The 72,089-nt window shown below is 42.6% G+C and overlaps 1 protein-coding gene across 1 annotated transcript; it reads left to right on the forward strand.

Annotated features, from left to right (window-relative positions):
- The first annotated feature begins 1,834 nt into the window (after positions 1-1,834).
- On the forward strand, positions 1,835-53,170 carry LOC138249393 (olfactory receptor 52K2-like). The gene is made up of 4 exons (XM_069203352.1): positions 1,835-2,761; positions 15,500-15,694; positions 15,776-15,781; positions 52,985-53,170. The coding sequence occupies exons 1-4, from the start codon at positions 1,835-1,837 to the stop codon at positions 53,168-53,170; spliced, it is 1,314 nt and encodes a 437-aa protein (XP_069059453.1).
- Positions 53,171-72,089: the final 18,919 nt, after the last annotated feature.

Consider the following 72,089-nt stretch of genomic DNA (forward strand, 5'->3'; position numbering starts at 1 on the left):
TGACCCTGTCCACTATTCTGCGCCATTGCTCCATCTTCCTAGCTATGGAGGTGTGCTGCACCTGTGATCTGAATAGCTGTGGCTCTACCCGGATGATTTCCTCCACCATGACCCTGAGCTCCTCCTCCGAGAACCTGGGGTGTCTTTGCCGTGCCATGGGGTGGTGTGGGTGATGTGTGGGGTGGTGTGTGTAGTGATAAGTGGGGTGATATTTAGTGGTGTGTTGTGTGAGGTGTGTGGACATTATGTGGGTGATGGTATTGTGTGCCTGTGGATGCTTGGTAGTTTGTAGTGTCTCTCTCTGGCCTTCTCTCAGTAATTTTGTCATAGGGGTTTGTGGGTGATGTGGGTGTGTGTTTTATATTGTAATGGGTGTGTGGGAGTGGTGTGTGTATGTGTATCAGGTGTGTGTATTTGGAATTGTCCAATATGGTAGTGTTTTGTAAATGTGTGTGTATTTTGAGGGTGGCGGTGTGTACCGCCAACGGAATACCGCGGTTGAAAGACCGCTGCATGGATTCGTGTGTCGTGATAGTGTGGGCGTATTTCTGTTGGCATGACGGTGGAGGTTTTGTTTTCACCAGTTTATCACTGACCTTTGGTGTGGCGGACTTGTGTGGGTGTCTGAATTTTGGCGGATTCTGAGCAGTGGGTCATAATGACCGTGGCAGAATTCCGCTGCCGCAGCCGTGTGTTGGCGGTCTTCTGCACAGCAGTAAACAGCTTTTGCCGCCAATGTTGTAATGAGGGCCAATGTGCTTTAAGAGACTTTTTACTGCAAATGCCTAGCTCACCAGTTTCCACTGAACTTGCCCTTGACCCTGCTGCTGGCCTCTGATAGAGTGGTTTTTAACCTCCCAAGTACAGCCCTCAAGGTCCTGCAAGCTTGAGTGATCTCAAAGTGTACTCCTCCTATCACCTGTGAAAACCTGGGAGTTAGAAACTTTTTGGCTCCAAAGACCTCCAGAGGACCAATACAAAAACTACTATGCTAATCCGACAAAGGTGCGTTGCTGCTTGGCTAATAATACAGGTTTCCCTGCTCTGAGCAGCGTCAGGATTGGCCACAGGACAGGTTGGGAGCCTGTGCCTGCAGCCTGCAGGAGTGGAGCGACGTAGTGGTGGTGGTGACAGCGAGTGAAGGTAAGTATATTTTTTTTAATTGAATTCATCCCCCCCTCGGACTCCCTGCACCATCCCGCCCCTTCAAAGCCCTGCAAGCCGCTCCTTGTATTTGGTAAAGACTTCATTTGTTTTTTGTTTTTTGGGTTATTTTTTGCAAGGACGAAACATAGCCTATTTTTGGAAATCAGGAAATATTTCTTGTCATAAACAGAAGTTGATGATGTTGAGCCAGTGCCGTAGTAGTACACTTTGCATCTCTTTTGCCAGGGTAGCTGGCTGTACGTTCAAAAGGAGACTTGGCTACTGGGTTTTGAGCTAATGATACCTAGTTCTAACTTGTAAAACAATTGCCTGATGAGGAATTGGCATTGATATAAAAATTGTGTAGAAAACATAAAGGTTGGAAAATGGAGTCCACTTGAAAAATAAAATTCTGATATTGAGATGGGAAGCACAATTGCAAGCAGCATGTAAAATACAATAAATTTATATAAAAAAAAAGAAATCCAGTTGAGGAGGAAGGATAACAGGTAAAGTCAAGTGCTTAAGAAAATTATTTTTGTGGCTTGACATATACATGGAGTTTATTTTATTTCCTGGATTATTAATTTTGTTGTAAAAGTGCAATAATATAATATCACATCTCATGCTTTCTTTTCTCACAACCAGATATTTCCAGCTTTTTCATGACAACTAATAATTACCTATCATGTCACCTGCCAATAACACCAGATTAACATCTTCATCCTTCATCCTCATTGGCATCCCTGGGTTGGAAGCTTTCCACATCTGGTTTGCTATCCCACTGTTGGCCATGTATATTGTCACTCTTCTGGGAAACTGCATTGTGCTGTTAGCTGTAAAGACAGGACAGAGCCTTCAGAAGCCCATGTTCTTATTCATTTCCTTGCTGTCTTGTTGTGACCTGGTTCTATCCTCTTCTATTCTTCCTAAAACACTAAACCATTTCTTCTTCCGCTCTGGAGAAATCAGTTTCAGTGCCTGCTTCCTCCAGATGTTTCTCATACATGCCTTCACCGGGGTGGAGTCTGGCATCCTCACAGCGATGGCGTTCGACCGATATGTTGCCATTTGCAAACCACTGAGGTACCCCTCTGTGCTAACAAATTCACTGATTGCAAAAATAGCTACAGCTTCACTGGCCAGAGGAGTTTTTACAGTCCTTCCACAGACACTGCTTGCAATGAGAGTACCATTCTGTGGCAGATACATTCCACATACCTTTTGTGAGCACATTGCTGTGGTAAAGCTTTCCTGTGCTGACATCACTCTCAACAGCTTGTACGGTTTGGCTACCACCATCACCTTTGGGACAATGGACCTAGCTTCTATTCTGGTGTCTTACATCCTCATTCTGCAGGCTGTTCTGCATCTTCCCCGCAAAGACCAGTTCAAAGCCTTCAGCACCTGCGCTGCTCATGTCTTGGTGATGTCCCTTTTTTACATTCCCATCCTGTTCTCCCTTGCCATCCACAGATTTCACACCAACATCCCACCTTATGTGCACATCCTTGTGGTGAATGCCTACCTGCTCTTCCCACCTGTGGCAAACCCCATCATTTATGCACTGAAGATGGCAGAAATCCGACGAGCTGTGGGGCAAGTGTGCCAAAAGGTAAAGACCAGCCTTCTTGAAAGGGTGGTCAGTTGTTCTGGGTGACACACCGCTCATTCAATTTTAGATGCAAAATTAGTTTGCAGAGCTTTAAATTAATTGATTTCTCACTGTGCTCATCATGTGCTATTCCTATGCATCTTGATAATGAGCAATGCAGGAATACCCACCTGCTAATTGTTTTTCATAATCTGTGGACGTGAGTCAGCAGTACATATGCATCCTATACATAAATGGAAATCATTATAATATTTAGGCGACTGTACTTTCTAAAATATACCTTTTTTGAATTAAGTACAGTGCAGAAGGAAGTCAAAGTCAAGTACCACATTCTATTTTAGTATTTTGTAATGCATTGTTTACTGATAATGCAGTGCAGAAAATGTAAAATGCTTAACACATACTTCCTGCTATGAAGGCTATGAAGCAAATTGCACAAGCTGAAATATCTACATGTGAGAGTCCTCAGAGTGGGGTAAATTAATCTTGCTTGAGACTGTCTACACCTGTTTTGGTAAATGGGTTATTGGTAAGGGCAGGTAAGCACCTACACTTAGCAACAGGACACCAACCTCCACTTAGGTCCAATTAGGTCTTAGTAAATTAAACCTAGCTCAACCCTTGGTAGCTGTGCAGCGAGCAACAGGGCTTAACTTAAGGAGACATATGCGTAAAGCATTTAAAAATTACAAAACAGTTAATAAGTGAAACACAGAACATAATAAGAATCCAACACCAATTTCTAAAAATAGATTATATTTTGATCTTTGAAATGACACAAAAACTATTAAAATCGGATAAGGGGAACCGGAAATGACACAAAAACTATTAAAATCGGATAAGGGGAGCCGGAGATATGAATTTTTGAAGAATTGTTGCTTTTTAGAACTTAGAAAAGAATAGCGTCAATCAGGTCATCTGGTCGCACCTCGACCAGGGCAAAGTAAAAGTTTGAGGCTGACTGCGATGGAGCCCTGCTCGGCTACAGCTCGAGGATGCCTCAGTCAAAAGTTTACCTTCAGACTTAGTTGTTTTCTTGAACATTTTTTTCAGCGGGACCAAGTCACCAGTCCAATCCGACGTCCTGGAACTCTTTCTCATTTACGTGTTGTGGTAGCCCTCTGGTGTGGCTAAAAATCTTAAACACACCCTTCCCCTGCCCTCTCCTAATCTAATCAAGCGGGCACCTAATTGTCTGGGTTTGCAGCATGTCAGGGAGGTCCTGGCTTGCTCCAAATGTCCTTCTCTGCCTTTGAAGACCTATTTGACAGCCCTCCCCCTTCCTGCCTCTCCATTTGCTGAGGGGAGATCTCCTCCACCAGGCACATCTCTTTGTGTTGAGCCAGTCCATTTCACACCTCATCAAAGCAGCCTGGCCAGGCTGCCAGAGGCTGGCCAATCAGAGCAAAGCAGCAAAAATACTGCAGGGCTGAAGTTGGAAACTTTTCAGGTAAGGTTTAAAACTCTTTACCTGAACAAGGTATATTAAGTCCAACAACTGGAAGTTGTTGGGTTTCTTATAAAAATTATTTTGATCTCAAACTTGAGTTATCTTTTACTTAAGGGGACTTTTAAAATTAAAATAAAGTCTCCCATTCTAGCCTTTGGAGGCCATTCACGACAATGAGGGAAAAACAAATGTAGCTGTTTTACCTCACCAGGGCTTATAAAACTATTTTTATAAGGACCCCGCTTATAGTTGCATAACACCCAGCCCTAGGGGCACACAGGGCACACCTTAGGGGTGACTTATATGTAAAAATAAGGTAGTTTAAGACTGTGGAACTACTTTTAATTCCAAAGTTGAATTTGCATGTAACTTTAATTTAAAAGCAACCAGCAACTATGTTTATTATCCTTTTCTTTGAAAGGGGCGGGCCACAGGGGTGACGTGCACTGAGGGGGAGTGCTGTGCACACAGGGCTCTCTCCAGCACAGCAACTCTGTTGCCAGGCTGGAGAGAGCCTACCCAGTCTGCCTGGGAGTGCCCAGCCAGGGCACTCCCAGCCAATCCTGACAATGCTCTGAGCAGGGTCAGTATTGGCGCAGGGCAGGCTGGGAGCCTGTGCCTGCCTGGAGTGACGAGGGAGAGTGGAGCGGCATGGAGCGAGGTAAGTGTTTTTTTATTTTTTATTTTCACCCGAGCCCCCTTCCCCCAACCCTCTCTCCACCGTACCCCCCACCCGTTCCATGCAGCACGAGCTATGACTCGTTGCATTACTCCAGATTTTTGATTTATTCAAAGCCATGCAAAGTGGCTTTGCGTGGCTTCCAGTATCTGACTTTGCGTCACTTATGTGCCACATTGCATGGTGTAAGCATGACACAAACCTCTCATAAATATGCCCCAAGGTCAGGGAGATTCCTTTTGAGCCTTCAGTAATTCAGAACATGGTGATTTTGTCCCATATTTACGGGGAATTGACATAGGGCAGTGCAACAAGGCTTCCTTCTGCGCTGCCCAACACCAATGTGAATGGGCAGGAATGCACCTTATTTATGAAATGTGTGTCTGCTCCTGTCCTTTCCCCTTGCGCTAGTGCACAGTTTGCTGCCTTGTCCCAAAGCAGGTGCCCTTGCAACATGGTATAAGTGTGTCTGTGTTGCATGCAGGGCTGTTTTTGTGGAGGAAGGGGCACCTTCTTCCACAAACACAATCCCTACAGGTACATTCCTCTTTCTATGTGTGCTACAGAATACCAGTTGTAGGGGCTATCAGTCAATTGGCTGTCTTGATTCTAGTATGCATAAACATATGTACATGCTTACAGAGTGCTGGTTCCTACTATGTAGTCATTGTTAAGTAAGACATTCCATAGAAAGACATTTTTTTTTGTTTTACTAATTCCTTTGCAGATGTTTGACAAAGATTTCCATTAAAAATTAATCTACCTTGGCTACTTCATGGAAGGTTTTGTGCCAATCTTTCAAGTTGGGGCCAAAAAAAGGGCAATTTCCAAAATATAATTTCCCATGTCAATTCCCATAGGACACTTTGCTCTTTGATACAGAAAAAAGACGGAATGGAATTACACCAAATCAGGCTAGACCTTTACTCAGAAAGAGTGCTTTGTGTTATATGATTTGATTCCGTTCAACCATTTTTAAGAAATTCACGTTTAAAAAATGTTTTCAGGCATGACAAGGTTAAAAGGTAAGTACACCTGGATGATTGGTGCTGGTTCTAAAGGCTGTGTGAAGTGCAGAGTTGAGTGCCCCTGGGATGTTGGGGACAGATCCTGGCCAGAGTACAAACCTCCGATGTGCATGACTGAACAGGATACAAAAAATACAGAAATGCACTGAGAAAATATAGGTTCAAATGATGTAGTTAAGTATGTTTATACAATCTTTGCTTACTTTAAACTTTAAACACAATTCAGAAGCAATACAGAAGCAAAAAAACAAAGGCTAAAGTAATGTTACAGATAGCTGCTTAAATAAGAATAGCAACTAAAATTTTAAAACAAAAACACAGAAATTCAACAGTTAAACTTTACTGAGCTAACTATAACTTGTGCTCTGGCCATGCAAGACAGATAATCACATATATTACACCACACAGGATGTTAACTGGCATGATTGAAGACATCTCAACTTTAATTAATCACATTTTTGTGAACTATAAGCATTACACATGGTCTCTTGATTGTTACCAAATACAGGGTTTCTATAGACAGAAACTATGTGACAACATATGTGGATTGTGGATTGTGTCAAAGGCAAGTGAAATGATTTGGGAGGGCTTTTTAATAATCTCAGGGATGCTTCGGTGGAAATGATATGTCTGGTGTTGGAAATGATCCTCTCTACAGGGTCACCCCCAAACATTTTGCCTTCCTCCTCCTCACTTTTGCTGGATGTTTGTTTGTTGGCCATAGGACTCTGTTCACTTTACCGCTGCTAACCAATGCTAAAGTGCTTGTGCTCACTCCCCTAAACATGGTTTGAATGGCATATACCTGATTAGCATATTTAATTTACATGTATGTCCTTTGGAGAGTGGTGTACCACGTACCCAGGGCCTGTAAATTAAATGCTGCTGAACTTATTGTACCATCACTTAGGTAGCATTTAAAACATGTCCCAGGCCTGCCACTGAATGTACTGTCACACTGCCATGTCAATTTGGCATTTAAAACTCTTTGCCAAGACTTACACTCTGCTTTTTAGGACATATGTTACCCCTAAGGAAGGTCCTAGTTAGTCCATAGGGCAGGGTACTGTGTAGGTAAAAGGTAGGGCATGTACTTTAATGTTTTACATATCCTAGAAGTGAAAAACTCCCAAATTTGCTTTTCACTACTGTGAGGTCTACCCCTCCCATAGGATAACTTTATGGCTTCCCTATTACATTTTATATGCTGAAATTCCTAAACCAGAGGTGGTAGATATCATATATTTCCTATCTATGAATTTGTAATGATAAACCCTCTTTAATAGTAAAGTCAGATTTATCATTACAGGTTTAAAAATGCAACTTTTAGAAAATTCGCATTTTCCTGCCCTTAGCTCTCTGTGCCTGCAATCTGCCTTAAGTCACATGATAGAGTGTAACTGAAATTTAGCAATTCATGAATTCCTCCCAGACAGTCACCCATAAGTGGGATTAGCAGGGCCTGAAAGGGCTATTAACTGACTTAATAGGGGGGGAGCTAAGCACGGTCCCAGTTGCACCTGAATAGGCTGTGCTCTGCCACCACAAAATAGGCATAACAACTCTGTGTTGTTACCACAGCCAGCTAGGAGCCAGTGCAGGAGAGGCAGGAAACTCCTGAAACTTCACAGAACCTTTCTGGAAACTTCTCCCACCATCTAGGAGCAGAGAACCAGAGTATAAAAATAGGGCTCCCAGACCTGCTGTTCATTTTACCACTGGACCTGCTGAAGGACTCCCAGAGAACTGCCTCCTCTGTGGCCTGTTGTCCATTCTGCCAGACTGCTGATGTACCTGGAAGGACTGATTTGCTGCCAAGGCAGCACGTGAACTTTCAGAGGCCAGCTTTGCTGTGGAGCACTGCATCTTCAGCTGCACCCAGGACTTCTAGAAGTGATTCCAAGGGCTAGTTTTGTGAGCCTCCTGTTCAGAGATAAAGGGACATAACAGGCTCCTATGATCTTGAACCCACAACTGTGCACAGCCTGAATGAGTCCTGAACACACAAGAGGTCTCCATACACTCCTTGACACTTGTTTGTGTTGCTACAGGTTACTCAATATCTGTGGTTGGGGCTTTAATCTTTCAGGATCTATTTTAAACCTTAAATTTAAATAAAATGTAACTCTGGTACTATTAATTGGATGTTGATGGGTTTGGTGTCAAATAATTTATTAAAATGCTCTCTATTTTTCTAAATTGGTTTGTGATTTGTATTGTGTTGTGTTTTCACGGTATTGCTGTTTATGCACTGCATAAATACTTAACACATTGCCTCTAAGTTAAGCCTGACTGCTTTTTTTTTGGTTCAACCTGCAAGAGATTGTGACTGTATTGTGACCAGGGCTCACACCCCAGTCAACTACCAATCAATTTCTGACATCTGGTAATTGGATTATCAACAATTTGTCATAACAGAACCTTAACAATCAATAACATTTCTTGGAAGTGTGTTAATAATATCTCATGACTCACATCTCACATTTCCAGAAATGTCTCCAGTGACTTTATGCTTTCACACAGAATTCATAATAATAACTCATCATTATGAACGCAGGAGCCTCTTACACAGTTTTGTAGATGAGAAACTCTATCACAACTTGGCGGCTATTTCCGCCCTCCCTATGAATTGTACTGCAGGTCACAGTGCATGTGTAATAAGGCAGGCAGTTTTACAACAAAAGTTGAGGTTAAGCCAGAAGAAGGTTTGAAAGCAGCCTTTATTGCAAAAGATATGTTCCACTGTCTAAAAGGAGCAAAAAAAAAAGTAAAGTGCCTCACCCAGAACACAGTGCTGTTCCAGCCCAGTCCTGCCATAATTGCACATATCCATCTCATATTCTCATTCCATCCATCCGTCAACTTGCTGCAAATACACCCATCCTATACCCTTGAGGCATCACACTTTCTAACACAGAAGCCATTATGAACTGCGGAATATCTGCCACACATGAGATGAAGTACTGACTCTGATGAACTCTCAATAAGAAACTAGTGTTTCCTAAAATGTGTAAAATATTGTGAAAATTATTCGCTGTAATATTATTACACTGATGCATTTGTATGGCTGTTCCAAACTGTACTGTAACTTCTCTTCTTGGCCACATAGCTGAATCTCTACTGGACATAAAACAATTGCGAACCCATCCCTTCAATGAAGGTTTTCAAATGAATGTTTTGGCTATATGGACAATATCAATAGTTCTTGAACAGGCCAGTGAAACATACTCTTTTTTGTGAGCTATTTGTAAAATGCGTATTAATATATATTTTACTCCTCGTAATAAACGTTTATTATTTTGTTACTTCATGAAGAAATTGTTACAACTCAATGTAAAGGGTCATTAGCTAACCTTCTGCTATAAAGGCCTCCATTCAATTATTTCTAAGTATCACCATACTGCCATATTGTGAAGGATGGCTACACCCTTCGTAAAAATGTCAATGCATCAATTGCATACATTTACACAGTAGATTACACTATATTCTAGAGACAATGGAAACTTGTCTCCATTCTAGTAATTGCAGAGGAGTTTACTTTATTGATATGTGTGCTGCCATCGTATCCAGCCAAGGTAGACAAGAGATCTACTAGCCATGTTCATCATTTTGGACCTATCAGCCACCTTCCATAGAGTGTGACAAAATTCGAGTTTTAAAAATCGATTACATTCGTTAAGAGCATTGATTAATTCTGTTGATAAAACTGGACTTTAAATAATGAGATGTTTTACTTCTGATCAATAGAAATGCTCTGAGAATCCATTAATTGCAGTACTTGACTCTGGGAAAATGTATTTCAGTAGATTGACTAAGATTCTCCTTTAAAATATACCCCAATCCCGTTTACCCCATTTTGCTTTCCTATGATAAACAAACAGTGAGACATACAATGTCCTTTTATCCAAAGCTGTGTAAATTTAATTTCAATGTTCAAACAAACAGGTTCAATGTAATTAAAGAGACATACAGTACAATTTAATGTACAATACAAGCTCAATGTTAATCCTCTTTAAATGTTGCTGTTCACATAGACCTCAAAGTCTGCGTCACAAATCAAGGAAGTGGATGGAGAGTTGTTAGAAATTGGGTCTTTTGTTGGCAGTCAGGTTACCTCCAGCAAGGACCCTCACTCTAGTCAGGGTAAGTCACACATAATCCAAATTATCCTGTGCCCACCCTCTGGTAGCTTGGCACTGAGCAGTCAGGCTTAACCTTAGAAGGCAATGCGTAAAGTATTTGTGCTATGAATCATGTATAGCACAACCAAAATACACCACACAGTGTTAAGAAAAATATATAATATTTATATGATACGAAGCAGGTCAAAACGATTAAAATGCAATAAGTATATGTTGAGATATCACTGTAAAAGTGATATAATGTGTCTTTAGTCTTTTAGAAGCAATAAATGTCTATTTCAAGCACAAAGTACCTGGTTTGCTTTTAAAATCTCCGCAAAGAACTAAAGAGGAGGAGATGCATGGAAAACAAGGGGGTGTGCATCGATTTCTTGGGCCGCACACTGTGATGCGTCATTTAGTTTTCATGCAGGGACGGCTGTGCATCGATTTCCAGGCTCGGTTGTGGATCCTCTTCAGGTTGCAGGGCATTTGGACGCCTCAGGGATGATGCGTGGATTTCCGACACTGACAGGACGAAGTCACAGGGGCTGCGTTGATCCGGCGTGCGTTGCGTGGACATTTCTAACGCATGGCAGGTGCTGCGTCTATTCCTCTTTGGAAGTCGGGCTGCGTCGTTACAGCTTGGCTGTGCGTCAATCCAGTGGGCCGTGCGTCAAATTTCCGGTTGCTACACTGGCGCTGCATCGATCTTCTCGATGCAAAGTTACGCTGCGTCGTTCCGGTTTGGCGTGTGGTGAATTTTTCACCACGGTGCAGGCTGTGCGTCGTTTCTGGCAGGCTGTGCGTCAGTTTTTGCCACACAAGGAGTCCTTCTTCTAGAGATGAAGTCTTTTTGGTCCTAAGACTTCAGGGAACAGGAGGCAAGCTCTATCCAAGCCCTTGGAGAGCACTTCTCAACACAGCCAGAGAGTACAAGGCACCAGGGCAACAGCAAGGCAGCAGTCCTTCACAGAAATCAGACAGGTGAGTCCTTTGGGCAGCCAGGCAGTTCTTCTTGGCAGGATGCAAGTTCTGGTTCAGGTTCTCTTCTCCAGGAAGTGTCTTGTCAGGTAGAGTGTCTACCTCAGAAATGTCTGAGTTGGTAGGGGCTAATTCCCAAATGTGCCTTTGAAGTGGGGGAGACTTCAAAGAGTGGATTAGAAGTTCACAAGGTCCCCTTTCAGTTCAGTGCTGTCTGCCAGGGTCCCAGTAGGGGGTGTGGCAGTCCTTTGTGTGAGGGGAGGCTACAGTCCTTTGACATGTAAGTGTCAGGCCCTCCACCCTCCCAGCTCAGGAAGACCCATTGAAAATGCAGATGTATGCAAGTGAGGCTGAGTATTCTGTGTTTGGGGTATGTCTGAATAAATGCACAAGGGAGCTGTCAACTAAACCCAGCCAGACATGGATTGTAAGGCACAGACGGATTTAAGTGCATAGAAATGATCACTTTTTAAAAGTGTAATTTCTAAAATAGTAATATTAAATCCAAATTCACCAGTCAGCAGGATTTTTTACCAGCATTCTGGCCATACTAAATTTGGCCTTCCAACTCCTTTCAGATCAGCAGCTACCACCCAAACAGTATATGAGTGCAGCCCCAAAGTTAGCCCACGAAGAGAGCAGGCCTCACAGCAGTGTAAAAATGAATTTAGGAGTGTTACACTACCAGGACATGTAAACTACATAGGTACATGTCCTGCCTTTTGCCTACACAGCACCCTGTCCTAGGGTGTTCCTAGGGTACACCTCAGGGGTGACTTATATGTAGAAAAAGGGGAGCTTTAGGCTTGGCAAGTACTTTTAAATGTCGAATTGGCAGTGGAACTGTACACACAGGCCTTGCATTGGCAGGCCTGAGACAAGGTTAATGGGCTATTGAGGTGGGTGGCACAATTACTGCTGCAGGCCCACTAGTAGCATGTAATCTACAGGCCCTGAGCACACATAGCACACTCTACTAGGGACTTCTAAGTAAATTAAACAGTCCAATTGGGTATGCTCTAATGTTACCATGTTTAAAAGGGAGAGAGCATATTTACTTTAGCACTGGTTAGCAGTGGTAAAGTGTGCAGAGTCCTACAACCAGCAAAAACAGTGTCTAAAAAGAGGAGGGAGGCAGGCAAAAAGTTAGGGGTGACCACCCTAAGACTGTCAGGTCTAACAAGAGTTTTCACATGAACTGCCAGAAGAGGGTTCTCCTTTAAGGAATTGTTGTAGGTCTCTCGCCATGGGGGCGAGACTGCTAGTTTTGGGTGGCAGCACCACCAAGTGTGGGGACTGTATCTATCCCACACCATCAGGTAGCTTATCAGCCTAACCATTTCAGCTAGCTAGCACAACCTAACCCAAGCCCAGAAGGTACGCATGACACTTGGGCTCCTCAGGGAAGTGGTGCTAGAACAGATTGTACCCCTTTCTCTCGGTTGCATCAGTCTCACACATGCAAATTTAAGCAGACGCAGAACTTAGTTCAATATGTTTTATTGAAGCAACTGAGTTCCATGTACAAAGGCATGAATTGTGACTTTTAGGAAGATGAAACACAACACAATTATCATTGTGACTATGAACATGAAAGAAATAAAAAGTCTCAACATCCTGTCACACTAATACATTTTAAATCCCTGCCTGCCCTACTACTATCTACATGAGTGCTTTAGCAGTGAGAGTCCTTGACTGCCCATACTAGTCTCTGCAAGGAAAGCACAGACCCATACCTGAATAATAAGCAGGAGTTTTCTGCCTGTGATTTGTTGGCAGCCTTCCCAAGTACCTGGAGTAACAAGGCAAGATTCAGCAGAACTGCGACGACATGGTTCAGCGTAAGATGGATAGCTGGAATGTCCCTTCTAGCCTTGTTTGTGCCTGCGTGATGTTTTTATAATAAAACATGTGGTTCTGTGAACTGGCCTGATGTGATAATGCATCTTTTTTGTGGAAGGTGAACATCATTCTCTTAAACAGGCAATATGAAGTAAGGAAAAGAGGTTATTGACTTCGATATTTTTATTAATATTGTAAGTTATCACAGTAATCCTCCGAGTGCTCCGACACAGTCAGAAAAACCGCCTGGCACCCAAAGCGTCCGTTTCACCCTTGCGCTCCCGTTCCAAACCCGATGCTTAGCAACCCCCCTAGATCAACCATTCCTCCCACTCCCACCCAACGTAGTGTAAGTATAACATTGAGTTTTTTTTTTTTGTTTTTTTTTACAAAACCACAATAAACCTCTACCCCAACATATTCAAAATACCATTACATAAACACCTGGGATATACAAACCCACAATAACATTTTTCGTCATTGACACAGTTTCCAAGGGAGTTTTCGTACTCTATTACTCCTACTATGGTAATTCATGACCACCTCTACGACCCGGGTCTGATTGCTCCACCAATGACCACTCATACATGAGCTGATGATCAAACTCCGCATCAGTTTCACCACTTTAGACTTGGTCCACCACTTGTTGCCCTCAACCCTGACTGCATTGCCAGAAACCAATTCCACCCTAACCGGTTCTGATAATTTGGAGCTTCCTTTCTTGACAAAAGTTGGCAGTTTTATAACCACCCAATCACCTTATGATATGAAGGACTCTTTAGCTCCTTTCTTGTTGTCAAAATATCTCTTTTGTGTTTTTTGTTTACTTTTAACATGAGCTTTGATAAGGTCGGAACACTCCCTCACATGCATTTGTTTGAAAAATGTAGACATCCACCCAGGTTTAACTTGAGTATTTGGTTTTCTCCCTTTCAAAGCTTCAAAAGGAGATACCCCTGTAGTGGAATGCGGAGTTGTTCTGTAAAACCACAACATTGCCTGAACTGACGCCTGAACCTCACACCCACTCTTCAATGCCCACCTAATACAGTCTCCCAACACGCAATTAAATCTCTCCACTAAACCATTCGTTTGGGGTTGATAAAGTGAGCACTTCAAATGTTTAACAGAACCTTCCTTCAGAAATGCTTTGAACTCCTCAGACACACACTGTACACCATTATCAGAAATGACTTCTTCTGGGAACCCCTCATTCATAAATAATTCTCTTAAAAATGTTACCAGTGATTGAGCATTGGGTTCCTGTATAAATTTGACATATGGCCACTTCGAAAAGCAATCAACAACTACATATGCATACCGTAAACTGTAATTCAGAGAGTGAAATGGTCCCACCAAATCGACACCAAGTTTTATCCACGGACCAACAGGACATTCATTAGGCATGAGAGGTGGTGTCACAGTTTTCGGAATTTTGTCAGAATTTGAACAAATGATACAATTTCTTACTAATTGCTCAATTTCACTGTCCATATGTGGCCACCAAAAGCTGTCACATACTCTTCTTTTGGTTAAAGTGGCACCCAAATGGCCCTCATGAGCCTTCTCCATAATGGAACACCTCAAGACCTTTGGTGGAATAAGTTTATCATTCCTGATGAATATGTAATCTTCAATCGTCAACTCATCTGATATTTTCCAGAAAGGTTGAACACTTACAGTTATGTCTTTCTCATAAGGCCACCCATCTTTGACAAACTTCATCACTTCACACAAATCCTTGTCACACACCAATTTCTCCTTCCACTCTTTCTCCGAGCAAACAGAGACATGTTCGACCTCAACGGCTGCAATCAAGCAACTTTCATCATCCACAATTTTGTCACTAGAAGGACTTATCTGACTAGGAAATCTTGACAAATAGTCTGCTCTGATATTCCTCCCACCAGGAATATGCATGACTTCAAAATTATATTGCATCAATTTTGCCACCAATCTAGGGATCCTAGGTGTACCTGTTTTGTTGTTGGTTCCCCTTAGAATTGAAACCAAAGGTTTATGATCTGTTTTTAGTACAAAATACCTGCCCCACACATAGCTTCTGAACTTTTCAATAGCCCAAACACAAGCCAGCAACTCTTTTTCCATCACAGAGTAATACATTTCCGGTTCTCTTAACACTCTGGATGCAAAACCAATTGTGTTTTCTGCGCCATCTATTGTTTGAGTCAGCACAGCACCCAGACCTACATTGCTAGCATCCACTGTGAGACAGCACTGAAAATGCTGATCGTAAGGTTTGAATACTTTTGCTTGAGTTAACTGGATTTTGATATCTTCAACCGCTTTTGCACACTCAGGGCCCCATTCAAAACTTGTCTTATCCTTCAACAAATTAGATATGGCTCTGACACGACTTGCATATTCGGGTATAAATCGAGAATAAAACTCACACATGCCTAAAACGTTTTCACTCCATTGTGATTGGGTGGAGGTGCTGCCTTAATGGCATTGATCAAACCAGGTTTTGGGCAGACACCCTCAGCAGAAATCACGTGACCCAAATACTAAACAGACGACCTCATAAACTGGCTCTTTTCTCTTCTAAGAACAATGCCATGAACCATGAACTTCTGTAACACTTGTCTTAGAATTTTGTTTGTGGACCTGCAGATTAGGCGCATGAATAAGTACATCATCCTGAAAGACCACTACATTGGAAATATCCTTAAGAAGAGCATTCATAATCCTTTGAAAAACCGAAGCTGCAGATGCCAACCCAAACGGCATGCGTCAAAATTGGAAAACTCCAAAAGGCTAAACAAAGGCTGTCAAGAACCTAGACTCCTGATCCAATTCCACCTGATGGTAAGCACTGGCCAAGTCTAACTTAGTAAACATCCTTGCATCTTTTTTTTTCTCTTATATTTTTTTTCCTTTTTTTTCTAGATATTAGTATGTTCAAAAATGTAGACCAGACATTACTTGCATTAGCACGTTCAATGGAGTACCTTGTGATTGTGTCTTTTCGTGGGAATTGAAGAGCTTGAACCGTTAGGGTCTTTTTGACAGTCGATGGATGTAACCACTTGTGAAGCAAACCACTCCTACAAAATGGTTCCAGTTTGTATGTTGTTTTTAGGGTGAGTAGGGCACGTAGCGTAGAGCGTCTTGCTTTTCCTTGCAAAGCCTGCCCTCGACACTGCAGTTCGTAGAAATCAACCTTGAGCACAGCTTTGGGCGTGTCGGAGCAAAGCTCGTCTGATAATAGCACAGACTGCCGCAAATCACGACGAAGATGTGAAGAAACTGCCAACCTGGACAATCTGGACTCAGCATACACGCAGGCTCTCACCGCTCGGAGGAACAGCTCGTCACCAAGATTAAGTAAGGAGAAGAGTGTTCTTGACTTCGATATTTTTATTAATATTGTAAGTTATCATAGTAATCCTCCAAGCGCTCCGACACAGTCAGGAAAATTGTACGGCACCCAAAGCGTCCGTTTCACCCTCGCGCTCCCGTTCCAAACCCAATGCATAGCAAACCCCCAAGATCGAACATTCCTCCCGCTCCCACCCAAGGTAGTGTAAGTATAACACAATACTTGGTAGAATATCATCTACAGCCTTGAGCAGACCACAAGATGAAAATGTTGTGCAAAGATCTAGTAAAAATTCCTCTGTCGAAAAGCAGCTGATAAAAAATAATGCAACATCCCCACTAAAATGAATCTATGCTTAAATAATAAAAAGGAATACGTGAAATAAACTAGGTAAGGGGGCACAGGCCACAGGCCCGAGGATAAATAAGTGTGTCCAAACAAAGCGTTAAAATAACCCCACAACAGGATGACCTATACAAAAAAGTTTCCCAATAGAGATTGTTAAATCAATTTAAGTTCCCCTAAGATATAATTAGGCTGCACTATTGAGCTTACTATTAGATTGATCCTAAGGACGTAAACCTTCTTTACTGTTCAACAGTGTAAACGTTTTTTTTCAGGAATAACAAGCCAAAGGACCATTTAACTTATTTTTCTTTGATTTTGCCATTGACATTTGTTGTGTTGACTATAACTATAACCTGCTTCCTCATCTTCCCTTTAAACAATGATAACAAGTGGCCAAGGTGACACAATCTCTAGTTCAAGCATGGGAAATGGGTCAGAAATCCAGTGTTAGATACCAAAACAGATACCAAATAGAGCATAACTGGTTGGTGTGAGCGTCTAACACTTCCAGGCTCCGCTGTCACTGCGCATGCTGCACCATAGCTATACCTGCATGTGAAAACTTTTTAAAACAACAGAGACAATGTTTTGCACACTTAGGGCCAGATGTAGGAAGCAGTTTACATGTCGCAAACAGCGAATTTCGCTGTTTGCGATGTGCAAACTGCACTTTGCAATGCACAAAACCCGTTTTGCGATTTGGTAACCTAGTTACCGAATCGCAAAGCAGGTTTGCAAGTCGCAATTAGGAAGGGGTGTCCCCTTCCTAATTGCGAGTCGCAGTGCAATGCAGGATTGCTTTGTGACGGCGAACGGGGTAGCAAATAAATTGTAGTCAGCACCCATTTCAAATGGGTGCTAACCCATTCGCAAAAGGGAAGGGGTCCCCATGGGACCCCTTTCCCTTTGTGAATGGCATTAAAAACATTTTTCCAGAGCGGGCAGTGGTCCTATGGACCACTGCCTGCTCTGAAAAATTGAAACGAAAACGTTTAATTTTTTAGTTTTGTAATGCATCTGGTTTTCCTTTAACGAAAACGGGCTGCAATACAAAAAAAAAAAACTGCTTTATTTAAAAGCAGTCACAGACATGGTGGTCTGCTGTCTCCAGCAGGCCACCATCCCTGTGAGTGCTGCGAGTCCCAAGGGGGTGAATATTAATGAGGTGGGCATTTGTTACCCCTTTGCGAGTCGCAAACAGTGTCAGGGACAATGTTGTGCATAAGGTTTTGCGACTCGCAAATTGTGAGTCGCTCTGACTCGCAATTGGCGAGTCACAAATGCCAACTTACCTACTTCTGTTCTAGTTTCCAAATTAAATTATTTTCAAAATGGTATGAAATATAAATATTGATTGAACTTGTCTAACTAGTTGTTAGCGGTTTAGAATTGAATGGATTAAACCATTGAGGAGTCAGAGTGGATCCCCAGGTTGTAGCAGCAGAATGCGTTAGCATTATGTGTGACAGACATGTCCAGCTTGCTATTGCTGATGATTCTAGGATTTCTTGCTTGTGGACTGGGGGTGGGAGTTAGTCCGGGGTCTGCAGGCCACTAATCAAAGTCCAAAAGTGAGGCATCCTGTTTTAAGATCACTACTTCTGTCTGTCTTTGTTCAGCTTGAGGCAGTTGGACTTCATCCTGTCAGCTACCTCAGTCATGAGGTAATTGGAATTTTGCCTTGTGCTTTGTGTTTTGTTGGAGACTTAGAGTAACAGATGTCATTGGTGCTGAAGGAAAGTGGAGTATTATGCAGTGAGGCTGTTTAGGATTCACTATGTAATACTCTCACAATATCCCAGAGATGGTTCCTTGGATTCGCAATAATACATACTTAGCTCAGTCCTGGTAATGTGATAAATGCAGTCAACCTTTACTAACAGAGCATGTGTTAAGGATGTCAGAGAGCCAACATGGACGATAAGTAACTGACACGACTCGAAAGAAATCCAACACCAATTTATAAAAATAGAACAGATTTTTATATAACTTCATACTCCAAAACAACGCAAATCAGTTACATATTACCAGAGTTATGGATTTTGAAGCAGGAATAAAATCAGTTCTTTAACAAGCTATTAAATCTCACTGTTGCGGTCACTGGGAAAAGTCACTAAGGACACATGATCACTTACGGGATGAATTCAGAAAGGCAAACTGGTAGTTAAGGTTGTGGTGATCCTAAGACCAGGCTGTGACACTTGGATCAATTCTATCTGGCTCATGGGGCTCTGGTACAGTAGTGTCTAGCTTGCATTTGATGATGACTCCACGGTTTCTTGCGTGTGGGCTAGGGCTTGGTATTGAATGCAGGAGATATGGGCGCTGAAAAATGGTACTTGTGACATTCAGGCCCTCGTTCAAACAGAAGACCACCACTCCAGCTTTCCGCCCGCTGGCCCTATTATGAGTTTGCCATTGGGCCAGTGGGTGGAAACCACGTTTCTGCCTGCCAGCCAAGCGGGAAAGAGGGCCTTAACATTGACGCCAGATCATAATGGAGCCAGCAGCAAGGTGGCAGCGCATCAGGTGCAACAGCACCCGTTGAGCTTTTCAATGCCTGTAATTTGGGCAGTAAAATGCGTGATGGGGCTGTCAATGGGGGTCCCTGCACTGCCCATTCCAAGAACATGGGCAGGGCAGGGGGCCGCCAACATCCCTCTCAGCCAGCCTTTGCATGGTGGTCGGACCCCCACGTAAAGGCTGGTGGAAACCTGACTCGTAATCCAGAGAGCAGCGCTGCCCTGGCGGCTTAGGACTACCGGCACCGCCAGGCTGTTGGCCACTTGTAATGTTGCGGTGCTGGCGGTCGGACCGTGGAGGCTCCGCCACAGTCATAATCAGGGCCTTAGTCACTTGCAGGTCATGGTAGTGGGAGCCAACAGGGGGTTAAGCTTGTGTGGGCATCTGGACCAAGATTCACCAGGCAGAACAACTCCACCTAGTCTCGGTATCTAAGATGCTGAGGTGTGCTTAGCTAGCCTTGTTGCTAAACAGGAATTGCTGTTGCTGGTTTTACCACTGAGGCAGTGCAGAAACTGATGCAAACACTTGATGACTGAGCCACAGGTGATGTAAAAAAAAAATGAGTTGCAGTATCGAGTAAAGGTGGTGATGACCGGACTCACCACTAACAAGCCTTGGCAGTGATAAGGTGGAGGCGAAGTCCCCTTCCGGACGTCCAGTGGAAATGTGTAACCAGCTATAACGTGGCTGAAAGCTGGACTACATTTCCCACAATGCACTAGACTACCTATCTTTGAGCAATCCCTCAGCAGGCCCTTTGGCCAGTGCTTCTTCAGATCAAATGAGTACTTTTTACCTGCGGTGAGGAGGGGAAAAGTGCCACTAGTCCAAGGGAGTCTGGTCTTGTCATTGGATCACAAAAGGATCCCTCTTGCTGGGGGGAACAGACTTTGGTCCAGGATGCGCTGCATTTGAGCAGTTCCAGGAAGTTGCCACAGGTTCAAGGTATCACGCCTTTTGGTTCCTGTTGATGATCGGATTTCTGGTACCAGGGAAGCCTCTTAAATTCTGGATTTAGGGGCGGTAATGGTGTGAGTGCAAGTAGCCAATAGACTACTGGCCCCACTGGCTTATCCACCCCTGAGGTGACCACATCTGGTAGTTTACAGTACCTTTTCTACCCAAAACCCTGCATACTTCCTCTTTCCAAGCTGGAAGAAGTTTTCCTCAGCTGTGCAGACCAGGCTGCCCACCCTAGACTAACCTTCTGGGGGTGTACGCCTCCTGAATAACCAATTTTCCCGCCTACCTGGGGTCAGGTTGTGGGCTTTGTCTTCCACTGGTAGACAGCCTGCTTGCATATCAAAGGTAGTGTGCCCTTTGAAGCTCACTGACTTGACATGTCACTTTACTAGCCTTCCTGGGTGGAAAGGAGGTGTGATCTCCTTCACATCTAGGCCATTTTTCTGACCCCTGTGAGTGTCTGGATCCTGCCTTGATAGCAGCAGATGCATGCTGGAATCTGGAGGACAGGAAAATGTTGGTAACTTGGTGGACAACCTCTAATGCTGCTTCCAGGGTTCATACCACATCACCCTTAACAGGAGATACATGCTGGGGTGAAAAAGCCTGCTGTTTGATACCATACATGACCTACTTTTGTGGTACCATAGTGGAGCTAGCAGCTCCAGGTTTGCCCAAATGCCAGCTCATGTTATCCTATCGACTGTTGTTCACTTATAATAGCCTTTAATGGAAAAGGCCACTATTGGGCCATACAAACTTACTCCTATATGTTCACACCTTTAATATGATGCACCCTGCCTTCTGGGCTTAGGAGGCCTATCTTAGGGGTGACTGATTTAAATTAGGCATAAAAACAACAGATGATGGAAGGAAAGCAGAACCAATCAAACATTCACCCCCGGTCAATGAGCAAAGAAATTGATGGATTAATCCCAACTCTGTGACGAGGGTGAATGGTTGATTGGTTCCTCATTCCATCCATCATTTGTGTTTGTTTACTTTTGATTTATGTTAAGGACATTGCTGAGGCTGTGCCACACATGGTGTGGGCCCTGTTGAGTTTGATCAGTATGCACTGCGTCTGCAATGGCAGGCCTCCTGCCAGTGGTTTTCTTGGGTCACTCAGGGTGGCACAATTAATGCCTCAGGCATTTGTGACCCCCTTTAACACCCATGCCTTGGGTACCACTGGTACCACATACTAGGGACTTATAAGGGGGTTAAAGTGCTGGCCAACTGGGGACACCAGTTCACAGTAACCAATTAAGGGAGAGAGTAGTAGCATGGGGCCTGGTTAGTAGGCTCCAGAGCACTTTTAGAGCCATCATCATCAAACACAAGCTTTATTCGGTCACATAAAACCATCAAAGCATAGCAAAAAAAAAAAGAATCACAGCAATCTAAAAGTTGATATGCACAATAAATAAATGAATACAAATTTAAGAACAACAGTCACTAAAAGATAACATTTAAAAAAAACAAGTACGTATATACCATGTGGCCGCAAGGACCTTGCAAGTGTCTCTCATCAGCATCCTAAGTGCAACTTTACAGTGTCTTAAGCCCAGGTTCCTGCAAACTGGACGAATCCATTTCCGCCGAGCCAAACCAGAGGCTGGGCAGATAAACATAAAATGTACTACAGATTCGGGTGCACAATTGTAACTAGGGCATAAGTCAAGTGTAGGTGATGGTCGCCAGTTACCAGTAAAAGACTTTAACGGTAAGCACCCATTTCTAAAACGGGCATACAAACTTTTACATAATAGAGCAGGGATTAAATCCAGATAAGGTTCGAACTGAGGATACCATTTAAAATCAATAAATTCTGTTGTCAATCGACCATGTGAAGTACATAAAAGGTAGTTATTCCTAACATGAGACCAGTAAACTGTTTTCAAGTGTTGCTTCTGAGCCCTCCCCAATTTGTGGGCATACTTCCAAAAGTCCCCAAGTTCCAAAGTATAAAACCACTTTGAAACATACGTGAGCCAAGGAATAGAAACTGCATTGGGTCTGCCTAAGATGTCCAGCAGTGAATCCTTGTAAACAGCAAGCTCAGGAGTAGTCCAAATGAGTATCCAAAAAAGTAAAGGTCTTAAAGCTGTCACATCAGAGATACGGGAAAACCCAAAGTCCAGGAAAACCGGTATCAATGGTGTACTGCGAGGGCATGCAAGAAGAGTTCTTACAAAATTATTTTCACCCACAGAAAATTTGCTAACATTAGAAGGTCCCCAGACCTCAGCGCCATAAGTCGCTGCACCCTGGGCCTTTGCTAAATAAGTCTTAATAGCCTGAGAAACAGCTTTCACAGTGGTGGTATTGTAAAAACGCAGGATGGCACCTGACCTATGCTGAAGGAGTGCGACGCTCTTACCAATCTGGTCCTCTCACTTCATATTATTTGTAACTCTCACTCCCAAATAGTCTATTGAACATACCTTACTTAAGGGAGCCCCATCTATTGTAATAGTGCATCTCCTATCAGGGCCCATGCTTAGTATCATTCATTTAGTTTTACTGGTTTTAAGTTCCAATCCATGGTCCACACGAAAAGCACTAAACCTGTCCACCAGAATCTGAAGACCTATAGGGGTTTTAGAAATCAAAAGAGAGTCATCAGCAAATAATAAAATAGGAATTTTTTGGTCATTCAAGGAGGGGGCATCATTTTGACAGGCAGACACAACATGCACCACCTCGTTGATGAACAAGGTAAAAAGGGTAGGTGCAAGGACACAGCCCTGACGTAACCCCCACCGGATATCTATGCGATCAGTTATCTCTCCCTAGCTGCCCCATCTCACCTGGGTGTAAGTATTCTCATGCAACCGTTGTATTAGGTGAACTATATTCTCTGGGATGCCAATTTTATACAAAACAGCCCATAACTTTCTTCTAGGGACCAGGTCAAAAGCAGATCTTAGGTCCACAAAGGCAACATATACATTTTATTTTGCCAAGACAACATATTTCACAAATAGGAGGGTCAACCTAAAAACCTGATCCATCGAACTAGTTTATGGACGAAAACCAGCCTGGAGTGGAGTTAGTACCTGATTATCATGGACCCAATCCAAAAGCCTATCCAGTAACTGCTTTGCAAACATATTTTAGAGGTTATCAATAAGGCTGGACCAGGACCAAATAGCAGGTTCAGATTTGAACAGATCCCTAGGTATCTTGTCAGGGCCTGGTGCCTTAGCCGATTTTAAAGAATTAATGGCAGCTGTAGTTTCCGCCATTGAAAAAACAATAAAATCTACAGAGCTGTCATTAGATGTTCTGCAATCGACAGTCCCATGACACAATTCATCCAGAGACAGTGGTGTTGAATCCTGTAATAAAGGTAAAGCATAAAGCTAAGAGAAGTGATCCACCTATCTTTCGGGCTGAATATGCGTATGGATAATGCCATTGCCCCCTCTGTATCTATTGGGCAGCAGCTTCCAGAAGGTCCCATTATCTTGAGGTTTGATTGCATCCAACAGATTTTGCCAAATAGTATCTTCCCAACCTCTCTTTGCCAATTGCAGGGTTTTATTGTACCTAAATCTAGCAGTTTTAATTACCCCCTGTGAGTGAGTGTGGATGGCTGATTTTAGGGTTAGCTTGGCATTTGAGAAATCCTTATTAAACCATTCCCTAGCTTTAGTAATATCAGAGGGGTGCCTAATGGTGATTTCCCTATAAAACAAACCTGCTAAATCCTTACCATTTCTTCATGGTTACCCAAAATTGGAATGTCACTAGCCTCATGCTCCTCATAGCCAGACAAAATTTTCAGGAAAGATGAATACATTTTCTTAACCAAATAAGGATTTGACATTATTTTGGCCAGCTAACACGAGTTTGCCTATGATTCAAAAGGGGTCCCGGAACCTCAGAAATCCAAGTATTCCGAACTCTCCTAAACACATTACTAAGTAATGTAAGGAGTAGAGGGTTGTGGTCACTGTCATGGTGAGGTTCTACCTTCATATCTATAGAGAGAGACCAAAGCCTAATGTCCACCAAAAAATAATCAATAACACTGAAGGAAAACCCTTGCTTGAAAGTGGGTGCAGTATTTAAATCAGATCTGGTACGACCATTACATGCTCTTAGTCCAAATCTAAAACAAAGGGAAGTCAACTGTGAACCAGTACAAGAGCCAATACATCGAATATTCTCCTTCAATTGAGGGATGCCCCAAAGTTCATCCTCCGCAGTCGTCAAATTACTGTTAAGATTATTGGGTTCAAAAGTACAGTTCATATCCCCTGCAACTACTAATTCCGTTAGCGGGTGCAGGGTCTCCACATATTCAGCTAACTGAGCAAGTGTTTGAGACTCTGTGGCTTGGGAAACAGACCTTGCATACACATTGATTATAATCATTTTGAAATCAGGTTGAAATGCAAGTTGAACACCTAATAGGTCGTGGGAGTTAATGCGTAGTGCTGGATGGTGCACTTTAAATTCTTATTCAACAGAATCATGAGACCCCCTTAGGACAACCAAAACCCCCAGATGCAGGTTGGGCCGCAGAAAAATGTGTCACAAACCCATCTAGAGATATCGGATCTTCAGCCCAAGTTTCCTGAAATAAACATATGTCCTGCTTATTGAAGAAACTAACCCACTCAGGGTATCCCAACTTTTTACCCATCCCTGCCAAATTCCAGAACATAATGGAAAATTCTAAGCAAGGGGTCTGGAGCCTAGGTCTAAGATTCAGAACATTCTCAGAATTACCAATCCACTCTTCACGACTAGCCTCAAGAACTGAAATAGGGGTCCTTGAGGGAGAAACATTAGATAGTCATTCTATTTCAGATAGTGAATGGAGAGGATTCACTGTTGTGGTTGGGGCACAGCTTCTGCCAGAATCTTGGGCCTCTCCCGAGGTGCCATCACATAGGGTGGGAAAGCTTCTTACACTACCCTGGGTGGATGGGATTGGACTCTGATACCAGATCCTCTAGAAGCCCTCAAATAGCGAGTGCGTGAATCAAAATTAATAAGGTTATCCACCAAAAAGTTATCAACAAAAAAAATAGAAACAAAATCAAACTCTGATCCTGGTTGACTGTGTCTACCCACCTCAAGAATATCAGCCCGAATGACAGAAAGGCAGTTCCTCCTCATTCATAACCAATAAATCACCTTATTTATAAGGGAATCCTGTATTTCTCTGAGACCAATGGGTAACCTAGGCACCCCCACCATATAAATAAATCCGCCTTTTCCCCTCCAGCCTCGGACCCCATTCTTATTGACGGGGCGATGCGCCCCGATTCGATATGAGCCCTCTTGAAATGACCTTAAAGAGCCAAAGGGGAATTTAGATGATCCAGCATGCACCTGAGCTCCAATATCTCCCCGTGAACCCATGGAAGAAGCTATGTGTTGGGTTATAAACCGTTTCCCTGGTCTACAAGTAGTCCCATTTTTGGAGTCTGAATTGTGTGTCCGGCCAGTTAATACTGGCACAGTAGGGCTATTCTCTATACTATTTACCACCATACTACCAGGACTAGCATTTGAAACCATACATGTGGGAGGCTTGGCCACTTGGGCACGGATTTTTATTGCAGATGAAGCAGCGGGTGCCCCATCTGGAGCAGGGATAAATTCACCCCGCTGAACCGCTGACAATTACACACTACCCTCTGTGCATGTTTTCCCACATCTTTGTTCAGGACTAACAGTACCAAGTTCTTTAAATCATCCAACTTCTGAGAAATGGAGGCCAGGTCAAGTACTCCATTTGATTGTGCTTGTCTGTCCTGAGACAAGGGTAAATGAGGTATAGGATTTCCTCCTTTATGTTCTACATGAGATAAGTACAGATCGCGTTCAGAGGATTCTCTAAGTTCTCTCAGGGCAGCATAGCAATTAGAGCATAAGATGTCAGGAGAAACTAAAACCTTTGCACTTAAAGAAGGCGAAGATGCTTTATCCCCAATTAGAGGGCACTCGACGGGCTCAGCAAACAAGAGGATACTAATCATAGAGGGAGGTGTAGGTATCTGAGCTGATGGAGCAGTATGAAGTTTGGCCTCTATGGTCAGATTGGACATCTGTGGCCTTTTCCTGAAAATATCGGGAATCTTCTTGTATGAGATGGTATCATGGCATGTAGGAGGTGGGAAAAAGGTGCTTCTCAACATGGCTTCCACCTCTTTAAATAAGGTGTCAATTGCCTCAAGAGGATTGCTACTATTGTTAGGATGGCCACTCGTTTTACTAATTGACAGTTTTTTTGGTTTCTTAATGCCAGAAGAAGGCACAGGAATATCTGCTGCCTTCCGTTTATCCATAACTAATCAGTCCAATATTAAGATAAGGAGAAAAAATAAGGAACCATCAGCTACTTTACCGGAGGCGCTAACTTCCCAGGGCTTAAACAATCGGCCCAGCCAAGGCTCAAACAGACGATGACGGGCAAAGACGGGCCCGTCTTGGCCCGGTCTTGGCCCGGGCGTCCAAAGCCCCTTGATGTAGGCCCAGGGGTGCAGGGAATGCTGGGGGATGTTGTTCCCTCCCAGCAACACAGTCTCTCCACAAAGCTAGCGCGTCCCGCGCTTTGTACTTCCAAAGCCCCTTGATGTAGGCCCAGGGTTGCAGGGAATGTGCTGGGGGATGTGGTTCCCTCCCCAGCAACAAAGTCTCTCCTCACAGCTAGACGCTTTCAGAGTCATAACCATCAGCATCTAGAACAAAAGGTGTGGGGTTGACCATCCAAAAAGGTGCATTTGAGTATGTCTACTGTTAGACCTGACAGCCTTAGGGTGGTCACCCCTAGCTTTTTGCCTACCTCCCTCCATTTTTTGGATACTGTTTTTGCTTGTTTTAGGACTCTGCGCACTTTACCACTGCTAACTAGTGCTAAAGTGCATATGCTCTCTCCCTTTAAACATGATGACATTAGATCATACCCAATTGGATTATTTAATTCACTTATAAGTCCCTAGTAAAGTGCACTATATGTGCCCAGGGCCTGTAGATTAAATGCTACTAGTGGGCCTGCAGCACTGATTGTGCCACCCACTTAAGTAGACCCTTAAACATGTTTCACTGCCAATTTGACTTGGCATTTAAAAGTACTTGCCAAGCCTAAAACTCCCCTTTTTAAACATATAAGTCACCCCTAAATTAGACCTTAGGTAATCAATAGGACAGGGTGCTGTATAGACAAAAGGCAGGACATGTACCAATGTAGTTTACATGTCCTGGTAGTTTCAAACTCCCAATTTTTTTTTTGCGCGGCTGTGAGGCCTGCTCCTTTCATAGACTAGCATTAGGGCTACCCTCATATATTGTTTTAGTGGTAGCTGCTGATCTGAAAGGAGTAGGAAGGTCATATTTAGTATGGCCAGAATGGTAATACAAAATCCTGCTGACTGGTGACGTTGGATTTAATATTACTATTTTAGAAATGCCACTTTTAGAAAGTGAGCCTTTCTCTGCACTTAAATCCTTCTGTGCCTGTCAATCCATGTCTGGCGAGGTTCAGTTGACAGCTTCCTTGTGCATTCACTCAGACAAACCCCAAACACAGGATGCTCAGCCTCAATTGCATACATCTGCATTTTGAATGGGTCCTCCTGGGCTTAGAGGGTGGAGGGCCTAACACTTACATGTCAAAGGACAGTAGCCTGCCCTCACAGAAAGGACTGCCACACCCCCTACTGGGATCCTGGCAGACAGGATTGAACTAAAAGAGGACCTTGTGCACTTCTAGGCCACTTTTTGAAGTCTCCCCCACTGCAAAGGCACATTTGGGTATTTAAACAGGGCCTCTGCCCCTACCAACTCAGACACTTCTGAGGTAGACACTGTACCTGACAACACAGTTCCTGGAGAAGAGAACCTGACCCAGAACCTGCAACCTGCCAAGAAGAACTGCCCGGCTGCTCAAAGTACTCACCTGACTGCTTTCTGTGAAGGACTGCTATCTTACTGTTGCCCTGTTGCCTTGCTACTCTCTGGCTGTGCTGAGAAGTGCTCTCCAAAGGCTTGGCTAGAGCTTGCCTCCTGTTCCTTGAAGTCTCAGGACCAAAAAGACTTCATTACTGTAAGAAGAACTCCCTATGCGGCGGAAATCGATGTACTGCCATCAGAACACGACACACAGCCTGCATCGCAGTAAAAAGTTTGCTGCACGCCGAACCGGAACCACTCAGCCCGACTTTGCGAGAAGATCGGCGCAGCACCAGCGTAGCGACCAGAAATTCGACTCACAGTCGAGCCGGAATGACGCTGCCCGACTTCCTGAGAGGAATCGACGCAGAGCCTGCCATGCAGTAGAATTTTCTACTCAACCACCACCGGATCGACGCAGCCCCTGTGTAAATTTGTCCTGCCAGTTTTGGATTTCAACGCATCGTCCCCAGGGCGTACCAAACCCCTACAACCCGAAGAGGATCCAGGACCGAGCGCTGGAAAGCGACGCAAAGCCTTCCCTGCGTGGAAAATAAATGACGCATTGCCGTGTGTGGCCGGACAAATCGACGCATACCTCCCTGCTTTCCACGCATCTCCTCCTCTGCAGTTCTTTGTGGAGATTTTGAACGCAAATAAGGTATTTTGTGCTTGCAAGAGACATTTCTTGCTTTTAAAAGACTAAAGACGAAAGACACTTTATATCATTGCTATCTTGCTTTTAAAAGACTAAAGACGAAAGACACTTTATATCATTTTTTACAGTGATATTCCAAAATATACTTATTGCATTTTAATCATTTTGACCTGCATTTATCCAGATAAATATTATATATTTTTCTAAATACTGTGTGGTGTATTTTTGTGGTGTTCTACTGTGTTATTGCATGATTTATTGCACAAATACATTACACAATTCCTTCAAAGTTAAGCCTGACTGGTCAGTGCCAAGATACCAGAGGGTGGGCACAGGACAATTTGGATTGTGCGTGACCTACCCAGACTAGAGTGAGGGTCCTTGCTTGGACAGGGGTTAACCTGACTGCCAACCAAAGACCCCATTACTAACATTGACGTTGTGTGCTCGGAATGAGCCTGCCAGCGAAGTCATGTAGATGTTGAAGATGGTCAGGCTGAGTGAGGAGCCTTGTTGGACTCTGCAAATGAGTTCCTGATCTTCAGAGGAGTATTGCGGCACGTTGACGATTTGTGTTTTTGAGGTTAGAAATGTGCAGAACGATTGGAGGGCGGGTCCTTGTATGCCAGCCTCATGCAGTTGTTTGATTCAGGTTAAGTAGGAAACTGTGCTGAAGGCAGCAGAGAGGTAAAGTAGGATGAAGACTGCGATTTCTCCTCTGTCCAGAACCATACTGGTGTCATCTGTTGCTGCATTGAGGGCTGTACAGTGGTTTGGTCTTACAAATGTGGATATTACATGTACCATAATTAATGGAAGCTCGATTTGCACTGGCACAATTTCAAGAACTTCTGGATTCAACACCAGTTATATGACTGATGTGTCTATTTGGTACTGTTGGTGATTGTGACAACTTAGGGCCCTATTTTGAGTGCGCCTAAGGAAAGGTGCCATCAATGCACTGGATAATATCCAATTTCCTAAGGTTCAGAATGTATTGGGCGCAATACAATTCACCTATTCAGGGTTTATGGGTATACTGAGGATTTTAAGCTTATGACACCAAAATTTGCATTCTAGAGTAAACGCCATACACGTTTTTCTCTGTTGAATTCCAGTAGGGTTGACCTGCCACAACTTAACAAATGCTAACAACTTTATGACACCTGGCAAACTCCACACGTTGGAATTGAGAGCCCTCTGCGATCAAGGCTTTGCATGAGACAGGAAACTCCGGGCAAATCATAAGTATGACCACAGTTACTTTTACAATTTGAACACTGTTCACAACTCTTAACTTCTCAGTTAGGGTGTAAGTATCCTGACATTTGTCACCTTTTGCTTTACAAATTAGGAATTAAATGCAATATCTGGGCATGCTTTTTAATATAAAAATGTAAGATGCACTGTTAGACCTGGCATCCTTGGCGTGATCTCTCCTGTCTTTTTGGCCACTGTTCCCATGTTTTGACTATGTGCTGGACTCTGTTGTTGCTGTTTCTGGTACTCTTGGAACTTTACCACTGCTGACTGGTGCTAAAGTGCAAGAGCTCCTGTGTAAATTGGATGCGTAATTGGCTTTTCCATGATTGGCATATTTGATTTACTAGTAAAGTGCACTAGAGGTGCCCAGGCCTGTAAATCAAATGCTACTAGAGGGCCTGTGGCAATGATTGTGCCACCCACATGAGTACCGCTGCAAACATGGCTCAGACCTGCCACCGCAGTGTCTGTTTGTGCAGTTTTAAACTGCCAATTCGACATGGCCAGTGTACCCACTTGCCAGGCCCAATCCTTCCCTTTTCGTACATATAAGGCACCCCTAAGGTAGGTCCTAGGTAGCCCCATGAGCAGGGTACAGTGTATGTTAAAGGTAGGACATGTACTGATGTGTTTTACATGTCCTAACAGGGAAATACTGCCAAATTTGGTTTTCACTGTTGCAAGGCCTATCTCTCTCACAGGTTAACATGGGGGCTGACTTTAAATGTCCTTAAGGTGCAGTTTCCCTTTGAGAGCAGAGGGAGATGTGGAGTTTGGGGTCTCTGAACTCACAATTTAAAAATACATCTTTTGGTAAAGTTATTTTTTAGATTGTCAGTTTGAAAATGCCACTTTCAGAAAGTGGACAATTTCTTGCTTAAATCATTCAGTGACTCTGCCTGCCTGTGTATTCCCTGCCTGGGTCAGACTGACAGTTGGGTTGTTTGGGAATCCCCTCTACACAGTGACAGAAAGGGATCTGGGGTATAGCCTACATATCCAGATGAGCCATCTGGGCTAGAGTGGAGGGAGGAGTGGTCACTTACACCTGAATGGGCTGTGCCTGCCCTCACACAGTGCAGTGTCCAACCCCCGGTTGTCTGGAGCTAAGCCTGGACAAGGCAGGGCCTTGTTAACAACAGAGACTTTCCTTTAAATTTGGCCAAATTCAAAGGCAGCAAGGGGTATAAGTAGTGCACCCAAGCCCCAGATTTTTAGATTTGCTTCTGGAACGAAGAGGAACCCCTGAGAAGGAGGAGAACTGAAGATCTGAGGAGAGGTGCTGCCTCTACCTATAACTGTATTTGTTAGGCTATCCTGCAGTTGCTGCTTCTGCCTGTGAAAGGGGACAAAGTCTGGACTTTGTGGTATATTCCAGCTTGAGAAGAATCTTCAAGGGCTTGGATTGAGCTTGCCTCCTTCTTTGAAGTCTCAGGGCCATCAAAGACTTCCTCTGTCAGCACCTGGACTCTCTGCTGAGACTCCTGCCCTGCCAAGTGGTGCCCTATCCAGTCCCTGGGCCCTTGAAAGGTGAAGCTGGTGAAACAAGGACCAAAATAAATGCACAGAACGTCACACGAGGGGAATTTCAACACATCGCCTGCTGGGCATCAAAAATCAATGCAAACCTGTGCTGATCCGAGGTGCCCCGTACAGAAGATGACGCATTGCGGACTTGACCGGAGAAGAAATGGCACATGGTCTCACTTGCGAGTGAGAAATCGTTCCATCGCTGACTTTTTTGATGCACAGTGCGGCTTTATTTTTATGCAAAACAGGTACTTTGTGTAACAGCAATGTTTCCATTGTTTTCTATGGAGTAAGAATCTTATTATTTTAAAAATTCATATCTTGACTCATATATGTTGGATTTTTGTAATTTTGGTCCTGTTTGATTTAGATAAATATTGCAGATTTTTCTAAATTGGTTTGGTGTCCGTCTTGTAGTGTTTTCGCTGTATTACTGTGTGTGTTTGTACAAATACTTTACACATTGCCTCTGAGATAAGCCTGACTGCTTGGGCCAAGCTACCAAGGGGGTGAGCACGGGTTATCTTGAGTGTGCATCTCTATTGCTCTGATTAGAGTGAGGGTCCCTGCTTGGACAGAGTGCAAACTGACTGCACACCAGACACCACATTTCTAACATGCATCATTTAATGATGAAAAAAAACTTTCTAAAAATGCCTTTTGATTTTTCCCACAAACGATAACTCTTGAATTAAAAGAAATATGTATAATCCAAGGTTCATTATAGTGGGAACAGTAGAATATTATGACTGTTAGTTCCTAAGATAGTAGCACAACCTGTGCATTTAATAGTTCTTTGAATGTGCATGTTGATGAATGGAGGGCAAGGCAATTTACATTTACATCCTTTTACCTTGCAGCTTGTTTTTTTTACCATTTCCTGCATCCAAAAGCTTAGATATGGCCAAACAGTCCAACTGCACTAATTATGTTGTGTGCAGAAACATTTCTCCGGAGGGTAGCCCAACAGAGGCTCATTAGAGTCCAATGTTCCTGTGCTATCTGAGGAAGTGGGTGGTGATCAGCTGGTGTAATGAGGCACAGACCTAACTTGGAACAGTGTATAAATATTCCCAGACTCCTGGTCTTTGGATGAAATTCTGGTGCAAGTGGACCCGGAAAGCATCTGTGTTCATCTAATCAAGCATGAGCATGTGCTCAGGAAGGTTAGTTTGTGGTATATGCCTGTTACCATTAGTCACTGTGTTTTTTGTTATGTTCGAGTAACGGCCTGCACTCCCTTTCTCAAAATATATATATAAAGCTGTAAATAGTGTGAACAAGCACAAAAAACAAACCACAACTTCCTTAATCAGGTTTTTAATTTTAAAGCATGTGGGGTACCACATTGTGAATGAGTGAGTTAGGCAAATTTCCATGAGTCTTGGCTGATGGGGAAATAGGTAAAATCCTTCAGCAATACATAGGAAAACAATGTACCTTAGTGTGTGTATTTTTTAAAGTACGTATTTGAACTCCAAACCAGTACATATGTGAACTCCAAACCATTGTGTGTGTGTGTGTGTTTGTGTAATGTAAATTCTTAAAGTTTCTAGAATTTTACAAAAACTATATGATAAGGGTTTCCAGTTATTTTTAATTAGCCCAATATTTAAAGAGCATTTTCAGAGTATTATTGTTTTCACACTGATTTACTTTCACACACATTCATCTATTAAAAGCTCTTTTAGTCCATTTCTCCTACCCTCACACCAAACAAAATGTCTATAATCCTCTTCCACAGCACTGTGTGCTAGCATCACAACGTTAACACCACTACTCTGTAGACTAAATAGGATAAAATGATCCGTTGGCCTCATTTGTTATAGGGAATTTTGACTAGTGATGGAAAGTATGTGCAAGCATTTGCAAAGCCAATATGTCTCACCTCTAAAAGGTTGAGAAACTGCTTTTTCCACTGTAGTGGATAAACACACACATTGAAAGGAAAGCAATTGAATCAAGAGCTGACACCTGAAATAACAAAACTATCAAATTGTGAGTGAGGGGCTGACCCAAGGTCCATCAAATTATATGTTACATATTGGATAAAATATACATGTTAACCCACAGCTAAAGCTTTCTGTAGCTGAGTCCTAAAAAGTAGTTGCCTGAATATAAACAACATCAGCAGAGGTAGGAAACACGTTAGCCAATCAGAAATGGTAAAACCTTAAAATGCTTATAGAGCTTGGCAAACACAGTAAGCGGAAAGCTAACAAATAAAGAACAGGTTACTGAAATAGAAAAAAAAGTCATCAAATCATTAAGGGGCTGACCTAAAGCACACTTTGAATACTGTATGGTAAATAACAGATATTTGTAAGGTGAGACCTAAAAATAATTCCTGCAAAGCTTCTGAAATACTGACCTATAAGCCCATACATTTGCACTAATGTGCTAGCTTGCCATGCTAAGTACACCCTGGGAAACCAATGTTTCCATACTGCCCAAATAGTCTAGCAGCCCGCCAAAATGTTCATATGCTATGCAATTTAGTAGCTAGTAAGATAAATACAACAAAAATCTGAAATGAAGCTGGTAGGAGGTTAACTTGCCTTCATGCGTCACTGGTTATCAGACCATTGATTAAATCGCAGACATAAATTGAATTCGGGGTATATGAAGACTCTTTGGTGGTGGAATACTGACTTGTATAGTTTGCAATGTACACTTGTATTTGTGCCATTAAACAAAAAAATGAAGCATTAGGAAATATCTTTCATAAGGACAATGGCAGCAGCTGGCTTACACTGTGAGAGGACAAGAAAGTCATGCTTTCAACAAGCTCCGTTCTCCAGTTGGCACAATCTGGAATCACAGCTCGCCAATTAACCATAAGTAGAAGATGTTCAGTGCCACTTAGGACTACATGGCAGGAAGAATGAGGGAACAAGACTGTACGTTCAGTCCTCTTCACATAATCAGCGTTTTAATGTATCACAACAAGAAGCCCTGAAGATTAAGTACAAAAAACAGAAAGGACACTAAAAGACAGAGAACCTGCATACAGCGAGCAAGAATATGGGAAGCTGTTCATGTCAAAATTACAGCTCCACATATAAATACATACCCTGCTGCAATATGAATATGGCACACACCAGAATGAATGTAATATGTGTGAAAATAATTATGATACCTGGCAGAGTGAATCTGACTTGACCAAAAACAAATACGAAACCTGGCAGAGTGAATATGCTACTTAGTGAATAATATGAATCGCACACACTCCGAATTGAATACGAGATACACTGAAATAGATATCAATCATACTGAAATCAATATGGCCCTTACTCTAAACAATATAGCAATCACTGAAACAAATGTATTATTCATCCAAAAACAATTTGACATTTCTTGAAATGACTCACATATTTCATGGCATACATTGAAATGAACTGACAGATTGAAAAGAACATATTAAATTCTGAAAAGAATAATGTATATTGAAAATAATATAAAATGCACTGAAATAACCATTACACATGTTGCAATGAATATGAATCGCATCAAACTGACTAATACCCAGATTGAATTGAATATAAGGTATACAGAAATTAATAGAAAATAATTTACAACAAACATGTATTGTGCTGAAATTAATATAAGCCCCATTGAATTTGACATGCCTTTACATGAGTATGAACAAAGCTGAAACTATCATAACATTCATCAACATGAATATGGCATTCATTGAAATTAATATGATACATATTGAAATTAATATGATGTATGTTAAAATGGATAGGTTGCATCTTAAAATCAATATACCATGTGTTACTATTAATATGACATCCATTGAAATAAATATAACATTGATTTAAAGGAATATAACACATGTTAAAATGAATATGAGATGAGTTGAAATGAAGATGAGCTTCACTGAAATGAATATGACATGTTTTAAAATGAATCTGAGTAACATTTAAATGAACATGACATTTATCAAAATGAATATGGCTTGCATTGAAAGTAATATGAAACACATTGACATGATTATGATACGTGTTGCGATTAATACGATTCATGCTAAATTAATATGATGTCTTCATATGAATGAGACATCCTTTGAAAGGAATATGCCACTTGCTAAGAGTAATACATGAGATGCAGTCAAATGAATATGAGCCCCATTTAAATTAATTCAACATGCCTTAAAATGAAGACAACCAATGCTGAAATTGAAATGAAACTTGTCAAAATGAATATATTATGCTTTGAATTTAATATGATGCACATCAAAATGAATATTGCATATATTGAAACAAATATATGACATATGTTTAAATGGCTATGACCCATGTTAAAATTATTACGACAAGTGTTAAGGTGAACATAAAATCCACTGAAATTAATATGACATTTATTGAAAGGAATATGACACATTAAGATGAATATAAACCATTTTGAAATGTTTATGGCATCTGTTGAAATTACTATGGCCCACATCAAACTTATTATGATATTCATTGACATGAATATGACACTTTTTAAAATGAATATGAAACTATCTGAGATAAATGTACCATGCTTTGAAATGAATAAAACACATATCGAAATGAATACAAGCCATGTTTAAATGAATGCGACCCCTGTTTAAATTAATATTGCTTGCATTAAACTTATGTTGATTTGCTTTAAAATTAATATTACATATCAAAATTAATATGACATATTCTGAAAGATATGCTATGGACTAAAATAAATTAACTAAAATGAACCTACCACATATTTACAGAATATAAAACAGGGAATCAGCCTTTACCACGCATCTATTACATGCATCCATTTACAATGCAGATAAGTATTTCTGCATTCGTCACACAGTACTTTATCATGCAGGTAAGTATTTTTGTAAATAACGTAGGGCCAGATGTATGAAGCTCTTTTACTGGTTTCAAATGGCCCATTAGGCCATGTGCGACCGGGTAAAGGCTTTTTGCCATGTACCATCCCAAATCAATAACCTATTACCTGCTCGCAAAAAAGGGTTTGCAAGTCACTATTAGGAGGAGGCATGCCAAGGGCATTTCTTCCTAATGGTGAGTCACAGGGAGGTGTAAGAATGTGTTGCAACCAGGAACGCAGTTGGCAAAACATTCTGTTACCACCAACTACAAGTAAGCTATTCCCAAGCGGGAAGGGAACCTCAAGGGATCATTTCTCATTTGCAAATGGGAGTGCACATTTTTTTTAAGAGTCCAACAGACCAATGCCTGCACTTAAAAAATGAAAAAAAAAAGTTTTATTTTTTGTTTTGTAATGCCTCCCGTTTCCTTTAAGGAAAGGTGGCGCAGCATTGTTCCTGGCTCATAAATGAGACAGTGGAAATGCTGCTGCACACAGTGTGCACCAGCACCCTTGAAATGCACACTTTCTACACTGCCCCCCTGTGGTGCCCTGCACTTGTTCTCTGCCAGCCTTTTTATGGCGGTCAGACCACCATGAAAAGGCTGGTGGAGAACAAGGTTGTAATCAGCACGACGGCGCTGACTTCAGTGCTGCCCTGGTTGATTACAACCATGAATGCTGTCATCCCATCGGGATCACTGATTCTTTGAGAGACGGTGGTCTTTTGACAGTCCAACTGCCAAACTCTTAATTTGGCAGTAAAACCATCAAAGCCGCGGAGGTCCGGACAGCCACTGTGAGTCTGGCGGTCTAGTGACCGCCAGATTCATAATTAGGCCCAAAGTCTTTTGCCATTTTTACAGAAAAGACTTTAAACATAGGATTAGCTAGTGCCATCCAAGCTGAGCTAAAGCCTTTTAGTTAAGTAGTGAGATATGAGGAGTGCTGTGTGAGATATGAGGAGCAATGGGAAGTGAGGGATGAATGATTAGGAGTGTAGAAACACAAAACCAAAGATGAAAGGTGAAAGATGAGGGAAGAGGAGTGAGGAATGAGGAGTAAGGGATGAGAGTTAAAGAGTGAGAAATGGTGAGTGAGAGATTAAGAAAGAGATATGAAAGGTGATTGAGGGGCAAGGGGTAATCAGTGAGGAGTGAAGGATGAAGAGTAAGAGAGGAGAAGTGTAGGGCAAGCAGTGAGCAAAGAAAGTTTAAAGAGTGAAGTGTGAGAGCTGAGAAGTGAGGGATGGGTAAGGTATATGGCATGAGAAGTAAGGACTAAGGCGTGAGCGATAAGGTAGGAAAAAGTAAAGAAGTGAAGTGAAGGATGCAAGATGAAGAACGAGAAGTGAACAATTAAAAATTAGGGGTTATGAACAGGAGGCAAGGAATGAAGAGAAATGAAGAAAGAATGAGAACTGAGGGATAGGAGATAAAGATTGAGGGATGAGAAATCTCAAATAAGGGATAAACAATAAAGAGTGTGAAAATGAAAAGAATGTGGAGTGAGATGAGGAATGAGAGATGAAGAGTGATCTATGAGGTGTTAGAGTAGAAGAGGGTGGAATTAATGATTAGGGATGAGGAATTAGGATTGATAAATAAGAATTGAGGGCTGGAGAATGAGGGTTACGGAGGGAGGTTTGATTAAAGAGTGATTAGATACTCCATATTTGAAGGGTAAAGAATGGTGAATGATGGATGAGGAGTGAGAGATGAAAAATAAGGAATGAGACATGAAGGGTGAGGACTGAAGGTTGATTGGAGAGGCCAAAGCGAGGGATGTAGAATAAGAGAACAGTGATAGGTGGTGAGTGAGAAAAATAAGGTGAAGGTTGAGATCTGTGTCATGAGGAGGGAGGGATGAGGATATCCTAATATGGTCAGGGTGCTGGTCATTTTAGTATACATCATTCGTCCACTTCCATTGCCACTGCTGAAGTGAGGGGGAGTGAGCAGTGATAGATGAGGGATGTTGAGTAAGAAATCAGGAGTGAAGAGTGTAGAATGAGGGAAGCAGAGTAAGGAAAGTGGTTGATATAGTGAAGGATTAGTTGAGAGGAATAAGGGATGAGGTTGGAGTGGTGAGGATCAGGAGCTAGGGAAGAGAGAAGACGAGTAAGTGATGTCAGAAAGGATGAGACGTGAGGGTTGAGGAGTGAGACAGAAGGCAGGAGCAATTAAAAGTGAGGGATTAGAGAAAACACATGAGAAATAAAGGATGAGGAGTTAGATATCAGGGCTCCTCATTGAGGAGTGAGAGATGATAATGAGGAATGATGATTGATTAAAAAAGGATGAGAAGTAAGGAAAGAGGACGGAGGTCAATATGGTGCAAGTGATGAATGAGAACAGAGGCATGAGATGCAAGGGAACACCTTGTCCTAAAATGGACAATATACATTTTAAGCTATTGTCAATGTCCATTTCACTTATTTTTCAGTGAGGGATGAGGAAGGAAAAATAGGGAGAGATGAGGAATGATGTGAGACAAGTAAGTAATGTAGAGTGAGTAGAAAACAGTGGAAGATAAAGGGTTTGAATATGGGATGAGGGATGTGGAGGAACAACTTGGGGTTTAGTGATATAAAAGTCCTGGAGGACGGTAACATGGGTAGAAATGAAAAAATAATGTAGTAATACTATCACAAAATGTGCTGCATTATGCAGCACAATTTTCCTTTTCTTGACACATAATTTAGTCAACCCTGTCACACAATTTGGCCCTCCTCTGCTGCATAATTCCAGTGGCTCTGCATATAATACATCGACAGTCCAGCAGTGTCAATCTTGTCCCAGAAATACTTTCCACACATCAGGACTATAGCTCCAAAGTACAGTAGCATTAATCACAGCTAAAATGGGGCCATAAGGGTACTTTAGGTACCATTACATTTGGAGCTCTTGTCCAGGAACTAGTCTGTATACACCTTCATATCTTTCGCCTATCCCTCCCCCATTCTCCATGTCTGACCCAAGCTTTAACCAGTTTTGATGCTGTTAATATCATGAGTTAACAGATATTCTTTCTGTGGCCCCCACATGTTCCTGGGCCACAGAGCCTGGGAAATGGTGGAATTGTACAGTTCTAGTTGCTTCTTTCAGTATTTCATATCATACAACCAGATCTTCACTGTGAATATGTGATCCCCAAACCACACATGACACACACCTCTCCACATCTTTTACTCCTCATGTAGACCCTCTTACTCCTCAATCCTCTTATCACTTCTTATCCATTACTCATCACAGATCACTCCTGGCTTTCTTTTCATCCCTCAGCCCTTCCTGTCTTCTTCGCTCCCCATTCTTTACTTCTCTTCTATCATGCTTAGGGCCTGGTTAAAATTTTTGGTGACGAGGCAACAGAGGTACCTGTCAATGCTCGAAATTTCCATCAGGCCAAAGGACATTTCAAAATATGGTGGAGGGCACAGTGAGGTTCAATACAAGTTGCAGAGCCCACTCTGGAAAGTGAATAGGGGGCCTTCGTGGCTCAGTTTTGGGCAGGAGCACACTGATAACACATGCAGGACCAGGCTGCAGACAGTCTAGTGATATATCCTTTGCTGCTGTGGGGTTTGGGTCACAGGGCCTCTCCAGTCAACCCACAGCAAGCCCTCCCAGACTCCTGATCCCCAGAGATCCTGGACTCCCTCTGTATAGACTTTGGTGGCTGGAGCGGGACTGGTATGCACAGAAGTGAGCCCCTGGAGTGCCCCGTTGCAGCAGGTAAGACTGCATTGAGCCACTGGATAACTGAGTGGAAGCTGAACTCTGGATCATGTACACTGTCCTAAAAAAAAAAAATGTTTTGTAAACAGCACATTCTGAGCTCAAGTTTTCAAAGGTGCTCTCGTATATATTAGCGAGTACATTATAAACACAAGAGTGCTGTAATTATTTTTTTGTACGCTGCTGTAGGAGGCTGGCCTGGTTTTTAGTGGGTACCTTGGGTACTTACACCTTACACCAGGTCCAGTTATCCCTTGTTAGTGAAATTCTCCCAGTAAACTCTGTGTGTTTCAGTGACATCACCATTTTGCTGCTTGACAGCTTGCTGTCTGAGGCCATCCAATGTGGAACAGGTCTGCTGTGCCACACTCAGCTCTTCCCTGGAAGCCCCCCTGTAACCAAACGCTCCGCTGTATCAGCTTCTAGCTCCTCTAGTGTAGGTTCTGCACAGGGAAGGAATTCCTCTTTCTCAAAAGGGGAATCGTCTGTGGAGGGAGGGATAGAAGATAAGGGTTTGCTCTTCCTACCCCTAGTTTTTGGGAGCACTTGGTCCATTGTTCCAGGATCCAAGTTCCCCTGTCTTCTTTGCTTCTTGGCCTGAGCCCTGGTAAGAGCAAATATGTGCCCTGGAATGCCCAGCATTGCTGCATGGGCCTCCAACTCCACTTCAGCCCAAGCTGAAGTCTCCAAATCATTGCCTAGCTGACATTTTACAGGTAAATCAGTGGCTACCACAACTTTCTTTGGACCAGTCACCCCCCAGTTGATTTTCACAACAGCCATGGGGTGGCTTACAGTGTTGCTATAGGTGTCTGTCACTTGGTACTGGTGACCAAGTAGGTGTTGCTCAGGGGCAATCTGTTTGTCCATCACAATGGTGACACTGGCACCTGTGTCCCTGTAGGCCTCAACCTGAACACCATTAATCAGGGGTAGCTGCTTGTACTTATCCATATTAAGGGGACAAGCAACTAAAGTGGCCAGGTCAATGTCCCCATCAGAGACTAAAATAGCCTCAGTGATCTCCTTAACTAGACCAACCCCAACTACATTACCAATGGTGAGCCCAGCTACACCTTTTGACTGGCTATTAGTAGTGTTTTCCCACCACCACTGCTAATACTAGGGGCACTAGTGGTTGCAGTTGGGGTTGTGGTGGTGGGAGTTTGGTGTTTATCTTTGGACAATGAGGATCAGTTGCCCAATGGCCTTTGGCTTTACACATATAACACCAAGGTTTCTTATCTTTTTGAGAAGAGGATTTGGACCCACCACCCCAGAGGATTTTTGTGGACCTGATGAAGACTCTGATGATTTTTTATCTTTGTCCCCACCCTAGTCATGTGACTTACCATCCTTCTTCTTGCCATCCTTTTCACCCCCTGTATGAGCTTTTCTGCTCACCCTTGTTCTGACCCATTTGTCTGCCTTCTTTCCCAATTCTTGGGGAGAGGTCAGATCTGAGTTCACAAGATACTGATGCAACAAGTCAGACACACAATTATTTAAGATATGCCCTCTGAGAATCAAGTTATAAAGGCTTTCACAATCAGCCACCTTACTGCCATGTAACCAACCTTCTAGGGCCTTCAAAGAACAGTCTACAAAGTCTGTCCAGTCCTGTGATGACTCCTTTCTGGTCTCGCTGAACTTAAGTCTGTACTGTTCAGTGGCTAAGCCCAGACCATCCAAGAGTGCATTTCTCAGAACCTAGTAATTATCTGCATCATCCTCTCTGACAATAAAAGGGCTGTCTCTACCTTTGCCAGAGAAGGATAACCAAAGGATAGCAGCCCACTGTACACAAGGGACCCTCTGACTTTTACAGGCCCTCTCAAGTGCAGCAAACCACTTGTTGATGTCATCACCATCCTTGTAAGGAGGGACAACTTTGGGCAGATTTCTAGAATCAAATGAAGGTTCCCTAACATTTGTGTTTCTAAAACTGCCACCGTGGGGAACTAACCTCCAAACCCTGCCTCTCTTTCTCCACAGCCAGGGATTCCCTGTTTAAGGCCAACTGCTGCTGCATTAGCTTCAGTCTGGCCTCCTCTAACCTCAGCTTTCTGAGTTCCGTATCTAGGGACTGGTCCTCAGGATTAGAATTATGTGAAGCATCTGAAACAGAGGTAAGATGAGAGTGTGCAGAGGCAGACCTGTCTCTAACAGGGGCCACTCTAGTGACCTGGCCTCTAGGGGTGAATAGATCCCTACTTGAATGTGACCCCTTACCACTACCAATTATACTAGAAGGCTTGTTGACAAATAGGCCTGTGGAAGGACCATCCCCAGGATTGTCATCATGCTCCTCTGAGCCTTCCTGGTTGGAGTTATCCTCTACCTCTTCCCCTGTCTGATCTGGACCAGTGCTGAGTCCCTGGTCATCTTGGAGGAAAAGATTTAAGAGGAACTCCTTATTGGGGTTCTTCCCAATCCCTAAACTTCTTTCAATACAGAGACCCCTTAAACCCTTAAAGTTAAGATTTTCATATGTTGTCTTCACAACTGTAGGGGTAGCTTCTACAGAAAACATATTGAAAGAAAAAAGTTTAGGAAAGTGAGCAAGAAGTTAGTAGAATGACAGAGCTAACCTTTTAGAGAAAAGAAGAAAAGTTTTCAGAACTTTGTAAAAACGTTTGCAAAGTTTAAAGAACTTTTAAGAAAGTTAGAAAATTGTTTCTAGGTATATATTATATATGCTCTAAGTATTGGAGCAAGCTTTTCTTGTGCAGAGCACAGGTAACAAAGTGGTAAAGCAATTGCAAGTACTTATCCCATCGCTGCACCACCAATGTAGGAGGCTGGCCTGGTCTGTAGTGGGTACATTGGGTACTTACACCTAGTTATCCCTTGTTAGTGAATGTAGTAGTGTTCTAGAGGCTTAGGCTGATAGAGGCAGCTATAGCAGAGCAGCTTAGGCTGAACTAGGAAACATGCGAAGCTCATGCAATACCACTTATAGTTACACAGTACTTATACACAAGCAAAGACAATACTCAGTGTTACCAAAATTAAGGTATATAGTTAGGGTGACACAGTACCAAATATATCTGAGAGACAATACTCCTTCTGGAGGTAAGTATTATACACAATATATACACTAGACACCAAAATTAGACAAGTAAATAGTAATAGAACAATACAAAGAGTAGTAAATCCTATAAAATGCAATGGGAGAAATTAGGTCTAGGGGCAACACAAACCATATACTAAAAAAGTGGAATGCGAATCACGAATTCCCCCCTAGACAAGTGCAGTGTGTGCAGAATCGATGGGAGAGTAGGAATACAGTAAAGGTAAGTGAATTACCCCACCCCAGTGCCCAGAAAAGCAGGAGAAAAGACCTGCAAGTTTCCTTAGGACACACTACACCTCATTTTGGGGATTTTGCAGCAGCCAACCAAGTCTGCAAAGAACAACTGCTGGATTATTGGACCTGAAGACCTGCAAAGGAAGGGGACCAAGTCCAGAAGTCGAAAGAAGTTCCAGGAAGGACAGAAGCCCCTGCCAACCCATAAGAGGGTGCAAAAGAAGAGCCCCTGCTTAGTAGAAGACTGCAGAAATGCACTCTAAGAAGATGCCAGCAGGTTCCTGCATGATGCAAAAGATGTCCCACGGTGTCAAGATTGTTGCAGATGAGATTTCGTGTTGGAAGGTGCCAACAAGCCTTTGCTATGGCAAACGTGTGTTTTTCATCAAAATAGCACTGGATGGACCCAGGAGGGACCTGGGGGCCTCAACTATGTGTGAGGAGGAAGAGGGGGCTCCCGGCACTTTAGAGAGCCCTCAGGATGCCAGCCAGCACCCCCAGAACCCACAGGATCTTGGTTCAAGGAAGGTGCAAAATGCAGTCAATGCAGCACAACAAAAGAAGGTCCCACGCCACCAAAGAACAACTCAATGAATTGAGCATTGCAGGATGGAGTGCTGGGGACCTGGGCCAGGCTGTGCACAAAGGAATTTTTTAAAGAGTGCACAGAGACCTCGGGAGGCGAAGAAGACACAATACACAGGGGTACTGTAGTTATCGGGGAAGGCATAGTCTTACCTCCTCCAAATTGTGTCAGCAGGACCTCAGGACAGTCTATGTCAATGATATCCACCCTCTGTGACCTTAGGAGCACGCTCGTTGCCGTGAGAGGAGTCTTAGGGTACCAGTCGTCGCCTTGGAAGGTGCCTGCTTGGAGCTCCGTCACTCCAAGGGATATTTCTTCAGTCCTTCTGGTGCAGGATGAAGACAGGGAGTCCCCAGAGCATGCACACAGTGGAAACTGTTGCAGTTGCTGACTTGGAGCTGAGATTGCTGAAGAAAAGTGTCTCTTGTAGACACTTTGTTGCAGTTACAGCGTTTCTTTTAGCAGGCTGCAGTTGATCTGAGGTCAGAGGATGATGAAGTAGTTGCAGAGGATTCCTGAAGGAGACTTGCAAGCAGAATCTGAAGAGAATCCACAGGAGAGACCCTAAATAGCCCTGAGAGGGGGATCGGCTACCTTACCAGCTAAGGTCCTATAGGAGGGTTCTCTGATGTCACCTGCTGGCACTTGCCACTCAGAGCCCTCCAGAGTGCCTCCAAACCTTGCAAAGCAAGATGGCTGAAGTCTAGGACACACTGGAGGAGCTTTGGGCACCATCTCTGGGGTGGTGATGGACAGGGGAGTGGTCACTCCACTTCCTTTGTCCAGTTTCCTGCCCAGAGCAGGGAAGAAGGGGTCCCTGAACTGGAGTAGACTGGTTTATGCAAGGGGGGCACGATCTGTGCCATTCAAAGCATTTCCAGAGGCTCGGGGAGGCTACCCCTCCCCAGCCTGTAACACCTATTTCCAAAGGGAGAGGGTGTAACACCCTGCTCTCGGAGGAAATGCTTTGTTCTGCCTTCCTGGGACTGGGCTGCCCAGACCCCAGGAGGGCAGAACCCTGTCTGTGAGGTAGCAGCAGCTGTAGCTACAGCGCAAGCCTCAGAGAGCTGGTTTGGCAGTACTGGGGGTCCATGATGGAGCCCCCAGGATGCATGGAATTGTCTCCCCAATACCAAATTTGGAATGAGGGGATCTTAGACATGTTACACGGCCATATTTGGAGTTACCATTGTGAAGCTACATATAGGTATTGACCTATATGTAGTGCACGCGTGTAATGGCGTCCCCACACTCACAAAAGTCAGGAGAAATGGCCCTGAACTATGTGGGGGCACCTTTGGTAGTGCAAGGGCGCCCTCACTCTTAGTAATGTTGCACCTAACCTTCAGCAAGTGAAGGTTAGACATGTAGGTGACTTATAAGTTACTTAAGTGCAGTGAAAATGGCTGTGAAATAGTGTATACACTATTTCACACAGGCTGCAGTGGCAGTCCTGTGTAAGGGCTTGTCTGAGCTCCCTATGGGTGGCAAAAGAAATGCTGCAGCCCATATGGATCTCCTGGAACCCCAATGCCCTGGGTACCTAAGTACCATATACTAGGGACTTATAAGGGGGGTCCAGTATGCCAATTGAAATTAGTAAATGAAGTCACTGGCCTACAGTGACAAATTTAAAAGCAGAGAGAGCATAAGCACTGAGGTTCTGGTTAGCAGAGTCTCAGTGACACAGTTAGGCACTACACAGGCACACACATTAGTCCACAAACTATGAACACTGGGGTCCTGACCAGCAGGATCCCGGTGAGACAGGCAAAAACATACTGACATACATGTGAAAAATAAGGGTAACATGCCAAGGAAGATGGTACTTTCCTACAGCTGCACATTTTGAGACCACATTGAATGATGGACTCATCCTTTTTCTCTTCTTTGTGCTTCATTTTTGCCCTTGTCTGTGTCCCACTTTCCCTTGGTTTGTGCCTCTCTGTGCCAGTTTTCTTCTCATTTCAACCCTTATTTAGGCCTCTCTGTATTTAGTTTTAGCCCTCGTTTAGGCCTATGTGTGTTTTGTTTTTGCCTTTGTCTGTACCCCATTTTCCTTGCTTTCTGAGTCTTTTGTGTCCCATTTTGTTGCTTGTTTCTGGCTGGCTTGTTTGTGACTCTTTGTGCTTCGTGTTTGTCCTTTTCTGTGCCCATTTTCTGCTTGTTTCTGCCTTTGCTCCCCTTTGTGCTTTGTTTTTGTCCTTGTGTGTGCCATTTTCTGCTTGTTTCTGCCTGTTTGAGCCTCTTCATGCTTTGTTTTTGCTCTTTTCTGTGCCTCTTTTCCTGCTTGTTTTCCCTTGTTTTGTGACTCTTCTGTGCCCTTTTGTCTGCTCCTTTTCCCTTGTTTTGTGCCTTTCTATGCCGATTTTCTTCTCGATTCAATCTTGATCTGTGCTTATGTCTGCTTCATTTTAGTCCTTGCTTGTTTTTCTGTATGCTTTGCTTTTGCCCTTGCTTTTTCCAATTTGCCACCATTTCCTCACCCCAGTGCTCATTACCTCCTTTTCTCTCTCCTGCATCCTACCCCTCCTCAACACCGCCCCCTGCACTTACCACCCTCCAGGCCCCTACTTGTTACTGCAGCACAGCTGTGTAGCGGGTGCGCTGCTAGCATGCCAAGGCAAAACTATCTGCACCTGCACTGCACCCAGTGTGGGAACCCTGGTCCATCTTACCAACTGTGTTACTCTGCTTTCTCAATCCCTACCTCTCTCGCCGCACTGCTCCACACACCACAAGGACACTCATCACTCGCACCTACCTCAAGTTCTCATGCACCCATCCACAATTACAAGTCCCATACCAGAACCCCACATGTACACTAACCAACTACCACCGACACAGCAACCCACCCTTTCATGTATGGTCATTTAACCAAACACTCCAAAACCGTCCTCCTTTCTTCCTGAATCCAGCAAGAAGCTGAAAACCTGGCATTTCGGCTCACCATGCTGCCCTCTCCTAGGCATGGCTAGGCACACTCATCTGCTCAGCACCAGGTATGCCCCTTGAGTGATGGTTCTCTTTACACTTACGAATGACATAACATATGTGTACCCAAACTTTTGTTGTGTGGATTTGTATTGAAGACAGAGCAACATTAGTCTATTAAACAAAAAACAAAAGCTTTTTGGATAGCGTACATCCTATATTGGAAGGCTCTCTCAAGTGCGATAATGAAAAAAAATGTGTCTTGGTGAAATATAATATTTGCACAGGATCACACAATTTTGTCAACCAGAGAAGCCGAGTTAGTATGTTTTGCATTTAATAATTCCGCTACTAGCTGGGTATGAGTTCAAAGTTCAAGTGCTGGTATCTCATGCACTGTGCCTGTTTATTTACTATTGTTTTTAATATTTGATGTAATATTTAAGTCTTGTTCAGCAACAAAATCTTTGGCTTGAATGTCAAGGTTATGTCTGGACACTATACTCTCAAGAGTCATTTATGGACTAGTGGTTAGCGTTTCTGACCCTCAAACTGAAGGTTGAGGGTTCCAGTCTTAGGGCCGTATTTATACTCCGTTTGCGCCGAATTTGCGTCGTTTTTTTCGCCGCAAATTCGACGCTAAACTAACGCCAACTAACGCCATATTTATACTATGGCGTTAGAGGCGTATAGCGCCAAAGTTCCCGGAATGTGCGTCATTTTTTAGCGTGAACCCCTTCCTTGCGTTAATGATATGCAAGGGAGGCGTTCCCGTCTAAAAAATGACTCCCAGGCCTTTACGTGGTATTTATACTCCCGGGCAAAAGAGACGCCCGGGAGTGGGCGTGGCTAAAAACGGCGCATTTGCGCCGCTTTTTAACGCCTGGGTCAGGCATGGCGTTAAGGGACAAGTGGGCTCAAAATGAGCCCAGAGTGCCCTCCCCTGCCCCCAGGGACCCCCCCTGCCACCCTTGCCCACCCCAGGAGGACACCCAAGGCTGGAGGGACCCACCCCAGGGACATTCAGGTAAGTTCAGGTAAGTATTTTTTTATTTTTTTTTAATAATTTTTTTTGGCATAGGGGGGCCTGATTTGTGCCCCCCTACATGCCACTATGCCCAATGACCATGCCCAGGGGACAGAAGTCCCCTGGGCATGGCCATTGGGCAAGGGGGCATGACTCCTATCTTTACAATGATAGGAGTCATGTTGATGGGGGATGGGCGTCGAAAATAAATGGCGCAAGTCGGGTTACGATGATTTTTTCGACGTAACCTGACTTGCCCCATTTTAAGACGCCCATGCGCCATTTTCCCCCTACGCCGGCGCTGCCTGGTGTACGTAGTTTTTCTCGCGCACACCAGGCAGCGCCGGTCTGCTTGCGCCGGCTAACGCCATTTAATAAATACGGCGCCCGCATGGCGCTTCAGAATGGCGTTAGCCGGCGCAAAACTTTTTGACGCTAAACTGCGTTAGCGCAGTTTAGCGTCAAAAAGTATAAATATGGGCCTTAGTATTTCTCTCATCATATGCCTAATTTAATTTTGTTTTAAACTTCAAATGTTTAAGGTATATACCTAAAGGTATTCTTACTATTTTTATTTGAGCTTTACATTTTTCTTTTCAATTTGTCCCAAAATATATCATTCCAACTATGTCATTTATTAAAGTTTTTTAAAAAGGCTGTGCGCGTTTAAGGTTGGCCAGGCATTGTGTCCAACCCCTGTTGTGCATTGCTGAAGGCTGTGCACGGTGTTTGGTGGCTATACAGAGCCTAGCCACAGCCAACCTCCGCTGCAGAAGGCCAAAGGTTACAGTGATGTTATAATGAGTTTCTGAATTTATTCACACAAAACCAGAGCTTTTCAGCGGTTATTATTAGAGTTATTTCAAGTAACTATAACTCATGCACTAAGGTAACTATAACTTAAGCCCTCGCCATGCACTGCCATGCACTGCTAATTATTCCACATATTACATCATTCATGACATCATCTATGGCATCATTGATATTATCACTGCGACATTTGTAATAAAATTATTGATGAGAAAACTGTGCATAGAAAGGCGGGAGTTACAGTTACCTTAGGGCACGAGTTACTTGAAATAACTAATTGTCTATGTAAAATGCCTTAGAACCCCTCCCTTAACACTGCCCTTCCTGAAACCTAAAACCCTTACTAACCCTTGACTCTACCCTTCCCTGAACTTTGAAAATCCCATATTAACCCTTAACACAACCCATCCCTAAACCATAAAAATACTACCCTTATTACTGCCTTTCCCTGTCCCCAAAACCCCTTCCTACCCCTGAAACCGTAAACCTAAACCCTTAAATCTATATACAATGTGTTGTAATTGTAGATGCATTTGTAGTGTCATGTGTGATGCTGAATACACTTTGAAGGTGTAATATGTGTTTTTCAGCCAAACTGTGAGTGAAACTGAGATGCTGTGCTATCTTAGGGCCTGATTTAGATCTTTTTTGGAAGGGAATTCGCCATCACAAATGGATATCCTGTCTGCTGTGTTATGATCCCATTGTCTTCTATGGAGATCGTAATACGGTGGGCGGGATATAGTTCACATTTGTAAAGGGGTATTACCTCCACTGAGATCTAAATCAGTCCCTTGGTGTCCTCATGCCTTCCTCTAGCACAGGTGTGGTCTGATCTTAAGGGCTCCACCCATCACCTTTTTCCAACATCTGAAGAGTGTGTCAGGCTCAGCAAAATTCCATCTGACACTCTTCATGTTGATGATAGGCGGCTATGCGCTGTACTTGTGCCAAATGCCTGGCTACCTGGGCTGAAATTTGCCAAGTTGAAGGTTTCAGAGCCCTGCAGATATGACCTCTTCAGTCCAGCAATGCACTGGAGGTTCTTCCCCTTATGATGAGGAGGTGTGTCACATATAGACCCGGACTTGGGTCCTTCAGTTTTAAAGCCCTGAAGTTCCCAGGGCTGACTGTCCATCAGTGAAGTATTGTCACAGAGTGGGGTGGGGTTAGCAGTCCTACGGACCTTATCCCACTCTAGGATGAGTAAGGGACTGCTGTCTCCTCTCCTTGGCTGACCTATAATAAGGTTAATGAATGAAATGAGGCAGCAGTCCCAATCCTCCACTAACCTTGAGGCCTCCCTCATGCGACCCTATTTTTTCACAGCTGCCTGATAAGTTATTTTTGATGTTGGGTGCCTATTTGTATGTATCAATGTATGTCTATTTTTTAATGCGTGCTGTATATGAGTATGAATGCCTGTGAATGTATGGGTGAGTGTATGTTGATGGGTGTGAACATGTGTGTGTGTGGCCTGTCTACCCCTAGCACACTCAAATTACCAGCCACTCATGCGCTGGCACTTACTAAACTAAGTGCTGTGCAGTGTGGACACACAACAGGGACTGCAGAGGACTCTTGATAAGATGAGCTAAATTTTCCCGCAAATGTAAAAAAGCAGTCACAAACGAGCCCAAATTGAGGGATTTTTGAGGTTTGTGTGGGACGAAGTTGAGTTGAACCATTCAAAGCCAAGGGATAGAGACAAGCTGTCAGCCTGGTTGACATTGTCATAGCAGGGGCATTCTCGTTGTCCAGTCAGCCAGTGTTAAATGTATTATTTGGCTGCATAAGTGTGTGGTCTTTGTTGCTCTCATGTCTGCAGTTTTGTTGTTTATTGCATAACTGTGAGCAGCGCTCAGTGAGCCTTCGTGAAACTGGCTGACCACAGCACACTTTACTGAGCCCTGCGTTTGTGCCTGTACCCTGAGGAGCAACTGACATTAGCTGCACAGGTGCAGTCCCGCTGTTGTAGTCAGGACTGTGACTAGCCAAGACCTCTTGAAACTTTTTCTTACATGACTGGTTAGACTAGTATACGCCACATGCAAAACAATCTCTATTGACTTAAATGGAAATGCATTTGACAGGCTAGTACCCAAAGTAATTGACTCATGTGGGCTATTTTGTTTGTGAATATTTTTTGTAAATCGCACATCCTGAACACATGTATTTCAATGCGCTGTCATATGTGTTAATGACCTCACTAGCATATATGAAGTGCCCTGAAATACTTAAGCTCCACATATATGCTGTCCAATTAATTATCATGGAGAACAAAGTCAATAGTGGATTTTGGCTCAAAGATTCCATGCAGGAGATGAGTAACGGCCACATAGATCATGCCACATATTAGAATATAAGGTGTTCAAAATTAGAAAAAGTGGATTTCTTTAACATTCCGCATCTTCATCCCTTAGTACATCACGCAGAATTATTAAAAATAAAAGTTTTTAAACTTACACTGAGAATCATTCCTGCACTTGCACTCATTGCAACACTATTAGGTAAGTCAGTAATGGGTACCCTATATATAGGGTCACTGGAATAATGCAATTCATCGGTCGCAGCTTTTTTTGCACATATGGATTTGCCACATTTGCCACATAATCCAACATTTTTGCGTAATTTGCAGATTTTAACAAAAAAAATTGTTATTAACTCAGAAGGATGAAAAGTTACTAAAAGGTGTTGACGTGGATTCACGCAAAGTGAAAGGCTCTTGGCAAAGTTTGACTGGTCATTTTTTGGTTCCTTTTTTTGTATTTGGTTGTGAAACTGCTACCACAGAGGTGAAACCTTTGCTCAGAAAGTAGTACATGTGTAAAAATGACTAAACAATTAAATAATAGTATCAAAATATGTCCCCTATTTCGCCACATAATTTGCCTTTTCTTGATGCATCATTTAGACATCCCTGCTGCATAATTTGGTGCTATTCTGATGCATCTTTCTGTGACCTTGCATATGTAGTATAGTATATAATTAGGTGAACTATATTCTACTTATGGCTAGAGCAACATTTTAGGTTATGAAATCAAACATGAGAGGTTTTGTACTAGAGGTGGGTGAGCCATTGAAAACAAAAGTGAGGCTCAAGCCAGATGATGGCTCTGGCTCAGCTCGAGGTACGTTTGGTCCCTAGAGCCCAAAATGAACTTTCATGTGGCTGCTTGATGCCTGCTACTCAGGCTATCACCTAATGCACCAAGAAATGAAGACAAAACCTCGATGACAAATCTTTGATGTAAAACTTTTGTTGTAAAACAGACAAGAGAAAAGCAGATACCCAGCTAGTGACCAAACTGTACAGTGCAAAACAAGAAATACCGGCTTCTCTTCTTGATAAAGTTATGTGATCCTGTGCAAATACTATGGCCCATAATTATACTTTTTTAGCGCCACATTTGTGCCGCTTTTTGATGCAAAAGCGGCGCAAACTTACAAAATACAATTGTATTTTGTAGGTTTGCACTGCTTTTGCGTCAAAAAATGATGCAAATCTGGCACTAAAAAAGTATAAATATGGGCCTATATTTCACATTGGAGAGAGTCCTCAAATATGGGCGATGAGGATGTATGCTTTCCAATAAGCTCTTGCTTTTGTTTAATAGACTGTAATGAAATGTAAAAAGGAGAGACAGTGGTGAAAGGCCTGTAGTGACAACAGTAAGAAAAAAACTATAGTGTAGCCACAAAAATGTACAATCAAGCTATAAGGCAAGCCAGAATCACATATCTGCAATAGAAAATAGAGACTGCTTCAAACTCATCTAAGGAACTGTTTCAGGTAGTTAACAACTTTCTGACTCTCCGTTCTGGCCCTACAGATCCACCGGTATCGACAGAACAATGAACATGTTAGGCAGCCATTTTATCAATAAAACCAACAAAATCCTGTTCCATCTACTGCCAGCTGCTGAGTTCTGTACTAAATATCAAGAATATTGACATACTGTTCTCACTCTACAAGCCTTTCCTGTGCTGAACAGTGAAACTCTGTAAACCATCCTAGAATCCATCAAATCAGGCTCCCCTCATGACCCAGCTCCTCCTAATATCTTTGCCCATGGTGGTCACGCCATACTAGACACCCTCACAAGCATCTTCAACCATTTGCTTGAAACAGGGCATATTCCCAACTCCTGTAAACATGCTATAGTGAAACCACCCTTAAATACCCAGCTGCTGACCCGGATTTGGTAGACAGTTACCAACCTATCTCCCTGCTCCTGGTGGTCAGCAAAGCAGTGGAAAAGCATGTAAATAAACACCTGTCTAGCTTTTTGTAATTACATAATATTCTCCATCCCATGCAGACAGATTTTAGACCAGGTTACAGCATGGAAACTGCACTATTGGTTGCCACAGAAGAACTTCGTGCCCTCCTGGATCAGGGTGGCTCAGAGGCAATGATCATGCTGGTTCTGAGGCAGCTTTTGGATAAGTATTGGATCCCATACTCATTCAGAGTTGGAGGCTGGAATTACTCGGCCCACCATTAAATGGCTGAAAGCCTTCCTAACTGACAGGAGTTTTCAAGTTTGCCAAGATTTGTTTGCCTCTTCTCTCCATCATCTGTCATGTGGTGTCCCACAGAACTCTTCACTCAGCCTTACACTAATGTGTACACTCGAACCATGACAGATATCGTCCAATCACATGGGCTTGCGGTAATGTTGTATGCTGATGCCACACAGATCATCCTGGCCCTTTCATCCGACACAAGTCACATTTCTTCCCAATTAAGCTCCTGTCTCAGGGAAGTCACAGGTTAGATGACCACGAGTAGGTTAAAGCTTAACGGTGACAAAACTAAGGTTTTGGTGTTGGGCAACAGTTGCCCTAAGTGTCTAGAAGGTTCATGGTCAGATTACCTAGGTGAATGCCCGGTGCCAGCTCAAGCAGTAAAAAGCCTAGGTGTCTGGATTTATTCCAAGCTTACAATGGAGACACAGCCCACAAAACTAGCTGGTGTATGCTTCAGGATTTTAAGATCCCCCAGGAAATCTTGCAAATGCTGCCACAAGAAGGATAGTTGTACAGGGTTTAATTATTGCCTCAACTAGGGGAACTCACTCTATCTGGGGAGCCCAATACACGTAGGTCAAAATGCTGCTGCAGAATCTTGTATGAATTACTGAAGCATGAAACAGCTATACCGGACTTGTGGGCCTTGCACTGGCTACCTGTTCCAAAGAGGATTCCATTTGAGGCCCTCTGCATTGCACACCAGGTCAAAAGGCTTATGGACTTTTAGTCTTGCCTTCTTTACTATATACCAGGAAAGTCACTGCAATCTAGCAAGTAGGGACTTTTGTTTTATGGTGCCAAAGACCAGAACAGAAAAGCATGGAGGCCGCTCTCTAGCATTTCTTGTCCCCAGAATCTGGAACACACTTCTGGTAGCCCTTAGAAGTCAGCAATCGGAGGTCTCCTTCAGGAAACTGTTAAAAACCCATTGTTTCTAAAGTGACTTGAAGTCATCGGTGTGTCTTCAAGGACTGCAGGATGCGTAGCTAGCAGCACTATGAGGCCTGTTTGCCTATCCATGCATTATATAAATACAGTTAACATAACATAACATGTCACTCTATCTTCAATACAAATCTATTTCACAAAAATGTAGGTACAGATATGCTATGTGTAAAGCAAACTATCACTCAGGAGGGCATCCTGGCACTGAGCAGATGAGTGTGCCTAGCCATGCCTGAGACATGTCAGGATGGTGAGTAGAAAAGCTTCTTGCTGGATTCCGGAAGAGAGGAGGAGTCTCTTGGCATGTTTGGTTGAGTGACCACGCATGAGAGAGTGGGTTGCTGTTTGGGTGGTGGTTGGTTAGTGTTCATGTGGGATTCTGGGTTTGGGAGCGGTGAATGTGGATGGGTGCATGAGGGCTTGAGGACTTGAGGGAGGTGCAAGTAAAGACTCCCTTTGTGGTGTGTGGAGCAGTGTGGCAAGTGGCGGTAGAGGTTGAGAGCATAGAGGAACGCTGTTGGTAAGGGGAGGACCAGGGTTCCCTGCACTGGGTGTAGTCCAGGCAAGCTAGCAGTGCACCTGCTGTGCATCTGCACTACAGTAGATATTAACAGGCCAGAACTTGGCAGATGGGTTACTCAATCACAACGATGATTGATATCCCGTCCGCTGAAATTCAAATACCATTATCTTCTATGGGATTTAGATTTCGGTGGATGGGATAAAACGTCACTGTTGTGATGGAGTAACTCATCTGCAGAATTCTAAATCTGACCCTAAGTAGGTAATGGGAGGGTGGAAGTGTGTTATACTCTTTGATAAATTTCAAATATTATAATAGAATCTTGTCACCAAGATTCCACTTGCCTTGGCTGACATTAGAAAAATCACTCATGTGGTAGTTGGGATGGATGGACGGGGACGAGAGACGGCTCTTTAGGACATTACACTTGTGGAAATAAACCATCACCTGGCCTTCATTTTGTTTCTCTTTGGGTGGTCATTACAACATGGGTTGAAACGAGAAGAAAATGGCCACAGAGAGGCACAAAACATGCACAAAATTATCAGAAAATGGGGCAGAGAAAAGTCACAAAACAAGGGAAAACAAACAGGAAAAGAGACACAGACAAGAGCAAAAAAGCACACAAGGACAAAAACTAAGCAGTCATAAAATGTGATCTCAAAATGTGCACTGTACAAAAAAAGGGTTTAGACACTCGTGTTAATAATGCACTCATTACTACATATAAGATAGCCTTTTAACACTTGAGCTCAGAATGTGCTCTTTACAAAAATATATTTTTTTAAATTACAGTGTACATGATCCAGAGTTCAAACTGCACTCAATCATCCAGTGGCTTTATGCCGTCTTACACGCCGCAATGGTGCACTCCAGGGGCTCACTTCCATATGTACCACCCCGGTCCATTCTCAAAGGTCTGTACAGAGGAAGCTTATGGGAGTGAGAGTCTTGGATGGCTTGCTGTGCGGTTACCGGAAAGGCCTTGTGACCTAAAACCCACAGCAGCAAAGAGTGTTTAACTGGACTGTCTGCGGCCTTCTCCTGCATGTGTTATCAATGTGCTCCTGCCCACGACTCCTCCTCTTGCTGAACCGCTGGAGACCCCCCGGTCACTTTCCAAAGTGGGCTCTGAAATTTGCATTGAACTTCACTGTGATTGGCTGCCAGTGCCATGTGCTTTAAGTGTGTGTTATACACACAATTCACCATATCCATTTCATTCATATCCTTATAAAGTTCACTCAATATTTTGTGTGTATCTCAATTTGATTCATATTCAATAGCAGTGATGCACATATTCATTTCAAGTACAGTGTTATTTACCTCACTGGTATTTTTATCCATCTCAAGATTCGTTATATTGAAATAATTCTCTAATGTTCATTTTTTAAATGAGCTTTTATGTTATATTAGCTCAATACAAAACAGTAAACGGTACAGTACACACAAGGAACAGCATATCATATAATCAAGACCACTGGAATTATGTAATCCTGCAGCTGCAGCATTTTTTGCAATTATGGACTTGCCGCATTTGGCACAGATTCCACTATCAGCTACACTATCTGCAGGTTTTGACCAAAACAAATGTTTCTATCTCAAACAGATCAAAACTTATGAAAACATGGCAGCACATGGCCCTGTGCTCCTGAAGGCCCTTTTGAAAACATTCTTTGGTAACCTGCTTGTTGCTGCATTTAGCATTCAATTGGTACCAATAGAATGAAATATTTTATCGGACCATCACTCATTCAAACAATCAATAGATTTGTAGAGTGCTGGCAGGGTCCAGTTGATTAGCAAATAGCCAGGTCTTCACAGATGTTTGTAACTCTGTAAGAGATGGGGGGATCCGTAGATGAAAGAGTAGCTTGTGTCATAACTTCTCTGTTAAGTAGGAGAAAGAGCGACCTCTGCATCTGCTACATCAGATGGCTGAGGGTTATAGAAAGGAACACAGAGCAGAGGTGTCAGATGAGCTGATGGAAGTTCAGGTTGTGGTTCAAGTAGGCACGTCTGCAGTTGGTGCAGGGCCTTGTAGGCATGGGTCAGGAGCTTGACCTGGCATATTATCTATAAGGGGAGTCAGTGGAGTTTTCTGAGGTAGGGGGTGTTGTGGGTCTGTCTAAGGAGATCCAGATGAGTCTGGCTGTTGTGTTCTGTATGGTCTGTAGTCGTCGGATGTGAGCCACAATCCCTACATCAAGAGGGCTGCCATAGTGATGGTGTGCCTTGGGCTTCGTGGTAGAAATTTGAATGGCTTATCTAGTATGCAGAGGATGAAGAAGCAGGAGAGGGGGGTGGAGTTAACCTGAAACAGCCATAATGATGCCTCAGTTCCTAGCATCGTTAGTGGAAGTAGGAGTAGATCTGAGTTCTGAGGGGCACCAGAATGTATCCCATGGGGAGCTTTTGTTTCTGAAAATCAGTACCTTTGTCTTGTCTGTGTGCCATGCGGTTGTGGAAGTTGCTTGTGGTGTTAGTGGTGTCTTGCTAACTGGAGAGGAAGAGTAGTGCATCATCAGCATAGGATATGCTGTTGAATCCATGGGTTGTTGCAATGCTGGCCAGAAGTGTCATATAAGTGTTGAAGAGGGTGGGTCTGAGAGAGGATCCTTGGGGTACTTCACAGATGATTTCCATAGGTTTGTAGTAAAAGAGGGGAAGGCAGATTTTTTGTGTTCTAGTGAGGAAAGAGGCGAGTTACCTGAGAGTGGCTCCTTGGATGCCTATGTTGTGCTGACATGTGATGAATGTGTGGTGGGAGACCATATTGAAGGATGCTGAGAGGTCTAGGAGGATCAGATTATCAGTCTCTCCTTGGTCAAGTAGGGCTTGGATGTCGCTGGTAGCTGCAATGAGGGCTGTCTCTTTGTTGTTGTTGCTGCAGAATCCAGATTGGGAGGGGTTGAATAGGAGGTTTCATCCCACATGTGAGGAGAGTTGTTGGTTGATAGTTTTTTCTGATACCTTGGCCAGGAATAGGAACAGGGAGATCAGTGGTTGTTGAGTTCGCTGGAGTCAGACAATGTCTTTTTTAGTATGGTGTTTATGTCTATGTGTTTCCTTTCGTCTGGGAAAGTGGCAATTGATGTGTTGAACAAGATAATGAGTATGTGGTTGAAGATAGGGTAAGGGCATTGGCTGATTGGGCCCCCTGAGTCGACCAAGTTAATGATGGAGGTGGCCCCCCTGCGGGGCAAGCTGGTTTCATTCAGTTAGTCAGATATCTATTATAGTAGTGGGGCTGTTATGTTGCTTAAAGAAGTCAATGACCTTAGGTTTGAAGTTTCTGTAGATGTTAGGAACCCCTGTGAGAGGGTTATGTTGTTTGTTGTGGCTGAGCAGTTGGAGAATTCTTTGATGTTAAAGAGTTCATTGCTGTTATTGGAGCTTGATTCGATGCATGAGGCTGATATTTTTGAATTCAAACTTGTGCTACAGTGCCTGGAGTGGTAAAAGGCTTCTGTAATATTTTAGTTCAGTATGGATAGTGCCAACTAATCCTATGCTTCAAGACTTTGCTGTAAAAATGGCAAAAGACTTAGGGCATGATTGAGATCTTGGTGGCCGAGTTTCTCTATCCCAACGGTGATGGATATCCCATCCTTGAAAACATAAATCCTATAGGATATAATAGGAATTATATTTTGGATACGGGATATCCATCTCCGTTGTGATGGAGTAACTCGCCCATCATGAGCTCAATCAGGCCCTTTGTCATGTTCCAGCTTGGTGTGAATGGAACTGTACAAACCTATGCTTAAATACTTTGATAGAAAATGGATCTTTGAGGTGAGCAGATTCTACGTGTCGGTGGTGTTGTAGGGTGCTCCTAAGAAAGGAACTGCTCTCCACCTAAACTTGGGAACTACACAGAGTTCCCTGCTTCTTTTTTTGCATAATTTATGAGGCACTAATCCTGAAATTATAAAGATATATACATATGTGTATATGCAAACCCACACATATATATATATATATATATATATATATATATATATATATATATATATATATATATATATATTATATGCATATATATGTACACACATATGTATACACACACACATACACATGTGTGTGAGATGTTTTATTTTTTAAGGAGGGGTCCCCTTTTCTTATTCCTTACCTCCCTTTACCCATTTCCTAAACCCTAAAATCAGCCCTACCTCCCTTTACCTGTACCCAACCCTAAACTAAAAATGTATTCTGACATCCCTTTACCTCTACCCACCTTTAAACCCTCTCACCCTTACATCCCATTACCTCTACACGTATATAAGAAATTATGGCCCTCATTTAAACTTTGGCGGTAACTGCCGCATACCACCACAGCTGCCAAAATACCATTGCCGTGGCTACCAGCCACCCTCCGGCATTATGACCGTCAATGGAATTCCACCAGAAGGCTGGCAGAATACCATTGACGGTCATAGCGGCGGATGACAGTATGGTGGCGCTGCTGTCAGCACCAGCGTCACATCAGCAAAAACACCGCCGACCGTATCATAAGCAATGATATGGTCTGGAGGTGTTTAGCTGGCGGAAGCTGCTGCTGACAGCAGTGCTGCGTCCCGTCTCTAATCGTAGGACCCCCTGCAAGCAGGTAAGTCTGGTTCTCCAACAGGAGAGGGGCGAGGGGTGTTGTGTATGTGTGGGGGTGTGTGTGTGTATGTTTTGGTATGCGTGCATGCAGGTGTGAGTCACGTTGAAAGAGTGCGTGAATGACTGAATGTAAGTATACATGTATGTTGTGAATGTGTGTGTGCGCCAAAGTATGTTGGTGTTGTTGCGGTGTGTGGGAATGTATGTGTGCATGCGTGGGTGGATGTGGGTATGCGTGCGTGTATATGTGTAAATGTGTGCGCGTGTGGGTGTGTAAATGTGTGGGGGGCAGGAGAGGGAGGGCAAGAGTTGGGGAGGACTCCGTGGAGGGGAAGGGGAGTGGGGGAGACCCCTATCAGTGCCAGGGGGAGAATTCCCTGGCACTGATAGTGCCTACCGCCATGGTTTCCGTGTCGGCACACTTGCAACGAAAACCATGGTGGTAGGCTGGGGCATAATCCCGAGGGTAGGATTGTGACAGCCGCCTGGCTGTAGACCAAAGTCTCCAGCCCAGCAGCCATTACCACCCTGGCAGTCGGAGTGGTGCATTGGCGGTTTGGCTGGAGTCAAACCGCCAATGTCATAATTTGGGAAAAGGTACCGCCAGCCTGTTGTCAGTACTTTTCCCCAAATTACCGCCAACTGCCATTACTTACAACAATACTTACTTGCAAGATAAAGTACTGTGAGAAAAATTTAGAAATATTTACCTGCGACGTAAAAGGATGCATGTAATGGATGCGGGGTAAAGGCTGGTTCCTTGTTTTATATTCTGTCAAATGTGTGGTATATTAATTTTAGTTAATTCATTTCCATCCATATAATATCCTTCCAGAACATGCAATATTAATTTTAAAGCAAATCAACATAAGTTCAGTGCAATCCATGTTGATTTAAACAGTGGTCATATTCATTTAAACATTGCTTATGTTCATTCCGATATATGCTTTATTGATTTCAAAGCATGCTATTTATCTCACAAAGTTTCATATTCAGTTCAAAAAGTGGCATATTCATCTCAATGAAGGTCATATTAATTTTGATATGGACCATAATAATTTCACCACTTGTCATATTCATTTTAAGGTGGTTCATTGTCATCTTAACATGTGTCAAATTCCTTTAATTAATGTCATATTCATTTCAATGGATGCTATATTCACCTTAACACATGTCAGAATACATTTAACATGGCTCATATCCATTTCAGCATTGGTCATATTTATATCAATATGTGCAATATTCATTTTGATGAGATCTTATTAATTTCAAAGCATAACATATTCATCTTGAAAAGTTTCATTTTAATGTTAGCATTGCTCATATTCAGTTTAAGGCACGTTGATTTAATTTCACTGGGCTCAAATTCATTTCACTGCATGTCATATTCACCTTAACATGTGTCATATTCCTTTCAATGGATTTCTCATTCATATTAACACATCATATTCATTTTAACATGAATCACATCCATCACCAGACATATTTTAATCATGTCAATGTGTGTCATATTACTTTCAATGCAAGTCGTATTCTTTTTAATGTTACTCATATTAATTTTAAACATGTCAAATTCATTTTCAATGAAGCTTATGTTAATTTCAACTCATGCCATAATCATATTAACATGTGTTGTATTCTTTTCAACCAATGTTATATTTATTTCAATGGATGTCATATTCATATCAACACTTTTCATATTAATTTTAAGATGCAACTCATTCATTTTAACAAATATCAATAATTTCAATATGTATCATATTGATGTCAATGCATGCCCTATTCAGGTTGTCAAATGTCATGAGAACTTTAGGTCTGGTCATACTCATTTGAAAGCATGTCCAATTCAATTAAATGGGGCTTATGTTCGTTTTAACTCAAGCCATATTCATTTTAAATCATCTCCTATTTATTTCTGTACACTTCAAAAGCATTTCATGTGTAATGTTAATTTCAGTGTATGTTACATTATTTCAATGTGCATTATATTATTTTCAGAATATAGCATATTCTTTTCAGTACCTTATATTCATTTCAATCTGTCTATTTCATTTCAATGTGCGTCATATTTCTCTTGGCATATGTCAGTCATTTAAAAAAATGTCCCATTCTTTTTGATGATTATTGTATTTGTTTCAGTAATTGCTTTATTGTTTACAGTGAGGTCTGTATTTATTTCAGTATGATTGATATATGTTTCAGATATCTCTTATTCAATTCGGAATTTGTGTTATTCAAATTAGTCATTAAGTAGCATATTCACTTTTCCTGGTTTCGTATTTATTTTGGTTCAAGTCAGATTCACTCTGCCAGGTATCATATTTATTTTGACACATATTACATTTATTTTGGCATGTGTCATATTCATTTTGCAGCACGCTATGTATTTGAGTTATTGTCCTATTTGGGGAGCTTTAATTTTGACATGAAGGGCTTCCCATTCAAGAATGTTTTTCAAAACAGTTCCTTGAAATGATAGCCGGTAGCCTGTTCATCACCATAGCATGCAGCACGTCAACCTTTTCTTGTGTAATGTTGAGTTTGTAGTATATTCGTAGGCGCCATGGTGCCGCTTGCTGGTGGGGGCCTTGGTGCTGCGCATGCAGTGTCAAGACACTACAAAAGTCAATTAGTCTGAAAGTTGTACACATTCTTCCTAATTACTTGTGGAAGACAAGACTGATACACACCAGAATTCTAAGCAAACCCATTAAACCCAGAACTCAAATGGCAACCCATAACAGGATGCTGTGGTTGGACTGCCTGAAATCATATTGTAAAGTAATCAATAGCTGAAAATTGTGCATGTGAAACCATGTAGGCCAATCATTGTTCCTAAGTAGCCATGTGCAGAAAGGTAACAGGGTACATCCTCACACCAGTGATCGGTCCCCATTCCAAGATGGTGATCATGTCGAGTCTGTGACATATTCTACCCTTTGCCCTGACTAGAATTGCGGTAACTGTGACATCACTGTAATTGTGCTGCTGCATATTGTAACTGAGAGTAAAATCATTCTATGGGGAAAACAGTTGCTGTTACTTCAGTGTACCAGTATAATTGTATAATAAGGAGCTCACCTGCAGAGTGCAATCCATCCACATATTACCTCTGCCTCCAGAACATGTATGTTCTTATCAACAAAAACTGCTGGCTCAGAACAGTTAGTCAGATAATGCTGCTAAATTCTCAAAACAAAGGGTCTGATTTAGATACTGGAAAGCAAGTTACTCTGTCACAACGGTGAGGGGGATCCTGTCCAACAAAATTTAAATCCCTTTGGAGATCATAGGATTTAGATATCGGCAGATGGGATATCCATCACCGTTGTGACGAAGTAACTCATCAGCCAATATCTAAATCAGACCCTAAATTTCTCACCTGTAAGAAACACATGGCAACAATTCAGACTGCAAAGTAGCACAATTGTCCTTTTACTTGCACCATCTGAGGCCTTTGATTAAAATGTCATGCTCACCCAGTCGATATGCTGCCTCGGGTACGCTGCCTGCCACATGCTGTTAAATATCCAAACACAAGTTCTTAAGTGATATCCTGTAGTTTAGTTGTCATTCAAAAGAAAAAAACATCTGTTATTTAAATGTTTATTTCAATATCCAAATTTGTTGGGAGGGTCACGTCCCCAAAAAGTTATTTAGCACATACCCATTTCAAGGGTTTTGTCATGGCAAAGATGTCATGAGCATAACTTAAACAAGGAAAATTGGCCCCTGACTGTCCTGATGAGCTGGAGGCAAGGCTAAGCAAAAGGGGCTACAGTGACAAGTCAATACAAATCTTGAAAGGAGAGCAAACCAGAAGCTGAGGACTGGAGCAGGTTGGAACAGACTTTAATCGAGAACTAGATATGAACTGGAAAAGCCTGCAAAGGTGGAAAGCAGGAAGACAATACAAATACAAAATAAATAAAAAAAAACATAAATGCACAAAGCAGGAGAACAATAAACTATCATTAGTGATAGTTTGTATGATCTATGAAAAGTGATCTCTCTGTGAGGTAAAGATGATACAGTATAGCAAGAAGATGTTAATGGCATGGAGACGTGGAAGACAGGCAGCAGCTCTTATGGAAGCAGAGCACTGGCTGGGCTTCTGTGCCAGGGGAAGGGTGCTTCTGGATCTCACTGTCACTCTCGGTAAAAATGAGCAAGGAGTTAACAAAGAAACAAGAAAGGATGAGGAGATTAGAGCAGGAACCAATGATTACAGAATTGGACTAAAGGAAGAACAGGACTGGAAACAAAGAACAGGAAAGGACTAGAACTAAGCAGCCTATGAAGGCTGAAATAAACCCTTCGAAATCTGCACACTAGTGAGAGCAGAACTGAAGTATGCAGACAGTACTGGCAACTAAATCCAAGGATCTGCATACAACAAGGACAGATCAGGAAGTGTGCAGGCTGAGCTATAACTTATGACAACCCCAACATCAAAGAGGCATAAATAACAACAAAATAACAAATACGACTAGTACAAAAGTCTGGAAAACATGAACAGCAATATGGGAAGTACACGGACAGGAACACATCAGAGCACAATGAGTCTCAGCAGTAAAGACAGGTGAGAGCAACTGCACACTGAGCTCACAGGGCAGAAATACCTGGAAGCTCAGGATAGGAAGAGAGGTGCAGAGAGAAAGCCAAGTGCTAAGAATTAGGGGGAAGCATAAAACCCATACTTTGCTGCAGCTTAATCATGGAAAATTACAGCAAAAGTGCTTGAAATTACTCTGAATTATGTGGGGGCATAAACCACCATTTAGCATTTGCAAGAAATAGTTATTGTTTTAGGGGGATGTCAGCGCCACTCAGGCAATGACCACAATCCTTGTCAGGGTGAAGCTCGAAAGTCAGTAAATTACTTTATGCTTTACCTTCTGGTAGCTCTTGATATATGTGTATTGCTAATGTGCTCCTGCTGTAGGATTTGTGAGCCAAAATACTCATAATTATGGGAACAGGTGTAAATGCATAATTTTCGTTAATTTCCCATCAAAAGAGAAACACAAAATTGATCCTAGTCAGCTCCAAGATATGTTAGTAGGCCACCTCTTGCCACAGGCGTCCCGCTCTGCTATTGTGGATAAAGAAGTAAACATAGTTCCAGTAATACAGTAATACAACAGTAGAGCACTTAACGCATCACTCTTTTGTTACGTAATGATTCTCACTAAAATGCACTTCTTTTGATTCAGTGGTGTAATTTAAGTAACATGAATTCACTCAATTGAACTGAATCAAATTGAATTGCATCCATGACCTGCAGGTACTTAAAGCCCTTTCTGCTGACCTGACATCTAATATGACAGGAAATTAATACTGCCAGACAATTCCCCTTAAGCAAAAACATATAACAAACCTACATTGTTCTAACAATTTAAACATAATATTGTCACAAGACAGTGGCCTCTTATTATGAAGTTCTTTTCTCATTGCTTTATTTAATTTGCCAACTATTTAATGTAAACATACTACATAACCAAACATACTGCTTTCCGGGGAAGGGTACAGATACAAAGAAGGGATAAAATAAATGCTAAAGAGTGGCCTTGTTTCTTGTTTTTTTGTATGAGTAGAGATTGTTTTACTGCATTTCAGACACAGCATGTTTGTTTAGCAGAAGGAGTTTCTGGGATTTGTAGTGGGTATGAACAATCAGCTGCTGCAAACCGCTGGATATAATTCATATTTGTGATGGAGTAACCCATCTGCAGAATTCTAAACCAAGCCCTTAATATTTTTATTGTTAAGCAGTTATAGCATTGTACTAGTTCATACGAACACTAAGACAATTTTTTTGGCCATATATGATTTGCATCATATTGAACCGAAGACTGTCTCTTGATGACCCAATTCATTAACTTTCATTTATACACAGACAGCGTCACCCGGGGCCAAGAGAAGGGAGGGTGGTGAGGGAGTGTGAGGAGAAAAACTTCAAGAGAAATCAACACAGCAGGTTTAGAGATTTAGTGGTGGGCAACTTGGAAGAATTTATTGGAAGAACTGATTCAGAGCCAAACCAAGGGTCCAGCTTGGATCGAAATACCTCATCATGAGTGGACCCAAGGGAAAGGTGATTATTAACACACCTTTTAAAATCCAAAACCACAGGGATTGGAATTTAAAATGTGCTATAATTGTCACCCATTACAAGGTGCACTTTAAAAAATGGGCTGTAAGATACAGATTTTGGTGCTCTGCAAACCAAAATCCCCATACACAGGTATTTACCCTGTCTTTTCCATCAATACAACATTTGAGCAGGTTTTACTTTCTGGAAATTAGCTGGGAAAATTTGCGAGCATGTGATAACTCCCACAAAACTTGTAATTCCAATTCCTGTGCAAACAGTAGTTTATAAAGTAATTGGAAAATAAATAGACACTCGTAATGAAGGTCTAAGTATCAAAACAGTGAAATAGGACAACAAATTATCTCATGACTCCTCTACAACCTTCTTCTCCATCTCACTATGGACCTTTTGATTTCTTTCTCGCTTCACTCTGTCACTCTCCCTCCCTCTGGCCAGTTTTCTTTTTTTTTCTTACTCTCTCCTCTATCTCTTTTTCTTTACTGTATCTGTTTTCCTATCTTTCTCCCTCAATCTTTCCCTTTGTCTCTTTACATTGTTCTTTTTGTCACTTTCTTTCACTCTTTTTCCATATGTCCAATATCCTCTTTTAAACTTTGCTTTTCTTCCTCTGTTTATCCGGTTAGGTTTATTTATGTCTTCATCTTGTCTCTCCTCTTAGTAACCTGGGTATTAGCCTCTTTCCAAATGGCAAATGGATGCTCGAGTGGACTGTGAAGAATCAGTAAACTAGCTGAGCTCTAATTGTTACGTGCAGCTAGAAGGCACATGGTCCGAAACTTTTTTAGATCCATTTTTTTGAGACAATCAATGTGAATGGAAAGGTTTGTTTGACTAAGGAATTTGTCTTCTGCAATATACCAAGAATACTTAGAGCCAAATTTACAAATCCCTAGCACCTCCTCGTGCCATACTAGTGTCATTTTTTTTATGCTAATGTGGCTCAAGGAGGCAATTTTCACCACGCCATATTTACAATGTGGTGCAATGCAGGGATTGTGACACTTTGCGACCCCTTGCACCACATTATGCTTGCATAAGGCATAATGTACGCAAGGGGCCGTTCCGGCATCAGAAGGCCTACAAAAATAGCACAGTGAAATCTGCAAGATTTTACTGTGCCATTTTTGGCGTAATTTTTAACGCCTGTTCAAAGCAGGTGTTAAAATGATGCACCCATTTTAATCAATGGGCCTCCTTGCACTTTGCTGCACTAGCATCAACATTTTTTACGCTAGTGCTGCAAAGAGCAACAATAGCATTAAAACTTTTACGCTATTGGCCTAATGTGCAGTATGTTGTCGTTAGGTGGGGCAGGGGTGACGCAAGTAAGCTGGTGCATCAGCACTGATGCGCGCTTTTCTCATAAGTATGCCCTTTATATTTATCTGAATGTAGTTGAGATAGAATTAAAAAGCCCCAGCTCCTTTGCAAGCTTATAACCCCCATTCACAAAGATCACAGCACTCTTATCAATGGTGATATTTCAGATGTTGCAATGATGTTATCAGTAACGAACATGTCATGGGAGGTAGTTAGCAGTGCACGGTAAGGGTATGAATTATATTTACTTTAGGGCTTCAGTTATAGTTACGCAAGATAAATAAAACTGGTGAGTTTCAGTGTTTTGGTTATTTTAACCCCTTTGCTTCCAGGTTTCCCCCTCAGGTGCCAGGCCTTTTTTGGCTATTTGGGGCAGTTCACACTTAGGCACTAATAACTTTTTTTCACACAAGCTACCCATGCCAAATGTATGTCCTTTTTTTTTCACCATCCTAGGGATTCTAGAGGTACCCAGAGTTAGTGGGCTCCCCTGGAGGAGACCAAGAACTTAGCCAAAATATAGCGAAAACTTAGTTAAAAAAATAAAAGAAATTGGAAAAAAGGGCTGCCGAAGAAGGCTTGTGGTTTCTTCCCTGAAAATGGCATCAACAAAGGGTTTGCAGTGCTAAAATCACCATCTTCCCAGCGTTCAGGAAAGGCAGACTTGAATTAAAAAAACACATTTTTCAACACAATTTTGGAATTTTACTGAGACCCCATTTTTACCGTTAATGACAGGGATGGGTGTGAAACCAATGCTGGATCCCGGACAGCTGATCATTTTTAAAAAAGTAGACACAATTCTGAATTCAGCAAGGGATAATTTGTGTAGATCCTACAAGGTTTTCCCACAGAAAATAACAGCTGAATAAAAATATATTGGAATCGAGGTAAGAAAACAGCCATTTGTCTCCACGTTTTACTCTGTAACTTTTACCTGCGACGTCAGATTTTCAAAAGCAATATACCGTTACGTCTGATGGACTTTTCTGGTTTTGGGGATATATAGGGCTTGTAGGTTCATAAAGAACCCTGGGTACCCAGAGCCAATAAAGAAGCTGCACCTTGTAGTGGGTTTTCATTGCATACTGGGTATACAGCAATTCATTTGGTGAAATATAAAGAATGAGAAATAGGTATCAAGGAAACCTTTGTATTTCCAAAATGGGCACAGGACAAGGTGTTCAGAAGCAGTGGTTATTTGCACATCTCTGAATTCTGGGGTCCCCATACTAGCATGTGAATTACAGGGCATTTCCAAAATAGACGTGTTTTTACACACTCTCTTACATTTGGAAGGAATAAATGTACAGAAAGACAAGGGGCAATAACATTTCTACTGCTATTCTGAATTACCCAAGTCTCCTGATAAAAATGGTACCTCACTTGTGTGGGTACGCCTAATGCCCGCAACAGGAAATGCAACATGGACATTGAAATCTGACATGTTTTTGGAAAGTGCCTAGCTGTGAATTTTGGCCTCTATCTCAACGGCACCTACGGAAACCTACCGAACCCGTGCATTTAAAAAAAAACTAGACACCTAGGAAATCCAGGATGGGGTGACTTCTGGGGCTCTCACCAGGTACTGTTACCCAGAATACTTTGCAAACCTCAACATTTGGCAAAAAAATACTTTTTCATCACATTTCGGTGATAGAAAGCTCTGGAATCTGAGAGGAGACACACATTTCCTTCCACCCAGCATTCCCCCAAGTCTCCCGATAAAAATGGTACCTCACCTGTGTGGGTAGGCCCAGCGCCGGCAGCAGGGAATGCCCCAAAATACTATGTGGACACATCAAAATTATCAAATACAAAACTACCTGTTTTTGCCAGGGGGTCCTGGTCCTGGGCTCAGCAGCCAACTAGGGAAACCTACCACACCCAAATATTTCTGAAAACTAGACACCAAAAGGAGTCCAGGGAGGTGTGACTTGTGTGGATCCCCCAGAGTCTTTTCTTACCCAGAATTATCAGCAAATCTCAAATTTAGCTAAAAAAATCACATTTTTCTCACATTTTTCTCACATTCCAGTCTCCTGGTAAAAATGATACCTCACTTGTTTAGGTTGGCGAAGTGCCTGTGACAGGTAAGAGCCAAAGACATGTCAAAAATGAGGGGAACCAAAGCGGGTCCAAAAGGGCAGATTGAAAAAAAAGTTTTTAAGCTGACAAGGGCAGCAGAATATTTATCGGTATAGTTGTGACAATGCTGGGTGGTAGGAATTTTGTGGATTCCTGCATATTCCAGAAGGTTCTATCACAAAAATGTGGGGAAAATGTGTGATTTCAAGCAAAGTTGGAGATTTGCAGGGCATTGTGGGTAATAAAATGGTGTGGGGTGCATGTGACATCTGGCCCTAAGTCATTGAGTGCTAAAATAGCATCTTTTTTGAGGATCAATGGTACTGCATGCTCTTATGAATAAAATCACAGAAATATTTGAAAATGGCAAAACAGAGGGTGGTTAACTAAAAAAAGTAGAAGACGTCTTGATTAACAAAATGCTAGAGCACTAGTAATATACATCTTCCCCAAGATCCACATGAATCTAGTGAATCTACCAGGAGGCTGTTGGACCTTTTCCCTTTTGCTCCAATCTTTTTGTCTCTTGACTCCTATTTTTTCTGACCTGTTTTTGTTGGCTTTAGGACTCTTGGCACGTTACCACTGCTAACCAGTGCTAAAGTGCATATGCTCTCTGTGTAACTTGTATTGCTGATTGATTTATCCATGATTGGCGTATTTGATTTACTAGTAAGTCCCTAGTAAAGTGCACTAGAGGTGCCAAGGGCCTGTACATCAAATGCTACTAGTGGGCCTGCAGCACTAGTTGTGCCACCCACTTGAGTAGTCCTGTAATCATGTCACAGACCTGCCACTGCAGTGTCTGTGTGTGCAGTTTTAAACTGCCAATTCAACATGGCAAGTGTACCCCCATGCCAGCCCTAAACCATCCCTTTTCTTACATGTAAGACACCCCTAAAGTAGGCCCTAGGTTGGCCCTTGGGCAGTGTGCAGTGTATGCTTTAGGTAGGACATATACTAATCTGTTTTATATGTCCTGACAGTGAAATACTGCCAGGTTCGGTTTTCACTGTGCAAGGCCTATCTCTCTCATTGGTTAACATGGGGGCTGCCTTTTTAAATATTATTAAAGTACATATTCCCCTTGGGAGCACATAGAAATGTGGAGGTTAGGGTCCCTGAACTCACAATTTAAAAATACATCTTTTAGTAAAGTTTGTTTTTAGATTGTGTGTTTGAAAATACCACTTTTAGAAAGTAGACATTTTCTTGCTTAAACAATTCTGTGACTCTGCCTGTTTGTGGATTCCCTGTCTGGACTAGTTTGACACTTGGGCTGTTTGCACCTCTCTCTAGACAGTGACACAAAGGGAAAATTACAATGAAAGGGAGCACACTGCCTACACTCCAGCAACAACGTCCAACCCCAATGCATCATGGTAAATGCAGTCAAATTTATGGTCCATTCAGAAAATTATAAAGTCTTTCATCTCTGTAGACGCAGCAAGTGCTGTATACCCCTGTACATGTGTTTCTGGGCTTAGCCGGTCATCAGCAGGGAGCAGCATGGTATAGGGGCTTGCTTGAAATGCCTCCAAATGTCTTCTCGGGTTTATGTACCACTCATGGCACACAGGTGCCTCCCAAGGCTCGTCAGCCGTGGCTCAAGGGAGACATCTAAAGACAAAATTATAACGAAAGGGAGCACCCTGCCTTAACCACAAGACTGTTGTTATTGTTTAAATTTAATCTTTAAAAATTCATATGTCTTGTTTCCTTTATTGGATTTCTGTTGTTTTGGTGTCACTTTATTTAATAAAACATTATTTATTTTTTGGGATGTTTCTTGAGATGTTTTTTGTCTTTATTACTCTCTTATATTGCATAAATACTTTGCTGCTTGCTGTGTGGTATGTGCCATACCTACCAGGACATTGAGCTCACATTTTAGTGACTTAAGTGGTTCACCCTGAGAAGCATTGTGATTATTATTTTAGTGCTGATCTCCCTCAACTAACACTCCAATTTGATATAAGGGTTCACACTACTTGCAAAGATTTTGACAAGAAATGGAAGTCTTTATATTGGGGGGAGTAGTTGGTGAATGCGTCAGTTGTTTTTTGGGCTATTTTTTATAAGGACAAAGAGTAGCCTATTTTTGGAAATCAGGAAATATTTATTGTGGTAAACAGAATTGATGACATTGAGCCGGTGTGATAGTAGTACACTTTACATCTCTTTTGCCAGGGTAGCTGTTTGTATGTTCAAAAACAGGCTTGGCTATTAGGTTTGGAACTAATGATAACTAGTTCAACCTTGTAAAACAATTGCATAATGAGGAACTGGCCAATGACATAAAAATGTATGACCATGGCGGAAATATCTCCGATATACAACCAATGTACCCCACCGACCGCCAGGGCAGAAACAACGCCCAACACAGCGGTAGCCGCCTACAGCCAGGTGGAAGTCAATGTTCCGCCCACCATATTATGACCCTGCAAACCTCCACCTTTTCTGGGCTGCTACCAGAGACATCAAAAGCTTGGCGGAAACAGACCTCAGAAGGGAAAGGACTCACCATTGGAGACACAGGGAAAAACCACGCCATCATGGAGCCCAAGCTGTATGTCTTCCCCATGATTTTCTAGATGCTGCTCCACCACAAACACCAACACCGGCAAAGACGGCGACGGTGAGTACAGCTGACTAGCACATAAAGGGAGGAAGGGAGGAAAACGACAATGACACACACACCCACCACACCCACCCCAACACCATGCACACAATCAACTCATTCCTAAAACATTTTTACCCCATACTTCCGGTGAATAATGCAAGGATAAAACGATTTTGAAAAAGTGAATGTGATGAGAGCAACAAATCAAGATAAATAAGTGAGACAAGATAATATATATATACATATGTCCAAAAAAAGGGAGACAGCCCAGTCCACAATGTACATATTCCACATGGCCACAGGCCAAAGTCCAAGGCCACACATGGCACCTGCCTCAACACAGAGAGAACACTGCATGAGCATCATTTGGGAAATAGGCAGGCATCTCAGGTGGACGGGGGACGAAGGGCACCTCAGCCGGCAGATGTAACAAGACCACTGTTTCTGTATGGGGCAACATGGCTTGTGCTTGGCCCAGGGGAGTGCAAGGCTACTGTCTCTCAAGTGGGTGGCTTGCCCACTTGTTCTGGAGGGGGCAACATGCCCTGTGCTTGATCCTGGGGAGTGCAAGGCCACAGTCTCCTAAGTGGGTCACTTGCCCACTTGCTCTGGAGGGGAAAACATTCCCTGTGCTTGGTCTTGGGAAGTGCAAGGACACAGTCT

This window comes from Pleurodeles waltl, chromosome 8, assembly GCF_031143425.1.
Source record: "Pleurodeles waltl isolate 20211129_DDA chromosome 8, aPleWal1.hap1.20221129, whole genome shotgun sequence".
NCBI classification, from domain to species: domain Eukaryota; kingdom Metazoa; phylum Chordata; class Amphibia; order Caudata; family Salamandridae; genus Pleurodeles; species Pleurodeles waltl.

Coding starts and splice junctions, on each gene's coding strand:
- LOC138249393 (XM_069203352.1), top strand. CDS start 1,835: ATGTCACCTGCCAATAACACCAGATTAACATCTTCATCCTTCATCCTC. Junction 2,762..15,499: donor TGGGGCAAGTGTGCCAAAAG/GTAAAGACCAGC, acceptor GTGGACCTGCAG/ATTAGGCGCATGAATAAGTA.